The sequence below is a fragment of the Nicotiana tomentosiformis genome, chromosome 4, assembly GCF_000390325.3.
Source record: "Nicotiana tomentosiformis chromosome 4, ASM39032v3, whole genome shotgun sequence".
Classification (NCBI taxonomy): Eukaryota; Viridiplantae; Streptophyta; class Magnoliopsida; order Solanales; family Solanaceae; genus Nicotiana; species Nicotiana tomentosiformis.
The window spans coordinates 102383386-102455474 of NC_090815.1; the positions used below are offsets into that span (position 1 = coordinate 102383386).

The window sequence follows — 72089 nt, forward strand, 5'->3', positions numbered from 1 at the left end:
TTATTGTAGTGTAACTATTTATTTTATGTGTATAATAATAACTCGTATTTATTTCATAGGGGTTACTGGTCCGATATGAATTTTACTAGTTATGAACCAACCAACAATGAGAATCTACCTACTTTTGGAGGGATGGATCATGCTGGTCCATCCTCGAGTCATCAACAATTTGATAATGTACATCATGGGTTATCTACAAATTATGAATGATATGTTTAAGCATTAAAGTTAATATATTCTGTTGAGATGTACAAAATATTAATTATTCGATTGGTTGTACTGGGAAAATGAGCAACATTGCGGTCTGTCTTAATTCAGTTGGGCGATGACGATATTCTGATTCAGGATATGGAAGATGCACAGAGTGAGGAAGATGACAGTGACTATGACAACAACGCTGATGAGTCAGGTGATTAAGCACTCTTCTCATATGAGAGTGATAATGAGGAACTACCCTTCACAGATGAGAGTGACAATGAGCAACCAGATTTGATAAATGAGCATGATGCCAACACTCAGCATGCTCTATATATACAGACTCTACCTACCGTGAGACCAGCGGCGTACGAGCGGCGTGTGCCATTTCATTCAAGGGAGATTCCCTGCCTTGATCATTTGCCAGGTTTGCTGGTTGTGGATGCACTCACAAAGGATCTTGATGAAATTCGTATAGCAATATGGGATAAAAGTAGACCAACGGAGCTTTGCAAAAATAAGCTTTTTAATGACAAGGCTCACTTGAGTAGGGCGATGTGAATATTCAGCATAAAAAACTGACGTGAGATCGAGGTTGCGTAGTCATTTAAAAAACATTTAAAGTGGTTTTGTCGTAGATGGGACCAAGGTTATAAGTGGATGCTTCGTGAAAAAAAGTTAAAAATTAATATGTGAGTGGTGGAAAAATACATTGGAAAGCATACTTATAATATGGACACATTCAATGAGAATTCATTTTAACTTGAACGTTGATTTGATTTCCTTGTCTTGATTTCACACACTGAATTATCCATAAAGCACAAGGTGAAAGAGTGTATAATATCAGTTGTGCAGGTATATGGGTATACGATTACCAAAAGAAAAGCATTTCTCGGGCGTAAACGTGCGCTTGAGATTGTTTATGGCAACTGGATAAGTCATTTACGGCTCTACCAAGGTACATGGCCATTTTGCAACACTTTAATATAGGGACAGTTGTTGAATGGAAGCACGGCCGACTTCTTAACATTCCAGAAAATATATTCAGATATGTGTTCTGGATATTTAAAATATCCATTGATAATTTTGTTCATTGTCGGCTGGTCCATAGACGACACACATGTGTACAAGAAGTATGATATAAAGATGTTGATTGCCTTTGGGGTAGATGCTAATGGCCAAATATTTCTCATCGCCTTTGCTATTTGTGCTAATGAGAGTCAAGAGACTTGGATATGGTTTTTAAACCACTTGAAAGAGCACGTTGTGAGACAACGTTCAGCTATTTGTCTAATATCTAATCGGCACATCGGGATCTTAAATTCTATGCGTGCTTTGGATGAATAGAAGGAGCGTACGGTTACCACCGTTACTGTGTTAGGCACTTGAAGGCCAGCTTCCAGCGGGCTTATCCGAACAAGAGGTTGCACGATCTAATATGGATAGATGCAACAGATCATCAAGAGAGAAAATTCATGATGCGGATAAAATTGATTAGGCTGGAAAAGGAATGAGCTTATCGTTGGTTGATGGATCTTGAGGTTGAGAAATAGACTCTGCATAAGGATGTTAGCTAAAGATGGGTAATTTTAATTACAAATGTCTCAGAGTCTTTTAATGGGTTGTTGAAGTCAGCCCGTGGACTGCCAGTCACTGCCATGGTGCAGATGTCATTCAAGCAGTTGGCGAAGAGGTTCGTTGATAGATCCCGCAGTGCATCCTGCTTGGTTGAAAGGGGTGTTCAAATTATGCCAAAATTGATGCAACGGTTTGAGCATTATAGGAAGCGGTCACAGTGGCATACATATGTTCAATACTGCAGCGATCAAAATATTTTTGAAGTTCGAACCAATTTACATCAAGGCCGCGATAATAATGCTCACACCAACAATGAGAGCACACAGTTATGTTCCTGTTGTAATTGGACGATGTATCACATGCCATGCTCTTATGTTATGAAGTGCTTTGAGCATACTAGTTTGCGACAACGAGGTATATTGATCGAGAATATAGTGTGGTTACATACGCAAACACCTATAGTGGGTACTTTCAACTAGTGGGTTCTGAGTTTTATTGGCCGCAGGAACCATTTTCAAACACTACTAAAAATCTGCTAAAAATCGACCAACTATTTCCGACCAACGTTGGTCGGTCAAAAAAAACGACCAAAAACCGTCCAGGTTGGACGGAAACTGGGGAAAACAAATATTTACATTTTTTAAAAACTAAATACCGACCAACGTTGGTCGGTAAATTGGTCAACGAATTGACCAAGCTGGTCAGACAAGAAAATTTTGGATTACCGACCAATGTTGGTCGGTAATCTGGATCTAATTTTTTAAATTTTAATAATTATTTTATTATTTAAAATATTTTATAATATTTAAGAATTTATATTTAAAATTACCGACCAACGTTGGTCGGTTAATGTAGGGAAAGCATTTACCGACCAACTTTGGTCGGTAATTGTTATTTTCTGCAAAATAACCGACCAAAGTTGGTCGATTATTACGTCAACATTGATCAAACTTTCGAATTACTTTTATATTTACTATATAAATAATATAAATGTAATTCGTTAACACTTTTGTAATACAAATAATTAATACACTAACATATACTATATATAACATGCTATTTGTAAATTGATTCATCGACTTATAACTTACTTAGATGCATCGATGAATATTAAAAATAAAACGTTTGACCTATATCGACTAATAGTAAAAACAAAACGTCTCGACTTATATCGATTAATCTAGCTATGCCATGTATTATTAGTGATGAATGAATGAAAAATAAAAGAATTAATACTAAACATCTGTGACACACACACACACACACACACACACACACACACACACACACACACACACACACACACACACACACACACACACACACATATATATATATATATATATATATATATATATATATATATATATATGGGGATCACAAATTAAATAAACGAAAGAAGATATTAGTATTAAGTAAACGAGTTAAATTAATAGGTCAAACATGGTCAAACTTTAACAAGCTATATATATACATACTAACATATACTATAACAAGCTATATATATAGTTAAAGTATTACAATGAAGTGTTTTTGTATGTGTATGTGTATATATATATATATATATATATATATATATATATATAAAAGAATACGAAGTGCTAGGACCACAAGGTCGGGTTCTTTTAGGGATAGACTTGGGAAGATACTAATTAGTATATATACTTTATCATCAAATATATCTATTTGTAAATTGATTCATCGACTTATAACTTACTTAGATGTATTGATGAATATTAATCGATGATTCATCAAAACGTCTCGATCTATATATCGATTAATCTATGTCATGCATTATTAGTGATGAACGAATGAAAAAAGAAGTTATTAGCATCAATTACAATATAGTGTATGTGTGTGTGTGAGAAATTACTCACATACTTAATTATAACTTAGAAAATTTACTTAGATAGATGCTATTATAATTTATTAAAATTAAATAGTTAATATAATTATTTATAAAGATTATGCTTATAGTTTATAATTATTTATAATAATTGCATAGTTAAATAAAATAAATGCTTGTAGTTTATAATATTTTTTTATAGTTTATAATATTTTAAGGAAAAAAACACAAAAAAAAAAGAATTTAATTTTTTTAAAAAAAAAACCGACCAAAGTTGGTCGGTTTTTGGTCAAACGGTCAGCACTTAATGTACCGACCAAAATTACCGACCAACTTTGGTCGGTAATTCTAAAATCAGAGAAGTGAAAAACGGGGGAAACCCCCATTTCTCTGAAATTTTTCCCTCTTCACTCTAAACCTTCCCCTCTCTCCTTCTCCCAGCCCTCCCCCTCGCCGTCCAGCCCTCACCCTCGCCGTCGCCGCGTCATCGCCGTCACCGCTGCCACTGCCACTACCGCCCCTCTCCTTCTCCATCTCCTAAAAATTCTAGGTTTGAATTACAACCCATTTATTTATTATTTCTATGTTTTGTTAATTAGTTATGAATTAGTTTCAATTGATTAGTGTTTTAATTATTTGAACATTGCATTTTATTGAGGATTAGGGTTTAGGTCTTGTTTGAATTAGTTTTGTTAATTAGTTTTATTAACTAATTAGTTTTGTTAATTAGTCAATTAGTTATGAATTAGTTTAGTTTAGGGTATGGGTTAAATTTCTTTAGTTTAGTTAGTTTATGTTTAAACTCGTAGGATATGAATTGAAATTTTAGTTTTAAAGATTTGTTCTTGTGAATTGAACTTTTAGGATATGAATTGAACTTTTAAGATATGAATTGGACCTTTTGGATATGAATTGAACTTTTAGGATATAAATTGGTGTAATTAGGGAAAAATAATTATCTTGAATTAACTAAAAAAGATATAATTAATTTATAATTATAGAATAAATTAATTTATTATTGTGAATCGAACTTTTAGGGTATGGGTTGAATTTCTTTAGTTTAGTTAGTTTATGTTTAAACTCGTAGGATATGAATTGAAATTTTAGTTTTTAGGATTTGTTCTTATGAATTGAACTTTTAGGATATGAATTGAACTTTTAAGATATGAATTGGACCTTTTGGATATGAATTGAACTTTTAGGATATAAATTGATGTAATTAGGAAAAAATAATTATCTTGAATTAACTAAAAAAGATATAATTAATTTATAATTGTAGAATAAATTAATTTTTTATTGTGAATCGAACTTTTAGGGTATGGGTTGAATTTTTTTAGTTTAGTTAGTTTATGTTTAAACTCGTAGGATATGAATTGAAATTTTAGTTTTTTGGATTTGTTCTTGTGAATTGAAATTTTAGGATATGAATTGAACTTTTAAGATATGAATTGGACCTTTTGGATATGAATTGAACTTTTAGGATATAAATTGGTGTAATTAGGAAAAAATAATTATCTTGAATTAACTAAAAAAGATATAATTAATTTATAATTATAGAATAAATTAATTTGTTGTTGTTTTATTTGTATAGATGGAACATCGTACTTGGATGTACAATAGAAATTATCCTAATCGGCGGGGATTGCGGGAGGATTTTGTAGAAGGGGTTGATGACTTTATTAGACATGCAATGTCACTTCCACCATACCAAAGTGAAGGAGTAATTAGGTGCCCTTGTGTCAGGTGCGATTGTATGAAGTTTAAAAAATCGGAGGAAGTTAAGCTTCATCTTTATAGGAAGGGGTTTATAGAGAATTACTTTGTGTGGACTAATCATGGAGAGATCGATGGTAGCCGTGGGATATTTCATAACATGGTTGTTGGTGAAAGTAGTAGGTCGGTGGAAGATGGTTGCATGTTATATTATAAAGATGATACAACTTTAGATAGTTGTAAATTTTGCGAAAAGCCTCGTTTCAAGAGGCTTTCCAGCGAGAATATGGTCGCTGTCAAGGCAATGCATTATTTACCTCTTATACCTAGGTTAAAGAGGTTATATGCGTCGATGAGTTCTGCTCCTCATATGAGATGGCACTTTGAAAATAGAAGACCACCTGGTGTTATGTGTCATCCTTCAGATGGAGAAGCTTGGAAGCACTTTGATAGGACATATCCAGATTTTGCTAGTGAACCAAGGAACATTCGGTTAGGTCTGTGTGCCGATGGCTTCACGCCTTTTTCTATATCTGCGACACCATATTCATGTTGGCCTGTCTTTCTTACACCTTATAATCTACCACCTGAGTTGTGTATGACTAGTCCATATATATTCTTAAATTGTATTATCCCCGGTCCACGTAATCCGAAAAGTTTGATTGATGTATATTTGCAACCTTTGATTGATGAGCTAAAACAATTGTGGTATGATGGTGTTGAAACATATGACATATCAACCAAGCAGAATTTTAATATGCGTGCTAATTTAATGTGGACTATTAATGATTTTCCTGCGTATGGAATGTTGTCTGGGTGGATGAGTGCTGGGAAGCTAGCTTGTCCTTACTTCATGGAAAATAGTAAAGCGTTCACTTTGAAACATGGCCGAAAGCAATCATGGTTTGATTGTCACCGTCAATTCTTGCCTGATGATCATGAGTTTAGAAGGATGAAAAATGCATTCAAAAAGAATAAAGTGGAATATGATTCTTCACCTCCGATACTTTCAGGTGAGGAAATTTGGGAGAGGGTCCAGAACTTCAGTAAAGTTACTGAGGCTCCACCTTATAGATTCTCCGGATATGGTGTTAATCATAATTGGACGAAACAGAGTATATTTTGGGAGTTGCCTTATTGGAAGGATAATCTTCTCCGACACAACCTTGATGTCATGCATATTGAGAAGAATTATTTTGATAATTTGTTCAACACAGTGATGGATGTTAAAGGTAAGAAAAAAGATAACCCGAAGGCTAGAATGGACTTACAAGAATATTGCAGGCGGCCTGAATTATACTTGCAGACAGCAAACAATGGTAAGGTGTTCAAGCCCAAAGCAAGTTACACATTCACTTTGGAGGAAAGATGACAAATTTGTGATTGGGTTACGAAATTAAAGATGCCTGAGGGTTATGCGTCGAATCTTGGAAAAAAGTAGATATGGAGGTAGGGAAGTTGAGCCATTTGAAAAGTCATGACTGCCATGTTTTCATGGAGACCTTAGTGCCTATTGCATTTTGTGATTTACCTGAAAGAATCTAGAAACCCATCACAGAGATTAGTTTGTTTTTCAAAGACTTGTGTTCTACCACATTAAGGGAAGAAAACCTACTTCGGATAGACCAGAACATCCGTGTAATTTCTAGTAAGATGGAAAAAATATTTCCATGTGGTTTATTTAATGTGATGGAACACCTTTCAATACACCTTGTACACGAGGCACGACTTGGAGGGCCTGTTCAATGCAGATGGATGTATCCCTTTGAGAGGTAATATTATAAGTTTGATGTAATATTCTATTTTATTTGAATGTTCTTGGCTAACATGAGATTATGTAGGACAATTGGCAAATGCAAACAATTTGTTAAGCAGAGGAATAAGATTGAAGGATCTATATGCGAAGCCTATCTTGCAAAGGAAACTGCACATTTTTGTTCTTATTATTTTGAGAGTAACGTGCCATGTTCTAGGAATAGGCCCAATAGGCACACGGTCGAATGTGTGAATGATCCATTATATCCACCAATGTCCATATTCAATCAACCAGGCCGATGTTCTAAGGATGTTAGAAAGAGAAGTTTGAGTGATATGGAGTACAAGTCAGCTACAATTCATGTGTTGCTAAATTGTCCCGAAGTTGTACCCTTTCTCAAGTAAGTATTGATTTATTAGTTATCAAAATGTAAAATTTACTGTGACTACATATTGATGCAACTACTAAAAATATTTGATATGTCACAGTCACTTCGTGGGTCAATTTGGCTATGATGCTGTATATACTAGATTTGATACGTGGTTCAAACAGTTTGTAAGTGTATATATATATATACATATGTAGTGAATGTATAAAAATTGATTCATAAGTTGTGCTAACTTATGAATTTTTTTAACTCTATGTAGGTAAATAATCCAAATAATGGTGTAAATCAATTTTTGAAAGATATATCTTGGGGACCTGGGCTTCAGGTCACAACAATGTCTAAGTACGTAGTGAATGGTTATAAGTTTCATACAGAGGATTGCTCTAAAAATAAAAATAGCAACAACAGCGGGGTGTGGGTTCAAGGTGGTGATGGCAACCAAGTTGGAGATATTGATTATTATGGTGTGGTCAAAGAAATATTATAACTAGAATATACAGGTTGGCCATATAAGAAATTGATACTCTTTAGATGCAAGTGGTTTGACCCAAATCCAACAAGAGGTACAAGAGTACACAACCAATACAACATAATTGAGGTTAATCATACGAGGGAGTATGATCGCTATGATCCTTTCATAATTGCACATAATGTTAGGCAAGTGTATTATGCTCCTTATCCATTGCGGCGGAATAAGTCCGATTGGTGGGTTATAATAAAAACTAAGCCTGTAGGTAGGGTGAAAGTCGAGAATGTGTTAGATGTTTCATATCAAAACGATATCTCCAATGTTCACCAAATAGTTGACGATCAGTTAGAAAATGATTTGGAACATCCTGAACGCATATTGGAAGAAGTTGATATAAATAAAGTAACAATTATAGAAAATGAGGACGAAGAATCAACTGATGAAGCTCAAACAAGTGAGGACGAAGAATTCTCGGACGAGGAACAATACGTCGATGAGGATTAAAAAGTTGGGTTTTTAAAGCACTCTCATTTTATAGCTAGTTTCTTATATGTTTCAATCTAAATGTGTATTATATTATGCAGATGGCAGGCAAGGGTCAAGGTAACAATGACCCTACTAGTTCTTGGGGTCGAGAAAAGGGTAGGAAGGGAAAGAGGAGGGTAGAAAATAATACTCCCTCTTGTCTACCCTTTTCAGAGATGCCTATGTATTATCCTCCACCACACGGCTATACTGAGGTGCCACAGCATCACGAGTCGTACACCTTCATTCAGACACCCAGTCTTCCATCATAGGGCCACAGGACTATACGTCCGACATACAGTCCAGCTGCCTCACAACCATCTGCATCACATCCACATGGATCACATCCCTACATATCACAGCCACATGGATCGCATCCACCCATGTCACAACCACTCGGGTCACAGCCACTCGGGTCACAGCCACTCGGGTCACAACCATCGGTATCATATCCACTTGGGTCGCATCCAGCTATGTCGCAGTTATAGGGATCGCAACCATCTTCATCATCGACTCCATCTATTGCAGGCCTTCGCCTGCGAGGCATTAGCTCTGACCCGCCTACACCGTCTTCACATGCCTCTGATACACATGCTTCGGATGGTGATGACGAGATAGTGCATTATGATCGATATTGCAGGATCATCATAGTCCCTGAGGGTGATGGGTAAGTGTTATTCATTATTTTTGCGTCTATTGATTTGTAACATTTTTACTAAGATATTAATGTGTTTTTATTATTAAATTGCAGGTTCAGGCCGGGTAATAAGACAACGAGGATAATCACCAATGCCATCAGAAAGCTTTGTGATGGCCCTTATGCGACTTGGACTGATTGTCCATTCTCACTGAAGGAGCAAATTTTCAATCAATTTAAGGTATAAATGTTCTTTTAAAACGTTTAATAATTTATATTTATGATATTTTCATCTAATATTTAACTTTTGAAATACAGAGCAAGTGTGTATGGGAAGACCGTTATAGCGCGGAAGTGGCTATAAATTTTCATCATAAAGCTCGCAAGAGATTGGCGGATGCTTTCTCGGATGCTAGAAAGAAGAACAAGAGGCCTGGCTGGTTACTTGAGAATTTGTGGAATGATTTGCAAAGGCAATGGCTTACCGCAGAGTTCTTAGAGAGGAGCGAAAAAGGAAAGAAAGCTCGCGCATCCGAGAAGGGAGGCTCCTTGCACACTGAAGGTGCGATCAGCCTAGGGACAATAAAAAAAAGATTGGTACGTAATTGCTTAAATTATTTTACTTTTCTAAGTATATCTATTCTGTTTATTAACTAAATTAATTTATTTTCAGGAAAAGAAGTATGGGCGTCCAATGAGTCATGATGAGCTATTCAAGGAGACACATATTGTAAAGAAGAAGAAAGAGGGGGATCAAGATAGGTGGGTTGAGGACCGAGCCTCGACTGCATATGTAAGCTTTCAATTTTATTTAAGTATTATAATTTACTTTTATAAAAAACTTGAAATACTGATTTAATTTAAAATAATATAGGGTCGCTACCAAAGTAACGTGGAGGAATTCATCCGTAGTCATCCAGCTAGTGAATCGGGTGAGCCAACCCAACCTTCGGACGAGGATGCTGAAAGAATATGGTTGGAGTCTGTTGGCGGTCCAAAATGGGGGAAGGTATACGGGCTTCCTACTAAAAACTTCCATCGTTATAAGTGTGGAATGCGAGGAATAGAGACTTCCTCACAAGGCGAGCAACTTAATAGGGAGAGCCTCTCCGCTATGCGGGAGACAGTGACAAAGCTCACATCAGAGCTAGAAGCGGCCAAGGAAAGAGAAAGGCTTAGAGATGCTCAATTCCTTAGCATGCAAGCTCAGATCAGAACTCTCCTATCTAGTGGAGCTTTTCCGTTGCCCCGATCTCATGAGTCATCTCCAGAGGGTCGACCTCCACGTGATCGCTCCACCCGCCCTGCTCGTGATTGTTCCTCCCGTCTTCCCCGTGATCGTGCTTTCCGTCCTCCACAAGACCGTTCTCTATATCGTCTTGTAAATGAAAGTTCATCAGACGGTAATGATGATGTTATAGAAAATACCCCTTGACTTTTATATTCTTTGAACTAGACAAATAGAACCAGTTTTGAACTAGTTGTAATTAGTTTTAACTTGGTTTTGAATTTTTATATTCAATTGAACTTCAATTTGTTAGTTTTAAAATATTTATTGAATGTTTTGGTTGTGGTTGTTGTATTGTTGTGGTTGTTGTGTTGTTGTTGTTGTTGTTGTTGTTGTTGTTGTTGTTGTTGTGTTGTTGTTGTTGTTGTTGTTGTTGTTGTTGTTGTTGTTGTTGTTGTTGTTGTTGTTGTTGTTGTTGTTGTTATTATTGTGTTGTTGTTGTGTTATTGTTGTTGTTGTTGTGTTATTGTATTGGTATGCTGGCAGGTGGTGTAGCTGCCAAAACAGACATTTTATGCCAAAGTTAAACCCAGAAAAACCGATCAAAGTTGGTCGGTTTTTAATAAAAAAAATAAATTATTCCAAAATACCTACCAAAGTTGGTCGGTTAATGAACATTGAATTCCCAGAATTCAACACTACCGTCCAACTTTGGTCGGTATTTTGCTTGCATTGTTGAGATTACCGACCATAGTTGGTCGGTAAGGTTTAATTTTAATTATTTTTAAAAAATATATATTTTCAATTACCGACCAAAGTTGGTCGATTTTTTTTAATTTTAATAATTAATAAAAAAAATATAATTTAGTTAAACCGACCAACTTTGGCCGGTAAAATTAAATTAATAAAATATATTTCCGACCAAAGTTGGTCGGTAAGTAATTAAACTTGTCAGATGGTCGTTTTAATATACCGACCAAAGTTGGTCGGTAATTTCTGACCAACTTTGGTCGGTAAGCCATTCCGACCATCAAAACACCGCCCACACCGTAATGGTCGCGTTTTGGTCGGTAATTTGTCATAACCGACCAACGTTGGTCGATATTTTTGGTCGGTTTTTAGCGAATATCTAGTAGTGAAAGGTTTGTAACAAGGCATTTTTTCACCGCAGGGGTGCAAACGGAACCAAATTTACATTTAACTACGTGTATATTAACTAAGGCCCCGTTCGTAAATTGTAGTGCTATAATTCGAATTTTGATATCTTAATTAACAGGTTGTTTAACATGTGTAGGATTATTTCTTAACCATCAACTTGTTTTGAAATCTCCGTTCTCTTTTCAATTGACATTAATAAGTACCAAAATTACAGAGGTAAAATTAAAAACGATCCGAGCAAAGCCACAGTGGTCCATTGGGGTACTTGTGTTTTGGCTTTGTTATGCAACAACATTAGAAAACTTCGGAAAGTCAAGAACTTTATTACTATGTTAGAATAAGTCGTGTTCCCTTTAATACTAAGAAGATAATTAAACGAGGCTAATAGGATAGCGCGAAGCACAGAAAAATTTACTATTTTATAATGCATAGGAGATAGGCTACAAAATAAGTGCCATGATCATGTCCTGCCACGTCCGACGTTGTGTCATGGTCACGCCCTGCCATGTCCTGCCATGTGCCATGGTCGCGTCCGACCACGCCGTGCCTTGTCCTGTAGCGTCCGACGCCGTGCCATGGCCATGTCCGACCCTCAAGTGGCCGATTATCACAGCATAACACAACTTGCACCTTAAGTGCTCAAATATCACTAACATATTATAAATTGCACTTAAGCATGGCCAAGTTGTAAAATAACTACTAAAAGAAAAAGGAACAAATCAAACTTTTTTCTTCCTTTTCTTTTATGGATAGCAAAATGGAAATATAAATAAACAATATTTTCTGTTTTATTGATTTCTATAGTTGCTTTCTTTCGTCTACTTTATGCATGAAAAAGACAAAACTGGTTTCGTAAATGTCAGCCATGATAACATTAGAATCGTCGAAATAATTGCTTCGGACGCGCATTTACATAAGCAATATCATTCGTTTTTTTTCTTTTATAACATTTTTTCCCCCACTTATGAACACAAAACCTGTCTATCTGTATAGCACTAAACGAAGCAGCCTCAACCTAGCAATCAGAATCTTGGACCAACTTGTGATTTCTTGAAATATCTGATTTTTCTTATTACTTTTTCTTTTTGCTTTAAATAAATACCCCTCTTAATCTATATTGCTGAATTTATCAGCCATAATGATTTTCTGTTGGACCTAATTTGCAGGTTGAACTAATAATTCAGAAAGAGACCTTTGTTTTTTGTCGGTCTTCCTTTTTTAGGGTTCCCAAGTTCTATCAAATAGAATTGATTAGTTGTAATACACAATATTTTACGTTGGTTATGTCTTTTTCTTTTTCTTTAGTTTTGTCAAGTACCATAGTTTACACAACTTTCTCTCTTACACATTAATTATGAATCGCCAAACCACTATCTACCAGACAATCACATGTTTTTTGTTAATAACTGGCCCCAAATTTGACATATACTAACTAATATACTACGATGAGATCTACATTGAGATGTCAATTATATCATATTGTTAATTAATAACATGACTACTAAATTCAACATATATTTGTAATACTGTAATGTGATCTGCACCGAGACTTCAATCTCATAGGGTGTATTTGGTATGAAAGGAAAATATTTTTTGAAAATATTTTTCAATTTTCTCATATTTGGTTGGCTTAAATATTTTAGAAAATATTTTCCGATCTCATGAACTCATTTTCCTTCACATATTACTTTACTTTATTGCTCAACTCCAGAGTTCAGAAACTCTTTCTCCTTTACATCTTCTATGTCACCCCTACTTCGCCACCGCCACCCCGGCCCCTAGACCCCGATTGACCTACCACCTTCGCCCACCCTTACCATTTCATCTCCTATAGTGTTTGCCTAAGTTATATGTTTTTCAAAAAATATTTTCTGCATGTTATCTAACCAAACACAAAAAATAAGCAAGAAAATCACTTATTTTTCAAGAGCGAATTTTTTTTTCTTCGTGCCAAACACACTCATAGTGTTAATTAATGATGCAAATACCAAAATCAGGTTTGAACTGAGATGACCATCATCTTGTACCTGAATCTTAATTGCTAGTGAATAAGGATCGGAGTCATCGACTAATATATGTTAAGGATATTTGAGAACACGAAAAAGGAGTATAAGCCTAAGAAGATTTAAGTTCAGCTTCCAAATTCCAAGCAATGAATAAACTGTTGGCTTTCAACTGGTTCGGATATTTTTTCACTGATCAGTGGATCATAAAAGATTTTATTGGATACAAGCTCTAGCTAAATACAAGAAAAAAGAATATGGTACATAGGAAGTTGGTCTTTAAATAATAAATAAAAATGATAAAGGAAAAACAAGGTGGTTTTGGACCTTTAGTAAAGGGCAAGTGAATGATATGATTAGAAGGTTGAATCGACATCTCTTGTGTTTGCAATGTGACAATAACATTTAAGCATCACTAGAAGTACGATGGGGACTCATCAAGTGTTTTTGACTTATACAACACTGATTAAAACTCACTACTGATTTTTAAATGTCAGTTCACATCTGACTCTCTCAAATTTAATTTGGCCAATTCATTACAGACGTAGCTCTATATATGAACATGATGTTTCACATTGGCTACATTTTAAGCTTACAAAAATTTTAAACGTGGACAATTTTAATTTTACGAAACATTAAAAAAGGACATATTTCTATGCAATTTAATTTCATATTTAAAAGACAAATATTGACAATATTGATTTAGAACACGTCAAGAAGAACATATTTCCCGGAAATTTTGACAGCAAAAACAAACGTATCTGGCGTTACTACTTATTTCAATTGGCCAGCAAGTTGGCTAGCATTTTGATTTGTATTGGGCCGGTTAAATTTTGAGTTTTGTTGGAACCTAAATAGCCGTGCACCCGATCGATTGAACTAAAAATACGTAACGGATGTATAATATATGTACAAAATCGATGCAATAGCTTCGGTTAGAGCAAAGCCTAAAATGACAATAACCAAATAATTATTTTGCCAATGATGAATTTCGCGCCATGAAATAAAACGAGGACCTAAGGACGTTTTCAATATCGACAACAGCTCCCGCTAAAGCAATTGTAGTAGCTACTGCACCCATCGATTTTGCACCTTCTAATATCTCGAGTTTAGAATTCTCCTCACGCTTTTCCATTACGATTTTCTCTTCGAGAACACTCACCTCGTCGATTCTTCTCCTCATTCTTTTCTATCTTGTACATATGTAGGCTTGCATTCATGTATCATATGTGTACGATAATATTTAATCAGTGTATAATCTACGTATACTAATTAAAAAATATAAATAATAAATCCGACCGGCTAGTTGTACGAAGCTCCCAATTTTTGTTCCCTCACTCTTCAAGCAATTAGTTTTACATTACCTAGAGCAAAAGTATTTAGTCACACGATCATTGTATAAAAGTAACTTTTATTAACTGACAATGTAAAATAAAAGTATGACCAGTGCTTATCTGGAAAATAAAGCAAGTTTCCTGCGTTAATATTTTAAAATTTTGATAGTGCATAATTCTTTATACCGTTAGTGTAAAAAAGGGCAGTCCGGTGCATGCAACATCACGTATTTACACAGGGAAAGGTTGTACTCCAAAGAGTGTGATGTAGACAACCTACCCTGATGGAAGTATCAGTGATTGTTTCTACAGCTCGAACCCGTAACTTATAGGTCACACGGAAACAACTTTGCTGTGGCTTTTAAGGCTCTCTTTCTACTGTTAGCGTATGTAAGTTATATATGAGAAATATGTTAATATCTTATTGATGAATGAAACTTGGAAAGGGAAAAGAGAGGTCCATTGTCCACCCTAGCAGAGGCTCAAAGTCTCAAAGTTGCATGTGCAGTGTTTTATATAAGGGGGGCGAAAGGCAACTGTTTCCTTAGTGACTAAGAAGGGTTGTGTTTGTAGGGAGTGGGGGACACAGTGCCTAAGGGGTCTCTTCCATCTTTTTATAGTAATAGAAACAATAATGCAACCAAGTAGCATGTGGTCTCTCTCTTTGCATCATATCACTTGTGTTCAGTAGAGAATAAGACACGTGCAAATTAATTGTGTACATGAACCATATGGCATTAACTGATTTTCTGATGTGAACCATGCATTCCAACAGCAAAACTTGATCATAATTTCCTGAACAAAAATGGTAAGTTGTTATTGTTACTTTTGCTCTCTTCTCAAACAAGGAATACCGACATGAATTGATGAATCAATACATTTAACTCGTCCAGCAGAAAATCGAGTGGTTAAATAATCGACCCAACAGTTGTACGAATATAGCATTCCAGTTCATAGTGTTTCTACTTTACGTCGAAAATACTATACAAATAACAGTGATCTTTTTGCTCAAGATTGCAAGTAGTTTTTCTTGTCACTATATGTTTTACTGATCAATAGTCTATTACTTCCATCTGTAAGGTTTTGTAGGCAGGGGCGGAGCTACCGTATGAGTTACGGGTTTGTATAGGGTAAAATTGATTCATATTAAATATTCGTATAATAGAGCGACACGTGGAACCGAAGACAGATGGAAAGCGAGACAGGTGAAAATCAAGACCGGGAGCAACAGTTTCGGTTGGCACCGGGAAGCTCCCGAAGGGAATATTGCTAATAAAGACAAAAGAATGCATGCCACCTGATAGCATTTAATGAAGAATATTCTGCAGTATTAAATACATAGTCCGTTATAGAGAATATGACATTCATAGCCTGCCGTTACACATTCTTCAATGGCCCCCATAATTGTCATTTAAGAGGGGTTTGATCCTAGGACCTTGTTCCCTAGATGCAACTATAAATAGTGACTTCAACAGCCATTAGAAAGGGACGAATTTTCTAACAAACTTATGCTATATAGTATTCAAAAGCTCAATAACATTTCATTTCTGGTTTATTAAGATTCATATTGCTTCCTTCGGAAGCTCTGCTCCCGGAACTAGGCTATTCATTGTCATATCTCGATTCAACGCTAAGTCTTGCATTTTATTTAATTTATTTATCATCTTGGGATAAATCGATTCGCGTATCTATAAACCACGTTAGAAATTCAACTGTACCGTTTTACAGGTAAACAGTTTAGCGCCCACCGTAGGGCTTAGACAGTTGTATAATTGGGCTGATCCTTGTATCTATTACAAACCTGTTTAATTCTTTGTTTCTTAGCGAAAAATCATAAAAAATGGCAGATAACGATGTCAACATCACGCACAACGTTGAGGCCCAAGAAAATCAGCCACCACATGAGGATTCGATCAGCGATACCCGCAACGAGAGGGATGAGGCCATGCCGGTCCACGCCGGGCAATATCCACGACACGTTTGGGAGGCAACTCCTGATGATACTGAAGACGAGCACGTTGTGGAAACAGTGAGAATCCTGAGGGAAAAACAAAAGGCTATTATTGGTCATCTCTCGCGACAGGATCAGGTCATGACGAAGTTAAGGCAGGCGTTGTTGGGTGCTTCCAACAACGTGAATGGAAGAGGTTCAGTTCCTCCTAGTGCTCCCGCAAACCAAGCATCACAAAGGGTTGATAACAACACCCCGAGGGGTGAGGTCAGCTTCGACAGGGTCGGGGGGAACGACTACAGATCCGGTAACAATAACGAGAAGGATCCCTTTAAAGTCGAACTCATGTGGTTTATAAGGGAAATAAATGCCTGAATGGATCAAATCTCGGGTGCACCGCCAGTGTTGAAAGGACCGGACTCAAAGAAATACACCCAATTGCCATTTAAACCAAGCGCGACATCAGAGTTGATCCTGAAGCGGTTCAAAATGCCAGACGTGTCAAAATATGATGGGACTCCGAATCCTCAGGAGCACATAACCACCTATATAATGGCGGTGAAAGGAAACGACTTAGCTCTGCGTGAGATTGAGTCAGTCTTATTTAAGAAGTTCGGGGAGACCCTCACGAAGAGGGCCCTGACATGGTATTTACTTTTATCCGAGCACTCAATAGATTCCTTTGATATTCTCACGAATTCTTTTATCAAGGCCCATGTCGGGGCTAGGAAGGTACATGCCCGAAAGGCTGACATATTTAGAACTGCCCAAGGAGAGTCCGAGCTACTACGAGAGTTCGTGACCAGGTTTCAAAAAGAAAGAATGCTGCTGCCGACCGTGCCATACGAATGGGCAATTGAGGCATTTACTAAAAGGCTGAACCCAAGGAGCTCAGACACTTCCCGGTAACTGAAAGAAAGTCTTCTTAAGTTCCAGGAAACAACATGGGCGGATGTCCACAATCGCTATGAATCGAAGATAAGGATAGAGGATGACCGGCTCGATTTTCCTGCATCAACCAAGGGTCGAGACTGAGAGAAGAATAAGGACAAGGTGAAGGATGATTTTGACGCAGATCGACGGTCTTCTAGAGGTCAGTTTTTGCCCTATGAAAGGGACGAGGGACGCGACAGAGGTTTCCGATCGGCGGATAGGTTCCCTACTACTAGGAGAGTTGATCGTGGCCGGAATAATAGATCGTTGCAGGATAAAAAAGTATCGGGTTCTCGGGATCGGTGATAAGGAACATAGGAAGCACGATTTTCGAGGCCAATGAGATCCGACCCCAATCAAAGAGATCTTAATCTATGGTATGAGTACCATGGGACCAATAGCCATCGGACTGGGGATTGCAGACATCTGCGCAAGGAGGTAATGATATTGTTGAAATACAACCATCTTAGAGAATTCTTAAGCGACCGAGCTAGAATAACTACGGTCGCAACAGGGATAACGCAGAACCCTCAAAAGCAGGAAAAAATCCTCCTCGCCTAGCGATAACATGATTTTCAGGGAAAATGAGATTAATGGTGTAATCTTTTCGGCATCGAAAAAGACAAAGGTATCGGTGACCCATAGAAAGAGACTCTGGGAAGTCACCGAGGACGATATCACCTTCACGGAGGAGGACGCAGACGCACTCCTACTACTGCACAACGATGCCTTGATAATTTCTCTTAATATTTTAGATTTTAAAATTAAACGTGTTTTGGTGAACCTAGGGAGTTCAACTAATATTATCCAATGGAGAATGCTGGAACAAGCCAAGCTGACCAGAAGCATCATTCTGGTCACAAAGCTCCTCGTCGGGTTCAATTTAGCAAGCGTGAAAACCCCAGGGGAAATTCTACTGCCCACAAATGCCGAAGGGGTAATGAAGACGACCCTTTTTGAAGTAGTAGACGACGATGTAGTCTACAATATTATTCTTGGAAGACCATGGATTATGAGATGAAGGTTGTACTGTCAACATACCATCAACTTTTGAAATTCCCAATGCCGGAGGGAATTAAACAAATAAGAGGAGATCAACCAGTGGCAAAGTAGATGAACGCGATCTCAGTTTCCAGTAGCAAAGGAAAGGAGCATGCAACATAGCAATTACAGGAACCGACGCCTGCTCCCGAGCCAAACGAAGTCAACAAGGGGGAGGAGTCATCGGAATCCTATCATGTACCTAGATATTTCCAGGTACCAGAAGAAACAGACGCAACCAAATCCATAGCGGAAGAACTTATGCAAGTCGCATTATTTGAGAAATTGTTGGAGAGGAAGTTCCATTTAGGGAAAGGATTAAACCCCGAGCTCAGGTAAGGATTTATAGAATTTCTTAAATTTAACGTTGACTCTTTTGCGTGGTCGCATGAGGATATGATAGGTATTCCACCAGAGGTGATCGTGCACAAGTTAAGCCTGTATCCTAACATCCATTCGGTAAGGCAGAAGAAACGCCATATTGCCGAGGTTAGAAACAAATTTGTCAAAGAAGAGGTAACTCGATTGCTTGATATCGGTTCAATCCGGGAGGTAAAATATTCAGACTGGCTAGCTAATGTAGTAGTAGTTCCAAAAAAGAATAGTAAATTTCGCACGTGCATAGATTATAAGGATCTGAATAAGGCGTGCCCAAAAGACTCGTTCCCATTGCCAAACATTGATCAAATGATTGATACGACGTCCGGGCACGAGTTCATGAATTTCCTCGATGCCTATTCTGGGTACAACCAAATCAAAATAAACCTGGAGGATCAGGAAAAAACTTTTTTCATAACGAACTTCAACACATATTGCTATAATATGATGCCTTTCGGGCTTAAGAACGTCGGATCCACTTATCAGAGGCTTGTGAATAAAATGTTTGAAAAACAAATAGGGAAAACCATGGAAGTTTGATGATATGTTGGTTAAGTCTTTAAACGTAGGTGATCATATTAAGCACTTACAAGAAACCTTTGACATCCTAAGAAAGTACAACATGAAGCTTAACCCCAAAAAATATGCATTCGGAGTCAGCTCCGGTAACTTTTTAGGGTTCTCGGTATCACAAATGGGGATCGAAGTCAATCCCGATAAAAGTAAAGCCACCGAGGACATCCCCGACCAGCTATCAAACGTGAAAGATGTTCAAAGGTTAACAGGAACACAAGCCGCTTTAAGCAGATTCTTTTCCCGGTCTTCAAAAAAATGTCACCAGTTCTTCTCACTTTTAAAAAAGAAGAACAACTTCGAATGGACTCTGGAATGCCAGCATGCTCTGAAAGATTTGAAAAGGTATTTATCGAGCCCTCTATTACTATCGAAACCGGAGGAAGGCGAGCAGTTGCTGATTTACTTAGCGGTGTCGGAGTTAGCGGTAAGTGTCATTTTAGTCTGTGAAGACGAAGGTACACAATCTCCTATCTATTATGTCAGTAAAATTTTAACGGGAGCGAAAACTCGGTACCCACATCTCGAAAAGTTGGTCTTAGCTCTCGTAGTCGTCGCTCGAAAGCTTAGGCCTTATTTTCAATGTCACCCGATAGCTGTGGTGACAACCTTTCCCCTATGGAATATCCTTCACAAACTTAAACTATCAGGTCGACTGGCCAAATGGGCAGTCAAAATGAGTGAATTTGACATAGAGTATAAACCCTGGACTACGATCAAGTCACAAGTTTTGGCCGACTTTATGGCCGACTTCGGTCCTGGACTACCGCCTTTAGCCATCAAAGAAGCAGAGATGGTATTGGAATCGACATCAGGAGTCTGGACCTTATTCACAGACGGAGCTTCCAACGTGAAAGGGTCCGGGCTCGGGGTAGTACTGATCACGCCCTTGGGAGAAACCCCGAGGTAGGGAATAAGAACTATTCCCTTGACTAATAATGAAGCCGAGTATGAGGCTTTAATTGCAAGACTCGAGCTGGCTCGGGGACTAGACTCCGAGGTCATAGAAATCAAATGTGATTCCCTACTGGTAGTGAATCAGGTCTATGGGATCTCGACACCAAAGAGGAACGCTTGCAATAATATGTAGTGAAAGTCCAGACTCTACTTGCACGGTTCAGGGAATGGTCAATCACCCATATCCCGAGGGAAGAAAACGCAAAAGTAGACGCACTAGAAAATCTGGGCTCGTCCACGAAAATGAAGGGATCAGACTCCGGTACTGTCGTACATCTTATGTATTCGATATTGGATGTGGACGGTTATTATGAAGTAAATGCAATCAATTTGGTCTGGGACTGAAGAAATGAGATCATTGACTATCTCGAGCACGAAAAACTACCCGAAGATCCCAAGACATCCTGGGTACTTTGCACTAAAGCAGCCCGTTATTGCTTCAGGGGAGGCCAATTGTATAGAAAGTCTTTCCAAGTCCCGCTGGCCCGATGTTTAGGAGCCTCCGAGGCTAATTACGTCATGAGAGAAGTTCACGAAGGAATCTGTGGAAATCACTCAAGTGCAGATTCCTTGGTATTAAAGCTAATTAAGGCAGCATACTACTAGCCCCGGATGGAACAAGATGCTAAGACATGTTCAAAAATGCGATAAGTGTCAACGCCATGCGCCATTGGTGCATCAACCAGCAGAACTATTGCACTCGATTTTGTCGCCTTGGCCATTCATGAAATGGGGGGACATAGTTGGTCCGCTACCGCCGGCTCCTGGCAAGATAAGCTTTCTTTTGATTTTGACTACTTTTCTAAGTGGGTTGAAGAGGTCCTTACCAGAAAATTGGTGAGCGTGAAGTGGTTGACTTCCTGTTGGAGAATATAATTTACAGGTTCGAGATACCAAAAGAGATATCATGCGACAACGGGCCATAATTTATAGGCGCACAAGTCACAAAATTCCTTGAAGATTTGAAAATCAAAAGAATCACATCGTTGCCATACCACCCGAGTGCAAACAGTCAAGCGGAATCAACAAACAAAGTGATTATTCAAAATCTCAAAAAGAGATTGGAAGCAGCCAAAGGCAAATGACCCTAAGAGTTACCGGGAGTGCTATGTGCATACCGAACGACGGCGAAGTCAAGCACGTGAGAGACAAAATTCTCTCTCATGTACGAAGTAGAAGTCCTGATCCCGGTGGAAGTGGGAGAGCCTATCATGAGATACTTCCGGGCGGATGAAGAAGCAAACAACGAAGCATTGTTGGTCAGACTGGACCTGCTCGATGAATATAGGGACTTGGCACATATAAGGATGGTGGCCCAGAAATAAATATTGGAAAGATACTACAATCGAATGGACAATTTCCATTATTTCAAAGTAGGAGACTTGGTTTTAAGGAAAGTAACTCAAAACACCCGGGAGCTCAATGCAGGAAAGCTGGGTCCAACGTGGGAAGGCCCTTACCAGGTTTCAGCTGTCAGCAGAAAAAGATCATACGAATTGGAAAATTAAGACGGAGTAAAATTGCCGAGCAGCTGGAATGTGTTACACCTCAAAAGGTACTATTCCTGATGGGGACCGCTTATACTGAAAGTATGTGCTGTACTCTTTTTTCCTTCGTTCAGTGTTTGTCCCAATTGGGGTTTTCTAGCAAGATTTTTAATGAGGCAGCAACGGAAAGCGTATTACGAAGGAAATGCTTTCAGAATAAATAAGACCTTTAAACGACAAGGCATGGAAGCAATGAACCACTACAGGACGGTTAGATAATTTTTTGCTCAGTAGTAAAGTTCCTAACGGGAAATAAAGTTTGCTACCAGACCAAAGGTTAGCCGACCGTTCACGAGTACAAGTCATTAGGGGTGGTTAGATAATCTTTGGTTCTATAGCAAAGTTCCTAATGGGAAATAAAGCTTGCTATCAGACCAAAGATTATCCAACCATTAACTAGTGAGACCTTTAAAGAAGCAAGACTTCCAGTGTTCAAATTCGCATTCTTCGGATTGAACAAAGAGGGGGGGGGGGATGATATGAGAATATGGCCACATGACTGCTGTTACACCATATGCGTCCCAAGGTGACATAATGAATATAAGACTTGTTAATAATTATTTAAATAATTTTAAAGTTATAATATGGCTATATATGATGTTTGGATAGAAATATGAAGTTTGGAAAAAATCGGATTAAAGTTGCGAAAAAAACGACTAAGAATTTGCCTTGTAACAAAACTTTTTGAGAAATAAATTTCGTGTACTATATGGGGTCTTTTTGGGACATATTATATATATAAAATTGAAGGTCTTGGAATGTAGTTTCCAACGCTCTTAACCGTTCATTCACACGACACCCGAATAAAAAGTTATAAGCGTTGGAAGAAGGACGAATGCTAGGGTGCCAAGTAGCATCTTTTGACTTTTCAAATAAAATGGATATTTATATCCTTATCTCGTTTATTTCTTCAATTTTCCAGAACAGACAACCAAATAATACCCCTAACTTTACTCTTAAGCTCTCTGCAAGAGCTTTAAACAAGATTATCATCCCGGACACGGAATCAAGAAACGATAATATTAAAATGATCCCTACGACGTAAGTATCACTATATCGTCTCTATTTTTCTTTGTAGTTTGAGTTTTGGAAGGTACTTCATAGTTAAGAAAACATGTAATTTCTGTATTTAAATATCAAGGAAGGTTGATAAATTCGTTTCCTAATAGTTAGAACTCACGGGACGGTGATCGGAAGCCGTGAGTTCGAGTTATTCACTTGTTAAGGCTATCCATTCTTTCCTTTTTGGAATGATCCATATAATGCAAGAAATGAGCAAGTACGCAACTTTCACAAATAATTCTATTCCTAGAAGTACTAGGGTTGCCTATGTTCTTGATTCCCCATATGTCCTACTATCATATCGTCTATTCATGGGTCTTATGATATTCCGAGAGATCTTATAGATTTACTTCCTTATGCATTGCATTCATTTATACATGTACATTGACCCATGAGCAGATAGCGTTATATGCGCGTAAATTATATGTATATGGGATATGGAAAAGGTTATGGCGTTATATACGCACCACCACCTAATCAGCTGGTATACATTGATGATTTCGCCCACAGTGGATGGGATGCCCCCAGAGGCTTGATGATATTATGTACGCATATACTTATGCATGGTATGGCATTTATACGCACATGCATGGTATTATAAATATTTTCATGATTCACAGAGCTATTCAGACTTACAGGTTGAGTTCCTTACTCCATGTTTCTTTCATGCCTTACATACTCGGTACTTTATTTGTACTGACGTCCCTTTTGCATGGGGACGCTATATTTCATGCCCGCAGGTCCCGATAGACAGGTTGAGAGTTCTCCTAGTAGGCTATCAACTCAACAGAAGGTGTTTGTGCACTCCACTTGCTCCGGAGTTGCCTATTTGGTCAGTATAATTTGAATATGTATTGATTGGTATGGCGGGGCCCTGTCCCGACCTTTATGACATTTATGTACTCTTAGAGGCTTATAGACAGATGACATGTATATGGATACTTGTATGGCCTTATCGGCCTATGTCATGAGTATACAAATGATCATGTCGGCCTTATAGGTCCGTATGTCACACGTATAAGTTTCTATATCATGTTGGGTCGTCCTATGTCTAGTATTCCCTTATGTTTTATTCTCGTTATCTCATGACGACCCTTCTGGACCACTTACCTATGACAATATGATAAGAAAGATATGTTACATTGGTACTCAATTGTGTAAGGCACCGGGTGCCCATAACGGCCTTGCGGTTTGGGTCGTGACAACTGCCACATAAACTAGGACTACAAAATTCGGGAACAAACATGTATCATCAGGACCGAGGACTGCACGACCAGCCCCTTAGAAAGAAGTTGTACAAATTGGCCACAAGTAATGGTAATTTCTTTTCAGCACAACGAATGCTTATGTACAAAAAAATGGAAGGAATAAAGTAAAGTCTTTTTATTTTTATCTTGTTTCTTGTCCAAACGATGAATCTATTTTATCATTTGAAAGTTAATCAAGTACTTCAAATGCTAGTACTAGAATGAATAGGAGACGTCCTCTTCAAGAGCACCGTAAATATAAGAGGGCCCTCTCTTATGAAACCCTCACAGTAAAGGGTTGGTTCTGGAAGAATTTGTGCCCGGAATCTGAATGCCAACGGGGAAAAATGCACCCGAAGCCTTGCATAACTCGACGCAAAAAAGTAAAATTTGTGCAATTCTTAAACGAAAAAGCACTTTTATATAACAAACGTGCCAAACAGCACAAGTACAAAAGTATAAAAAAAACAAAGGGAAAAGAAATCAAAAAACTAAACTACTATGTCCCCAAAACTCGGGGGAAGAGAAGTGTCTGCGCCCCTAGGGGAAGTAGGTAGATCTGTCGTCGGCTCGGGATCTTGGCCTTCATCATCCTCACCTTAAAGTTCTTCTTCAGTTCCCGAGAATTGGGAATCGGAACTCGAAGAGTCAGTCGCATTAGGCTGATCCGGGAGGCCCCTTCGGTTAGTTGACTCCAGCTCACTGGCCTTGGCGATCTCGGCATCAAAATCAATGACGCTCACTTTGGCCTCTTCCAAGGTTTTTATCCTCATACTATATATCAAATATGTTTTTTCTACAATGAGGGAAGCCGTTCGGCGTTGAAGCTCTTCCTTAAGCTGATCAACCTCAGTCGAAAGATTATTCCTCTCGGATCTTGCGGCCTGAAGGCTGACGTCAAGGTCACAGATAGTGGAGTTATAAACTTTATTATGCTCCATGACCCTCTTATACTTCTCTTCCATCCGGACATGCTTCTCCTCGGCAGCAGTAGCCTCTTTAGCTTTGGAGTTCAAGGCTGCCTCCAAATTATTTAGTCTTTCAGTAGAGGCAGCCTCGCGCTCAGCAGCAACAAGAACAACATTTTGGACCTCAGACCACTTTGCCTTGGCCTGTTAAAATTGTACTCTTAACAGGGCAGCCTCTTGGCTAAAGGTCATCACCTCTTGCTCACTCTGCTGCAACCGAGTCTCCAACTTAACGGCTTCAGCGACTTGTGCTTCTAGTACCGGGAGGCGAGCAATAATTTGCTCCCGCTCGGCCAACAGCTGATACCACTCAGATGTGAGTTTTCTTTATCAAGGATCAACTACTGAAGGCCCACGAAAGCAAGCAAGTTAGCCTGTAAAGCAAAAATTCAAATAAAAAATCCTGTCATAGCGAAACTACAAGAAACAGTAAAATGAGCAAATATCGTACTGCTGCCGCGTTGTGCACGACGTTGTTTATCATACACTCTCTTGAGAGAGATTGTATTTTATTCTTATCTTTCTCTAAACTCAGAGTCTTCAGGTAACTGGCAAGTTCCACCGGCTGTGACAGAAGATGGAACCCGGTAGAGATGGAGAGGGAGAAACTCCTCCTCTTTTGAAGATCTGTGGAGGGGAACGAATAGTTATACCCCAAATCCCCATGGCTTGGGGACTGGAGAGGAGGGACCTCCTCATCTCGGGTGTCCACAGACGGTGGGGATGATGTAGCAGTTGCTGGTGGTGAAGGCATGGCTAGCGAAGAAGAAGATGAAGCTGATGATGTTGTGGGTTGAGAAGCAGCTATTGCAAAAGCAATACCCGGAGGCCGGTGGGGATGATGTAGTTATTGGTTGCTCATCAACCGAAGACGGAAAAGGCCCGGTACCCAACCTCACAGTACCCGGAGCAACGACGGGGGTTCGAAAGCGAGAGTTGGCATCTTCCACTATATCACACTCTCACCAGAGCGCCTGGACGTCGTCCTTGTTTGGTGTTACTAGCTCAACAGATTAAGCATTTTGTTGAGCTGATGAAGTTCGTCGTCTCCTCTGTAGGGAAGCCCATTCATCACTAGCTCCCCCATCATCATCGATCACCACAGTGGTTGCGGCTGTCTCGGGCGCGGTATTATTTACCCTTTCATTTTTACCCTCGGCCGTAGAGGAACGTCACCTTTTTTGTTGCTTGTTCTCTGGTCGGGGACTCCGAGAGGAAGCACCTGCACCGAAAGCAGGTCTCATGGCACTTGTTCGGGTGAAAGCCTATTGCAACATCTATAGGATCATCCAAAACGTCCTCCTCGGGGACGGTAATAGAACCCTGTGGAAGACCTGAATTCAATGGAAAGAGATTTCAGCCAATTTTCTTATACGTAAGGTAAAAACAAGATTAGTTTGAGAATCAACCTACCATAATTTTTGGCCTTCTACCCGTATTTGAGGCATAATACTTTTCACCAGTGGGTCTCGGGTGTGGTAATATCTAGGATCTTCTGGACCCACTGGTCCAAGCCTTCAACCATTGGAGGTGTCCATCAAGTTGCTGAAATAGTGAAAAGAAAAAGATTAGTAACAGCATGGAACAACTTTTGATCGAGGAAAAGACAGACATTGAACTTATGTGTACGAGTCCATGACTCGGGGAAAGCTGGAGTTGTGGCCGGGATGATGTCCTTAGTGTAAACTACAACAAACCGCTCCATCCATCCGCTGTCATTGTCATCATCCATGCTGGTAAGCAAAGTGTGGTGACCATGTTTGCTGATGTTTATCATTCCCCACAAAAGATTTTGGGGGAGTAAAGATTCATCATGCGGGCCAAGGAGGTGTCTTCCCCCGTCTCCTGGCATAGCCTCCATAGACAGGCTACTGTCCGCCACACAGAAGAGCTTACCTGTGCAAAACAGACTTGATACCACTAGCAAGGCTCCAAAATTACGGGGTCAAGTCCCCCGCTCAATGAAAATGGACCCAAAGTGAAGGGATACGTGTAAACGTATGTAAAACACTTCTTAGGGAAGGTTGCTTGCTCAGCCAGATCGGGAGCGATGATGTTCAACTCATGGCAACCACAATCTTCCTTCACAACAGGAATGCTAGAAGGACGTATGGAAGAAGGGTACACACCAACAATCCATGTGCGGCAGAAGGAAACTTCTCCTCAAAATCCTTGGCTGTACTAAGCCTTCTGGGGATAATGGTGCTCACCGTAGGAGGACCAACATCATCAGTGTTTTCCTTGTTCTTTGAAGATATGGAGTTTTTGGAAGTGGAGGTCATGGTCAACAGAAGAAAGTAAGAATTTCTCTGAAGAAGAAGGTTAAAGAAAGATGAAATCAAGAGAGTTGAGTAAGAAAAGTTGAGAGAGTTCGAAAAATTATGAAGTGTAAAAGAAGAAGTATGAGGCATATAAGTAAAGGAATATACGGCTAAAATCGTGGCCATGATTACCTCGAGAACCGACGAAAATATTGCTGAATCGTAGAGTGACGCGTGTTCGGGGCATTAAATGTGGAGAGACGTGCGTCTAATCAAGCGTCAAAAATATTTCAGAGGGGTTCAGAAAATTTTCTGCCAAGAAAGGTATCTCCACCAACTTTCCGATGACGCAAAGATGTGCCACCGGAAAGCAGGGAGACTATATGTATAAGGTAAAATATTAAATACTCGTATAATAGAGCGGCACGTGGAATCGGAGATAGATGAAAAGCGAGACATGTGAAAATCAAGACTGGGGGCAGCAGTTTCGGTTGGCACCGGGAAGCCCCCGAAGGGAATATTGCTAATAAAGACAAATGAATGCCTGTCACCTGAAAGCATTCAATGAAAAATATTCTACAGTATTAAATACACAGTCCGTTATAGAGAATATGACATTCATAGCCCGTCGTTACACATTCTTTAATGGCTCCCATAATTGTCATTTAAGAGGGATTTGGTCCTAGGACCTTGTTCCCTAGGTGCAACTATAAATAGTGACTTCAACAACCATTAGATGGGGACGAATTTTCTGACAAATTTATGTTATATACTATTCAAAAGCTCAATAACATTTCATTTATGGCTTATTAAGATTCATATTACTGCCTTCGGAAGCTCTGCTCCCAGAACCAGGCTATTCACTGTCTTATCTCGATTTCAACGCTAACTCTTGCATTTTATTTAATTAATTTATTATTTTTAGAATCAAATCGATTCGCTTGTCTATAAACCACGTTACAAATTCAACTGTACCGTTTTACGAGTAAACAAGGTTCGAATGAACCCAATAACTTTTATTTAGACCATGTATTTGTATTAAAAATCTATAAAATATGTAGAACTATTTAATCGTGAAGGAGCTATGAGTTCGATGGATAATTCAGAACCCATAAACATTACGTCCTTGCTCCGTCACTGTTTGTAAGTGTTAGAAAAGATGTATTTCTATTGCTTAAAGGAATTGACAAGCTCTTAATTAACCATATGGTCCAAATATGAACGTGTTTGTGAACTAAACATATTTTACTTTAAAACTGACATGTGACAGTTTTAATTTTATCAATATGCACACATACTGGAAAATGCAACTTGTGAAATATTTTGGATAAAACGGGTGACAAGGTCATAATGAAAGACATGTCAAAGGTTCCAAAGAACTAGGGAACTACAATTGGACATCTCTTGTGATCAGAATCCTAACTTCGTCTCTCGAAATTGATGACTACATACAGATATGGGAAGCAATACCCAGAATCATGGGAGTTGAAAAAGAAGAGACAAAGCATTTAAAAAATGCAGTGAATGCACCAACCAAAATTGACGTCTATCAAAGGGGAAAATGAAGATTTCTCTAGTATATATTTACATATAATACAAATATTTCGTTCTAGAAACATACAAACTAATTGCTTTGGTAACAAATTTTTTTTTAATTCTTTTATACAAAGGCCCTGACTCCTGAGTTTGAGATCCTCTTGAATCATGGTTGCCAAAAGATCCTTTGGTCTTAGTGTTCTTGGGCCTGGGTCTGGAAATTCTATACTATCAAGAAGCCTTCGGCCCATAAGTAAATAACCACTAAAAACAATTGGTCTGGGGTGAGAGAGGCTCGAACTCTCGACCTCAGGATAACTCAGAAGCTATGAGACCTACGCGCTAGCCAACTGCGCCACCACCCCAAGATGGTAACTGCGTTTAATTAGTTATATATATACTTTCAAATAAACATGTGCTAATATGCCTTACTAATGTACTCTGTTTGCCGACCCTCCTTTCAGCATTTATTTATTTGGTTAACTCTATTAGCTTTAACTGATGCTTTATATGCATTATTGGGATGAGTAAGCACTCTAGATTAAAATCACTGATATGCATATCCTCCATCTAGAATGACTTGTTCAGTCAAAATAGTTGATTTGATCGATACAGTCGTTTTGCTAGAAATAACGCTAATTATTAAAAGTGAACTATGCAGGTCCAACTAATCGAAACTCATTATCTAACATTATCTACAGTAGCAAAATTGGCACACACCTAAAGTCAGGAGAAAGTTCAAGAGATGTGACTTGATGCCCCAATATTGGCTATAATTCTAGACAAGAAGACTCGTCACTTCTTCCAAATGGTTTCAAGAAGTTTGCTATGGCTCAATGAAAGTGAGCTTGAGCTAATGTTGCAACAAGAGGTAATGCAATAATCACATTCCTTCCATATTCTGTGTGCTATATATCCTTTAGTTACTGGTTTTTGGCCTTGGTAATCAACTGGTCTCTTTCTTTGCAGGATTACTGCCCAGAGATTACACATAACATATCTACGTTAAAAGAGGATGATATATAAAGCAAGCAGTTTTGATATTCTAGCTAGTAACCAAACAAGCTTGCTAGTTGCGTAGTGAAAGATGAACGAGCATTTTAGCTCTTCTGGTGGAGGATCTTGCTCTAGTTGGTGTCAAACAGAGATATTCATTGTGCAATGATATGATCATTATGTCATGTAAGTTGTAACTAGGATATAAGCAATAGTGTTGAGGTTCAATCAACTGTTTTCTATACCGTCTAGCTCTTTTCACCAAGACTACAAGAGCAAATTTAAGGCCAAAATGATCGCTCTTAACTGTGGAGTCCATCCCCATAAATGATAGAAAGAAAAAGAAGGAAAAAGGTCATCCCCAAAAATGAAAGAAGAAAATAAAGGAGAAAATGTCAAATTCATTAATTCACTTTATTTTCAAATCTAATTGTCAAAAATAGTAGGCACTTAATACTATACAAGGAGAGCTTCGACTCTCATTTCTACACACCAACAACGAGAGAAAGAAAGAGTGAGGCATCACAGACAGGGTATAAGAAAATAGTTTGTGAGAAAAATAGAGAATGAGCGATATTGTAGTGAGGTGGGAATATCAAAAGAGAGTTATTTCTTTTGAGTGTTGTAGTGGTCTTTGGAGTATTTTATTCGGACCTACAAAGAGTAAAATTCCTTGCTATAGTGATATCAGTTGCTCTTCTCGGGGCCGTGATTTTTCCCTTATTCAAAAGGATTTTTCACGTAAAAATCTTTGTATCGTTGTCACTCTTTTATTCTTGTTATTTACCGTATCTCGGTGCTACGTTATTATTCCGCTTTTATTAACGTGAATATTATTTCTGTAGGGAGTTTATTCCCAACAACTAGTATCAGAGCACATGTTCTGCTCGTTCACATAAATACTATTCATTGATGGTAGTACTATACTCGATGAAAAATAAAAATATTCGGAGTAAAATACGAGGTAGCAAAATTTAACGGAGATAGAGGTTTCTCAACATGGTAAAGAAGGATGAAAGATCTGCTCATCCAACAAGGATTACACAAGGTACTAGATGCTGATGCCAAAAAGCCTGATACCATGAAATGTGAGTATTGGGCTGATTTGGATGAAAGGACTGCTAGTGCAATTAGGTTGCACTTATAGAATGATGTGGTAACTAACATCATTGATGAAGACACCGCATGTGAAATTTGGACAAGGTTGGAAAGCCTATGCATGTCCAAAACGCTGACAAATAAATTATACCTGAAGAAGCAGCTATACGCCCTGCACATGCGTGAAAGTAAGATAAAGCCATCTTGCTATTAAACTCATTCCCATCTTCGTACGATAATTTCGCAACAACCATCATGTACGGTAAGACTAGCATTGAGTTGAAAGATGTCACATAAGCTCTTCTGCTCAATGAGAAGATGAGAAAGAAGCCTGAAAATCAAGGACATGCTCTCATCACAGAAGGTAGAGGCAGGAGTTATCAAAGGAGTTCGAGCAACTATGATAGATCCGAAGCTCATGGGAAGTCTAAGAACCGATCCAAATCAAGAGCCAGAAATTGCTACAATTGTGATCAACCAAGTCACTTCAAAAGAGATTGCCCAATTCCAAGGAAGGGCAAAGGTGAAAGTAGTGGCCAGAAGAATGACGACAACACAACTGCCATGGTGCAAAACAATAATAATGTTGTCCTCTTTATAAATGAGAAAGAGGAATGCATGCACTTGTCAGGTCCAGAGTCAGAATGGGTGGTTGAGACAACAGCATCTTACCATGCCAAACAGGTAAGAGATCTTTTTTGCAGATATGTAGCAGGTGATTTCGGCACTGTGAGAATGGGTAACACAAGTTACTCAAAGATTGCAGGGATTTGTGACATTTGTATCAAGATAAATGTCAGATGCACATTGGTTCTAAAGGACGTGCGACACGTACCTTATTTGCGAATGAACTTGATCTCGGAAATTGCTTTAGACCGAGATGGATACGAGAACTATTTTGTAAATTAAAAGTGGAGACTCACCAAAGGATCATTGGTGATTGCAAAGGGAGTTTCTCGTGGCACATTGTACACGACAAATGCAGAAATATGCCAAGGTGAATTAAACGCGACACAAGATGATATTTCTGTAGATTTGTGGCACAAAAGAATGAGTCATATGAGCGAGAAGGGATTGCAGATTCTTTCTAGGAAATCACTCATTTCTTATGCCAAAGGTACAATGGTAAAACCTTGTGACTACTATTTATTTGGTAAGCAACATAGAGACTCATTTCAGACATTGTCTGAAAGAAAATTAAATATACTTGATTTGGTATATTCTGATATTTGTGGTCCCATGAAAATTGAATCGATGGGCGGTAACAAATATTTTGTTACTTTTATTGATGATGCTTCACGAAATTATGGGTTTATATTTTGAAAATCAAAGATCAGGTATTTTAAGTTTTCTAGAAATTTCATGCTCTGGTAGAAAGGGAGACACGCCAAAAGATAAAGCGTCTCCGAAGTGACAATGGAGGTGAGTAAACTTCAAGGGAATTTGAAGAGTACTGATCGAGCCATGGGATCAGACATGAAAAGACAGTTCCTGAAACCCCACAACACAATGGCGTAGCCAAAAGGATGAACTGCACCATTGTGGAGAAAGTGAAAAGCATGCTCATAATGGCTAAACTGCCTAAGTCATTCTGGGGTGAAGCAGTTCAGACAGCCTGTTACCTAATCAATAGGAGTACATAAGTTCCATTGGAGTTTGACATCCCAGAGAGAGTTTGGACCAACAAGGAAGTGCCCTACTCACATCTAAAGGTGTTTTGTTGCAGAGCTTTTGCACATTTACCAAAGGAGCATAGAACAAAGTTGGATGATAAATTTGTCCCCTACATATTCATTGGATATGGAGATGAAGAGTTCAGGTACAGATTGTGGGATCGTGTAAAGAAGAAGGTCATTAGAAGCAGAGATGTAATCTTCTGAGAAAGTAAAGTTGGAGCTATAAATGATCAGTCAGAGAAGACAAAGAATGGTATAATCCCTAACCTTGTTACCATTCCTTCTTCTTCTAACTATCCCAAAAGTGCAGAAAGTACGACCGACGAGGTTGCCGAGAAGGGGGAGAAACCTGATGAGGTTATTGAGCATGGGGATCAACTTGATGATGATGTCGACCAAGTGGAGTACCCCACTCAAGAAGAAGAAGAACCTTAACCTCTGAGGAGATCAAAAAGGCCAAGGGTAGAGTCATGCAGGTACCCTTCCACAGAGTATGTCCTCATCAGTGATAAGGGGAGCCAGAAAATCTTAAATAGGTGTTGTCCCATCCAGAAAAGAACCAGTGGATGAAAGCCATGCAAGAAGAGATGAAATCTATGCAGAAAAATGGCACGTACAAGCTGGTTGAACTTCCAAACGGTAAAAGACTACTAAAATGTAAGTGGGTCTTTAAACTCAAGAAAGATGAAAATGGCAAGCTGGTCAGATACAAAGCTCGATTGGTGGTTAAAGGCTTCAAACGGAGGAAAGACCTATTCTGATCCACGTGTATACTTCAAAAGATTTTCTGACAACAATTTTATTATTTTGTTGTTGTATGTGGATGACATGTTAATTGTAGGAAAAGACATGGAGTTGATAGCAAAGTTGAAGAGAGATTTGTCCAAGTTATTTGATATGAAGGACTTGTCCCCAACATAACAAATTCTGGGTATGAAGATAGTTCGAGAGCAAACAAGCAGAAAGTTATGACTGTCTCAGGAGAAGTACATTGAACGTGTACTGGAATGCTTCAACATGAAGAATGCTAAGTCAGTCAGCACACCTCTTGCTAGTCATCTGAAGTTAAGCAAGAAGATGTGTCCTACAACAATGGAGGAAAAGGACAGCATGACCAAAGTTCCTTATTCCTCTGTCGTCAGATGTTTGATGTATATGCACTAGACCTGATATTGCTCACGCATTTGGTGTTGTCAGCAAGTTTCTTGAAAATCCTGGAAGAGAACATTGGGAAGTAGTCAAGTGGATACTCAGGTACCTGAGAGGTACCACGGGAGATTATTTATGCTTTGGAGAATCTGATCCAATCTTGAAGGGCTATACAGATGTTGATATGGCATGTGACATTGATAATAGAAAATCCACTACTCGATATTTGTTTACATTTTCAGGGGGAGCTATATCATGGCAGTCAAGGTTGCAAAAGTGTGTCGCACTCTCTACAACTAAAGCGGAGTGTATTGCAGCTGCTAAAGCTGGCAAGGGGATGATATGGTTGAAACGGTTCCTTCAAGAGTTTGGATTGCATCAGAAGGAGTATGTTGTCTATTGTGACAGTCAAAATGCAATAGACCTTAGCAAAAACTCCATTTACCATGCAAGGACCAAACACATCGACGTGAGATATCACTGGATTCGAGAAATGGTAGAGAATGAGTCTCTAAAAGTCTTGAAGATTTCTACAAGTAAGAATCCCGTAGATATGCTGACCAAGGTGGTACCAAGAGACAAGTTCGAATTGTGCAAAGAACTTGTCGGCATGCACTCAAGATAGAAGTCTGGTGTTACCTCCTTCAGGTGAATGGGTATGGAGGGGGAGATTTGTAGGGTCCATCCCCATAAATGAAAGAAAGAAAAATTGGGAAAGAGGTCTATCCCAATAAATGAAAGAAGAAAATGTGAGATTCATTAGGATTCACTTGATTTGCAAATCTGCAAATTATCAAAAATAGTAGGTACTCAATACTATTAAAGGAGAGTTTCGGCTCTCATTTCTACACATCAACAATGAGAGAAAGAAAGAGTGAGGCATTACAGACAGAGTATAAGAAAATAGTCTGTGAGAAAAATAGAGAGTGAGCGATATTGTAGTGGGTGGGAATATCAAAAGAGAGTTATTTATTTTGAGTGTTGTGATATACGTGGCTACTTTTGACCATAGACTATAAGCCTTGTTGGCTTCTCTATGGTCTTTCATTGGTCACTTGTTGGACATTTTATGTCCATTCATTAAAGGCCTTGCTGGCCAATCATATTCCATACAATGACCATCTATTTTCTTATAAATAGGCTAGCAAATGTCCATATCAAATACACCTAAGTTTGAGACAAACGTCTCTTGCCTTTCCTTTCTTTCATTATAGAGGTTTTATAAGAGAGTTGAGTGTTGGAAAATACTTGTGTGAACTTTTTCTTTGGAGTGATCTTGTGAGGTTATTCTCTTGGGGTATTTGGGATTAATTAGAGTATTTACTCTAATTTTATACTCTCTTTTGTACTCTTGTTTCTATAGTGAAATTGTTCCTCTCCGTTTGTGGACGTAGGTCACCTTGACCGAACCACGTTAAATTTGTGTCTTCTTTACCTTCTTTAATTGCTGTTATTATCAACTTGCATTATCTTTGTTATTGTCATTATACCATTATTTGGCTAAATTCCACACTACCCGGGTTCCCGATCCTAACAAATTCGTATCAGAGCCAAATCTAACCGGGTTAGTTTAAATAGCCAAAATGACTCTAACAAAGTCTTATGTTGAGAAATTTGACCGAAGTGCAAACTTTGAAATGTGGCAATTAAAGATGGAAGCTATCTTAATTCAGGATGGCTTATATTTGGCACTGCAAGGAAAGGGAAAGATGACGGATAAAACGGACGAGGAGTTTGCCGTCATAGACAAAAAGGCAAAATTAGGTATTATTTTAAATCTTTCAAATAAGGTTTTGCATGAAGTTGCAGCAGAAAGCTCAGCCAAAGGCATATGGGAAAAGCTTAAAACCATATATATGAAAAGAACAGTAGAAAATAGGTTTTACCTAAAGCAAAAACTCTACACTTTTCGTATGGCTGAAGGTACCTCTATACTTACACATCTTGATAATTTTGATTCTCTTCTTATGGATTTAAGTAACATAGATGCTGAAATCAAAGATGAGGATCAAGCTGTGTTATTGCTTGTTTCCTTTCCCCAGTCGTTTAAACATATAAGAGATACTATGTTTTATCGAAATGATAATATCTCTTATAAAGATATCAAATCTATTTTGAAATCAAAAGAACAAATAGATAGAGATATTACTGGGGAAACTAGTAGGAACCAAGGGGAAGGCTTATTCATAAGAGGTAGATCCAATAAGAAAGATTCAAGTAATGAGAAACCTAAATCAAGGTAAAAATCCAGATACAAAAATGTCATGTGCAAATATTGTCATAAGAAAGGTCACATTATTTCTGAATGCTTTAAATTGAAAAACAAAGAAGAGGATACAGAAAAGAAAAATGAGCACAAAAATACTGACACTGCCGAAGCAAGTGTAGCTACTGATGAGACTGAGGGAACTATTTTTTAACAACTAATAATAGTTTCAAATCTAACAATGAGTGGATTTTATATTCAGGTTGTTCTTATCATATGTGTCCCAATCGGGATTTATTTACCACCTATGAATCTATTGGAGGTGGAGTTGTCTTGATAGGCAATAATGCTGCCTGCAAAGTTATTGGAAAATGTACAGTCTGAATCAAAATGCATGATGGTGTGGTGATAACTCTCACCGATGTTAGACATGTTCCTGACTTGAAGAAAAATCTCATCTCTTTAGGCACTCTAGAATCTCTTGGGTGCAAGTACATAGGTGAAGGTGGAGTTCTGAAAGTTTCTCATGGTGCTCTTGTGATCATGAAAGCATATAGATCTGGTACGTTGTATACTCTTTTGGGATCTACTGTTACAGGTGCTACTGCAGTTTCAATATCAGATAAATCAGATTCTGACATCACCAAATTGTAGCATATGAGTAAAAAAGGTCTTTCCATCCTCAGCAAAAGAGGTCTTTTATGTAGCCAAAGTACTGAAAATATGGAGTTCTGTGAACATTGTGTGTTCAGGAAGTAGAAAAAAATCAGCTTCAAATCTCCAGCGATTCATAGAACAAAAGGTACTTTGGATTACATTCATTCAGATCTTTGGGGTCCTACACGTATCCCATCAAAAGGTGGTTCCAGGTATATGTTAACTTTCATTGATGATTATTCAAGGAAAGTTTGGGTTTATTTCCTGAAAAATAAAAATGATGTTTTCTTAAATTTCAAACAGTGAAAAGTTTTGATTGAGAAGCAAACAGGAAAACAGGTTAAGCGGCTTAGAACAAATAATGGCTTGGAATTTTATAATGATGAATTCAATGAATTTTGCAAGAATGAAGGAATTGCTCGACATCGTACTGTGAGAATGACACCTCAGCATAATGGTGTGGCAGAAAGGATGAATAGAACTCTTTTGGAAAGGGCTAGTTGCATGATTTCAAATGCTGGGTTGACAAATGCCTTTTGGGTAGAAGCTATCTCTACAGCTTGTTATATTGTCAATCGAGCTCCTTCTGCACCTTTGAACTTTAAGACTCCAGAGGAAATATGGTCAGGTACTCCTGCTAATTATTCCGATTTAAAGATATTTGGTTACCCTGCATACATGCATGTAAATGAAGGAAAATTAGAGCCAAAGGGCTAAAAAGTGCATTTTCCTTGGGTATGCATCTGGGGTGAAAGGATACCGATTATGGTATCCTGATCCCACGACACCAAAATTTATAATTAGCATAGATGTAACCTTTGATGAATCCTCTATGTTACATTCTAGAAAAGAGTCTTCTAGTTCTTGTAATACAGACAAAGGAAAGAGTATACAGAAGCAGGTGAAGGTTGAGATTGGCATTCTTTCTGAGCCAAGCTCATCAACTTTGGAGCAAAATACTGTTGAAACTCCTGAAGTTGAGCCAGAAGCTAAAATTCCTGAAGTTGAGACTCTTGAAGTGGAACCAGAAGAAGAGGAGTATTCTATAGCCAAACATAGACTAAGAAGAGAAGGTAAATAACCATTAAGTTTTGGAGATTATGTTGCATTTGCTTTTTCAGTTGCACAGGAAACTAAAGAAATTGGAGAACCATCAAAATATTCAGAAGCAGTTTCTGGTGCTGACTCAGCCAAATGGCTGATTGCAATGAATGAAGAAATTGAGTCTCTCCACAAGAATGGTACTTGGTCTCTTGTGAAGCCGCCATCAGGAAAAAGAATTCTTGGTTGCAAATGGGTCTTCACGAAAAAGGATGGCATTTCAGGGGTTGAAGATGCGAGGTATAAGGCACAATTAGTTTCAAAGGGCTATAGTCAGGTACAAAGAGTTGATTTTAATGATATTTTCTCACATGTTGTTAAACATAACTCTATTCATGTCTTGCTTGCCATCGTTGCCATGTATGATTTGGAATTAGAACAACTTGATGTTAAAACAACTTTCTTACATGGAGAACTTGAGGAACAAACATACATGAATCAACCCGAAGGATTTGAAATTGAAGGAAAATAAGATCATGTTTGCTTGTTGAAGAAATCCTTGTACGGATTAAAGCAGTCTCCAAGACAATGGTATAAAAGGTTTGATTCCTTTATGTTGGGTCATGGTTATTCGAGGAGCATGTATGATAGTTGTGTTTACTTTCAGAAGTTAAATGATGGTTCATTTGTGTACTTATTATTATATGTTGATGACATGTTCATTGCTACTAAGGATTTAACAGAAATTCACAATTTGAAAAGTCAGTTGAAAAGTGAATTTGAGATGAAAGATTTGGGAGCACCTAAGAAAATCCTTGGCATGGAGATCAAAAGAGATCGAGGAGCCAACAGGCTATTCCTGACCCAGAATAAGTACTCGGAGAAAGTCTTGGAGAGGTTTGGCATGAAAGATGCTAAACCAGTGAGTACCCCTCTTGCTGCTCATTTTAAGTTATCAACTGATCAGTCCCGCAGTCAGAGGAAGAAGAGAGGTATATGGCACATGTACCTTATTTCCAGTGCAGTCAGCAGTATTATGTATGCAATGGTTTGTACACGTCCAAACATTTCACAAGCAGTGAGCGTGGTAAGCTGATATATGGCTTGCCCTGGTAAAGCACATTAGCAGGTTGTGAAATGGATTCTCAGATACTTGCAAGGTACTTCAAACACATGTTTGGAGTTTGGAAGAAATACTAAAACTTTGGTTGGTTTTGTAGACTCAGATTATGCAGGTGATCTTGACAAAACAAGGTTACTGACTTGCTATGTATTTTGTATTGGTGGTTGCGCTATAAGTTGGAAAGCTACATTACAACATGTAGTAGCTTTATCTACTACCGAAGCAGAATATATGGCAATGACCGAGGCGATCAAAGAAGTCTTATGGTTGAAGGGTCTATTTGCTGAACTCAGTTCACACCAATGTGGTATTACCATTTTCTGTGATAGTCAAAGTGCCATTCACTTGACTAAATATCAGATGTATCATGAGAGGACGAAGTATATTGATATCAAATATCACTTCATCCGAGAAACCATTACTAAAGGAAAAGTCTCTATTCAGAAGATCAACACTAGAGACAATTGGTGACATGCTTACGAAGCCTCTTCCAGTTGTCAAGTTCAAGCTTTGCGTGAACTTGATTGGCATTTATGAAGAATGATTTCGCCCACTGGGGATTTTGCGGAGAAGGAAGAGCAATTTTATTATATCAGCCAAAACTAGTCCAAGGTGGAGATTTGTGATATACGTGGCCTACTTTTGGCCATAGACTATAAGCCTTGTTGGCTTCTCTATAGTCTTTCATTGGTCACTTGTTGGACATTTTATGTCCATTCATTAAAGGCCTTGCTTGCCAATCATATTCCATAAAATGACCATCTATTTTCTTATAAATAGGCTAGCAAATGTCCATATCAAATACACCTAAGTTTGAGACAAACGTCTCTTGCCTTTCCTTTATTTCACTATAGAGGATTTATAAGAGAGTTGAGTGTTGGAAAACACTTGTGTGAACCTTTTCTTTGGAGTGATCTTGTTAGGTTATTCTCTTGGGGTATTTGGGATTAATTAGAGTATTTAATCTAATTTTGTACTCTCTTTTGTACTCTTGTTGCTATAGTGAAATTGTTTCTCTCTGGTTGTGGACGTAGGTCACCTTGACCAAACCACGTTAAATTTGTGTCTTCTGTATCTTCTTTAATTGCCGTTATTATCAACTTGCATTGTCTTTGTTATTGTCATTATACCGTTGTTTGGCTAAATTCTGCACTACCCGGGTTCCCGATCCTAACAAGTGTTGTAGTGGTCTTTGGAGTATTTTACTCGGACCTACAAAGTGTAAAATTCCTTGCTATAGTAATATCAGTTGCTCGTCTCGGGGCCGTGGTTTTTCCCTTATTCAAAATGGTTTTCCACCAGAGGCGTCGTGATGACACTTAGTCTCTAAGACTAGGTAAGCCGATTACAATTACATTTCGAGCCAATTTTTTGAAACATATAATTTAATACAAGTGTCAAAATCAAAAGCGGAAACAATTATAACAACCTTCCAAGACTGGTAATACTGAGTTACGAACTCTAACTGAATACATGTAATGATATCAAGGATCGAATATACAATTACTGTTCGAATAAGAGTTGACAGTACAATAAAATTGAAAGACTCCAAGGGACTGCGACGACCAAGCAGCTCCACTTTGAATACTTGCGATCAACACACTAACTCTGTCCGAGTCCGATATCTCAAATACCTGTCTCTGCACAAAAATATGCAGAAGTGTAGTATGAGTACACCACAGTCAGTACCCAGTAAGTATCAAGACTAACCTCGGTAGAGTAGTGACGAGGTATAATCAAGACACTCACTAGTCAAATAACATGTGCAATATAGCATACAAAAATAATAAAAAAACAAATAGCAGTGATGGAAACAATAATCAACTTGTGACATAAATATCAAGGCAACAAGAACATCATAAATATTGCTCAAATGAATAATAAACACAAGTATAGCCAATTAATCAAGTCCTTCAAAATATACATCTTTTATCTATAAGTTTTTCAAATAAAAATCTTTAGAATGTAATCCATACAATTAAATATATCCCGAATATACTTCCTTCAAATAAATATCTTACGAATATAATTCTTTCAAGTAAATATCTTTCGAATATAATTCTTTCAAGTAAAAGTCACCATCTGACACCTCATTTAACTTTCCTGGTGTGAGGAATATATTCAAGATATGACATCAAATGGAACGGTAACACCTTTGTCCATTTATCTCATTAAATTCATAACTTTTCTGGTGTGAGGAATATATTCAACATATCACATCGAATGGCACGGTGATACCTTCGTGCACTTGTCTTATTCTGACCAATATATATATGTAGATCAAATCAATTGGCACAGCAACACCTTTCGTGCATTTATCTCTTTCTAACCGAGCATACAAATAACAGTACCAACTAGGTGGGAGAAATGACAATAATAGTAAAATAATAAAGTGGGAGGCACACAGGAAGCAACAACGACTACAAGTCACAAAGAAAACATATGTGCACAATAACAGCTAAAGATAAAGGCATGAATGTCTACATAATGAAAAGATATCACAATATAATGTATGTCTCTTGTCCTCGCCTGCACGAAAACACCCTTCGTGCCATGAACATATGATAATATAAAAATAATGGCACGACATCACCTTTCGTGCTTTTACTCTCATCCTCACATGATAATGTATATGAATGTCACGACCCAAAATTTCCCACCGACGGGATCGTGATGGCGCCTAACATTTCACTTGCTAGGCAAGCCAACGTTAGAGAATCATTAAACCGATTCCTTATTTTCATTCAGTAATTAACAATAATTAACTAAGATGAAATATAATAAGTGCGGAATATCATAAAAACTGTATTAATTACTACCACCCGGATCTGGAGTCAGAATTCACGAGCATTCTAGAATTTGATACAAGTAGTAGTCTGAAAGAAATACAACTGACTGAATGAAAGAAACAGTAGAACATAAAAGATAGATGGGGACTTCAAGGTCTGTGAACGCCGACAGATCTACCTTGAGTCTCCGTACAATGGACCAATAGCAAAATTTCGATCAACCCGAGCCGGTATCAAAATCTGCACAGAAAGTGCAGAGTGCAGTATAAGTACAACCGACCCCATGTACTGGTAAGTGTCGAGCCTAACCTCGACGAAGTAGTGACGAGGCTAAGGCAAGGCACCTACAAATCAACCTATACAATTTAACAATGTATATACAAATAACATAAATGAAGAAATAAACAGGAAATGTCAGGAGGGGAACATACTGAGGGGAATACAAGATAAAGAACTACAATAGAATGATCACCGGAGCAGTCAATATACCATGAATCAACAGGAATAGTGAATACAGTAAGGAAAAATGCACAACATCACCCTTCGTGCTTTACTCTCAATCTCACCATAAAATTAATAGAAACGGCACGGCATCACCCTTCGTACATTAACTCTCATATTATGGCACGGCATCACCCTTCGTGCATTAACACTCACAATATGGCACGACATCACCCTTCGTGCATTAACACTCACAATATGGCACGACATCACCCTTCGTGCATTAACAGTCACAATATGGCACGGCATCACCCTTCGTGCATTAACACTCTCCCTTACCATAATGCAATGCATAAATAACAACAGGGAGATAGAATAACAAGTACATACCTTACTTCAACATTTGGTTCCATAATATCAATCTCAACTTTGAAATAAAAACTCAATTATCACCAGAAAATCCGTAAACATGATAAGAACGATAAATTGAACAACACTAGTGTAACACATAGCAATTAGGCATATGAATGAGACAATATAAGAAAATATTAGAGAAACATGGAAAATAGGTAAATTGGCGGCGCATAAGTACTCGTCACCTCACATATACGCCGCTCACATGAATTTCATTTAGCAAGTAATGTAAGGTTCCTAATTCCCTCAAGTCAAGGTTAGACACAACACTTACCTCGCTCCGAAGGCCACTTAATTCTCAATCACAGCTTTTCCTTTGGAATTCACCTCCAAACCACTCGTATCTATTCAAAAATGAGTCAATAATATCAAATATTGCTAAAGGAATCAATTATATTGCATAAATTAAATTTCTCAAATTTTCCTCCAAAAAGTCAAAAAACGACCCCGGGCCCGCTTGGTCAAAACCTGAGGTTCTGACCAAAATTCATTTACCCATTCATCCCCGAGCCCGAATATATAATTGGTTTTGGAATCTGACCTCAAATTGAGGTCTAAATCCCCAAATTTCCGAAATTCCTAGTTTCTACCCTAACCCCTAATTCTACCATGAAGACTCTAGATTTTAGGTTGAAAATTCAAGAAATGTAATGGGTAATTGAAAGAAAATGGTTTAGAATCACTTACCAACACATTGGAGAAGAAATGACTCTTTAAAAATTGCCTCACACCGTTTGGTTTTTGAGAAAAATGAATTTTTGGCTAAATCCCATGTTTGGATTCTGTTAAGTGCTGGGCGATAGTGTTCATCGCGTTTGCGAGAGCACTGTCGTGTTCGTGAAGAGTATAGGCTGCCAAGCTTTCGCGTTCGCGAGACAATGCTCATGATCGTATAGGCTACCCTTCCCTGGTCTTCGCGTTCGCGAGACAGTGTTCGCGTTTGCGATGAAGAAAAGGCTGACTCCCCCTCCCTAGTGCCTAACACTACGCGTTCGTGATGGGCTTGTCGCGTTTGCGAAGGGTAACACCCCCATCGCTTCGCGTTCGCGACCAAGCGTTCACGTTTGCGAAGAAGAAATCCCTGCCTCATCAGTTTACTCTTCACGTTCGCGAGAGGACGTTCGCGAACGCGAAAAAGGACATGGCAGAACCCAGACTCTGCAGAAAAAACCAGATTTTTCCAAAGTCCAAAACATCCCGTGGCCTATCCGAAACTCACCCGAGCCCTCGGGGCTCCAAACCAAACATGCACACAAGTCTAAAAATATCATACGGACCTGCTAGCGTGATCAAATCGCCAAAATAACACCTAGAACTCTAAATGTAGCACCAAATCAAATGAAATTCTCAAGAACACTTTAAAGTTACTATTTTCTCAACCGAAGGTCCGAACACGTCAAATCAACTCCGTTTCTCACTAAATTTCACAGACAAGTCTTAAATATCACAATGAACCTGTACCGGGCTCCAGAACTAAAATATGAATCCGGTACTAACAATGCCAAACATCAATCAATTCTTAAAAACAAATAATTTTCAGACTTTTAATTTTCATCAAAAATTCATAACTTGAGCTAGGGACCTCCGAATTCGATTCCGGGCATACGCCCAGATCCCATAATTCGATACGGACCCACCGGGATCGTCAAAACACGGATCCGGACCCGTTTACCAAAAATGTTGACCAAAGTCAACTAAAATCAACTTTTAAGGCATAAATTCTTATTTTCATCAATTTTCAACATAAAAGCTTTCCGGAAACCTGCCCGGACTGCGCATGCAAATCGAGGAGGGTAAAAATGAGATTTTTAAGGCTTAAGAGCGCATATTCAATTCTAAAACATAAGATGACCCTTTTTTGGGTCATCTTTCTCCACCTCTAAAATAACCGTTCGTCCTCGAACGGACATAGAAAAGTACCTGGGCTGGTGAAAAGGTGGGGATATCTACTCCGCATATCGGACTCGGACTCCCAAGTAGCTGCCTCAATAGGCTGACCTCCCCACTGCACTCGAACTGAAGGGTAACTCTTTGATCTCAATTGGCGAACTTGCCAGGCTAGAATTGCCACCGGCTCCTCCTCGTAAGGCAAATCCTTGTCCAATTGGACAGAGCTGAAATCTAACACATGGGACGGATCGCCGAGATACTTTCGAAGCATGGACACAATGAATACCGGATGAATAGCTGCTAAACTAGGTGGCAACGCAAGCCTGTAAGCTACCTTCCAGAATCTCAAAAGGTCCGATATACCTAGGGCTCAACTTGCCCTTCTTTACGAACCTCATTACACCCTTCATGGGTGATACCCGAAGTAACACTCTCTCTCCGACCATGAATGCAACATCACGAACTCTACGGTCGGCATAACTCTTCTGCCTAGACAGAGCTGTGCGAAGTCGATCCTGAATAATCTTGACCTTATCCAAGGCATCCTGTACTAAGTCTATGCCTAACAACCGAGCCTCTCCCGGCTCGAACCACCCAACTGGTGACCAACACCGCCTATCATATAATGTCTCATACGGAGCCATCTGAATGCTCGACTGGTAATTGTTGTTGTAGGCGAACTCTGTAAGGGGCAAGGACTGATCCTAAGAACCTCCAAAGTCTATGACACAAGTGCGGAACATATCCTCCAAGATCTGAATTGTGCTCTCGGACTGCCCGTCCGTCTGAGGATGGAATATTGTGCTCAACTCAACCCGCATACCCAACTCACGCTGTACTGCCCTCTAGAAGTGCTAGGTAAACTGTGTACCTCGATCAGATATAATAGACACTGGCATGCCATAAAGACGGATGATCTCCTGGATGTAAATCTCTGCCAACCGCTCCGAGGAATAGGTAACTGCCACAGGAATGAAGTGCGCTGACTTGGTCAGCCTGTCCATAATGACCCAAACTGCATCGAACTTCCTCTGAGTCCGTGGGAGTCCAATAACAAAATCCATAGTGATACGCTCCCACTTCCACTCAGGAATTTCTAACCTCTGAAGTAAACCACCAGGTCTCTGATGCTCACACTTTACCTGCTGGAAATTTAGGCACCGAGCTATATATGCAACTATGTCTTTCTTCATCCTCCTTCACCAATAATGCTGCCTCAAGTCCTGATACATCTTGGCGGCGCCTGGATGAATAGAATATCGGGAACTGTGGGACTCCTCAAGGATTAACTCACGAAGTCTATCCACATTAGGCACACAAATACGACCCTGCATCCTCAAAACTCCGTCATCTCCAACAGTAACCTGCTTGGCACCACCGTGCCGCACTGTGTCTCTAAGGACAAGTAAATGAGGATCATCATCCTACCGATCTCTGATGTGCTCAAATAAAAAAGACAGTAACTGTACAAGCTAGAACACGGCTGGGCTCAGAAATATCTAACCTCACGAACTGGTTGGCCAGGGCCCAAACCTCCAATGCTAGTGGTCTCTCACCAACTAGAATATAAGCAAGGCTGCCCATACTCACTGCTTTTCTACTCAATGCATCGGCCACCACATTGGCCTTTCCCGGATGGTACAATATAGTGATATCATAATATTTCAATAGCTCCAGCCACCTCCTCTGCCTCAAATTTAGTTCCTTTTGCTTGAACACATACTGCAAGCTCCGATGATCAGTGAATACCTCACATGGCACGCCGTAAAGATAGTGCCTCCAAATCTTCAGCGCATGAACAATGGCTGCCAGCTCTAGATCATGAACAGGGTGATTCCTCTCGTGGACCTTCAGCTTCCGTGAAGCATATGCAATAACCTTGCCACCCTGCATCAACACATCACCCAGACCAATAGGAGATGCATCACAATATACTATATAAGATCTTGAATCTGTGGGTAACACCAATACTGGTACCGTAGTCAAAGCTGTCTTGAGCTTCTGAAAGCTTGCTTCACACTCGTCTGACCACCTGAACGGGGCACCTTTCTGGGTTAATCTGGTCAATGGGGATGCTATGGATGAAAACCCCTCCACAAATCGACGGTAATAGCCCGCCAAACCCAGGAAACTGCGGATCTCTGTAGCTGATGTGGGTCTAGGCCAGTTCTAAACTACCTCAATCTTCTTAGGATCCACCTGAATACCCTCTGCTGATACAACGTGACCCAAGAAAGCAACTGACCTCAACCAAAACTCGCATTTTGAGAACTTAGCATATAACTGGCTGTCTTTCAGAGTCTGAAGAACGATTTGAAGGTGCTGCTCATGATCCTCTCGATTGTAGGAGTATATCAAGATATCATCAATAAACACAACCACAAGGGAATCCAAGTAGGGTTTGAACACCCAGTTTATCAAATCCATGAATGCTGCTAGGGCATTTGTCAGCCCAGATGACATCATTAAAAACTCATAATGCCCATACCGAGTCCAAAAACCTGTCTTAGGAACATCGGATGCTCTAATCCTCAACTGATGGTAGCCAGATCTCAAATCAATCCTTGAAAACAACTTGGCACCCTGAAGCTGATCAAATAAATCATCAATCCTCGGCAATGTATGCTTGTTCTTGATGGTGACTTTTTTCAACTGCCGATAATCTATACACATCCTCATCGATCCATCTTTATTCTTCACAAACAACACAGGTGCACCCCAGGGCGAGACACTAGGTCTAATGAAGCCCTTATCAAGCAAATCTTGCAACTGCTCCTTCAATTCTTTCAACTCTGGCGGGGCCATGCGGTATGGCGGAATGGATATAGGCTGAGTGCCCGGAGCCAAATCAATGCAGAAATAAATATCCCTGTCAGGCGGCATCCCCGACAGGTCTGCAGGAAACACCTCTGGAAACTCACGAATAACCAGCACTGAATCCATGGAAGGAACCTCTGCACTAGAATCGCGGACATAAGCCAAATAAGCTAGACATCCCTTCTCGACCATATGCCAAGCTTTCACATAAGAGATAACCCTGTTGGCAGAATGGCCAAGATTCCCTCTCTACTTTAATCGAGGAAACCCCTGCAAGGCTAAGGTCACCGTCTTGGTGTGACAATCTAATATAGCATGATAAGGTGATAGCCAATCCATACCCAGTATGACATCAAAATCACCCATGTCGAGAAGTAGAAGATCTACACGAGTCTCAAGACTCCAAATGGTGACCATACACGAACGATAAACATGATCTACAACAATAGCATCTCCCACTGGTGTGGACATATACACAGGAGCACTCAAAGAATCACGGGGCACAACTAAATAGGAAGAAAAATAGGATGACAGATAGGAGTAAGTTGATCCCGGATCAAATAGAACTGAAGCATCTGTACTGTAAACTGAAACAGTACCTGTGATAACAATGTCAGATGACTCAGCCTCAGGCCGGGCTGGGAAAGCATAACATCGGGGCTGGGCCCCACCACCCTGAACTACGTCCATGGGACGATCTCTAACTGGCTGGTCTCCACCTCTAACGACCTGACCTCCACCTCTAACAGTCTGGCCCCTACCTCTGACTGCCTGACTCCTGCATCTGGCTGGCTGAGCAGGTGGTGCGACAACTGGTGCCGGAACCATGGCACGAGAACTCTGATGCTGTGAGCTGCCCGTTGCTCGAGGGCAAAATCTAGCAATGTGCCTAGGATCACCACAAGTATAATATAACCTTGGCTGCTATGACTGCTGACCCTGAAACTGACCCTGTCGACCTGAATAACCACCCTGATAACTCTGGAGTGGAGGTGCACTAATAGGAGCTGGTGGTGCATTGTAGGCTAGCTGGTCGGAATAATGCATCTGAGGGCCACGACCACTTGAGGCACTGTGGTATGCCTGGAGCGCTGAATGAAACGGCCTAGGAGGATGGCCTCTACCAAAAGTACTCCTGCATCTAGATGAGGCACCGCTGAACTCACCGGAATGACGAGGTCTCTTGTCAGACCCCTGACCTCCCTGAGTAAGAACCATTTCGACTTGTCTGGCAACATTAGCAGCCGCCTGAAAAGAAATCTCACTCCTAGTCTCCTTAGCCATCTGCAATCTGATAGGCTGAGAAAGTCCATTAATAAACCTCCTCACACTCTCTTTCTCGGTGGGAAGCAGAAGAATAGCATGACGAGCCAAATCCACAAAACGGGTCTCATACTGAGTAAAACTCATACTGCCCTACTGGAGACGCTCAAACTGACGGCGACGCTCCTCTCTCAATGTGATAGGCAGAAACTTCTTTATGAAGAGCTAAGAGAACTGGTCCCAAGTAACAGCAGGCGACCCAGCTGGTCTGGTCAACAAGTAATCTCTCCACCACTTCTTGGCGAACCAGTCATATGAAATGCAGCAAAATTGACCCCATTGGTCTATTGTATACCCATGTTTCGTAGAACCTCGTGACAACTGTCAATATATTCCTGGGGGTCCTCTGAAGGAGCACCACTGAAGTGAATAGGAAAGATCTTGGTAAACCTGTCCAATCTCCATAAAGCCTCAGAAGACATAGCTGGCCCATCTCCGACCTATGCCGCAATAACTGGCTGAACTAATCCGACTGGCTGAGCTGCTAGAGCCTGATACTGGGGAGTTATCTGCTCCATAGTGGGAGTGATGGGAGTCTGGGCTCCTCCTCCAGCCTGAGAGACTGCTAGTGCCATGGGAAATGCGCCAGTCTGGGACACACTCTCCATAAGGCCCACCAAACGAACCAAAGCGTCCTGAAGTACTGGGGTGGCAATGAACCCCTCCGGAATCTGAGTTGGTCTGGTAGGAACAGTCTGGGCTGGAACCTCCTCATCAATATCTATCTGAGGCTCCACTGCTGGGGCTGCTGCTCGGGCTCTAGGCTGAGCCCTACCCCTGCCTCGGCCTCTGGCACGGCCTCAGCCTCGACCTCTGCCCCGCGTAGGAGCTGCCACTAGAGGCTCTGGCTGATGCTCAACTGAGGAAGTTTTACGTGTTCTCGCCATCTGCGAGAGAATAAGAGTAGAAGAGTTCAATCAGTATTGAGAAAGCAAAATCGCACGGCAGAGAAGAATAGAAGTGAAACTTGTTCCTAAACTTCATAGCCTCTGGAAGATAAGCACAGACGTCTCCGTACCGATCCTCCAGACTCTACTAATCTTGCTCGTGAATCGTGAGACCTAGGCAACCTAGTGCTCTGATACCAACTGTCACGACCCGAAATTTCCCACCGACGGGACCGTGATGACGCCTAACATTTTACTTGCTAGGCAAGCCAACGTTAGAGAATCATTAAACCAATTCCTTATTTCCATTCAGTAATTAACAATAATTAACTAAGATGAAATATAATAAGTGTGGAATATCATAAAAACTGTATTAATTACTACCACCCGGATTTGGAGTCACAATTCACGAGCATTCTAGAATTTGCTACAAGTAATAGTCTGAAAGAAATACAACTGTCTGAATGAAAGAAACAGTAGAACAAAAAAGATGGACTTCAAGGTCTGTGAACGCCGACATATCTACCTTGATTCTCCGGACAGCGGACCAATAGCAAAATCTCGATCATCCCGAGTCGGTATCAATATCTGCACAGAAAGTACAGAGTGCAGTATCAGTACAACCGACCCCATGTACTAGTAAGTGTCGAGCCTAACCTCGACGAAGTAGTGACGAGGATTAGGCAAGGCACCTACAAATCAACCTGTACAATTTAACAGTGTATATACAAATAACAGAAATGAAGAACTAAATAGGAAATTTGGGAGGGGAACATACTGAGGGGAATACAAGATAAAGAACTACAACAAAATGATCATCGGAGCAGTCAATATACCATGAATCAACAAAAATAGTGAATACAGTAAGGAAAAATGCACGGCATCACCCTTCGTGCATTAATACTCACAATATGGTACGGTATCACCCTTCGTGCATTAACAGTCACAATATGGCACGGCATCACCCTTCGTGCATTAACAGTCACAATATGGCACGGCATCACCCTTCGTGCATTAACCCTCTCCCTTACCATAATGCAATGCATAAATAACAACAGGGAGATAGAATAACAAGTACAAACCTTACTTCAACATTTGGTTCCATAATATCAATCTCAACTTTGAAATAAAAACTCAATTATCACCAGAAAATCCGTAAACATGATAAGAACAATAAATTGAACAACACTAGTGTAACACGTAGCAATTAGGCATAGGAATGAGACAATATAAGAAAATATTAGAGAAACATGGAAAACAGGTAAATTGGCGGCGCATAAGTACTCGTCACCTCACATATACGCCGCTCACATGAATTTCATTTAGCAAGTAATGTAAGGTTCCTAATTCCCTTAAGTCAGGGTTAGACACAACACTTACCTCGCTCCGAAAGCCACTTAATTCATAATCACAACTTTTCCTTTGGAATTCACCTCCAAACCACTCGTATCTATTCAAAAATGAGTTAATAATATCAAATATTTCTAAAGGAATCAATTATATTGCATAAATTAAATTTCCCACATTTTCCTCCAAAAAGTCAAAAAATCGACCCCGGGCCCGCTTGGTCAAAACCCGAGGTTCGGACCAAAATCTATTTACCCATTCACCCCCGAGCCCGAATATATAATTAGTTTAGGAATCTGACCTCAAATTGAGGTGTAAATCCCTAAATTTCCGAAATTTCTAGTTTCTACCCTAACCCCTAATTCTACCATGAAAACTCTAGATTTTAGGTTGAAAATTCAAGAAATGTAATGGGTAATTGAAAGAAAATGGTTTAGAATCACTTACCAACACTTTGGAGAAGAAATGACTCTTGAAAAATTGTCTCACACCGTTTGATTTTTGAGAAAAATGAATTTTTGGCTAAATCCCGTGTTTGGATTCTGTTAAGTGCTGGGCAACAGTGTTCATCGCGTTCACGAGAGCACTGTCGCATTCGCGAAGAGTATAGGCTGCCAAACCTTCGCGTTCGCGAGACAGTGCTCGCATTCGCATAGGTTACCCTTCCCTGGTCATCGCGTTTGCGAGACAGTGTTCGCATTCGCGATGAAGAAAAGGCTAACTCCCCATCCCCAGTACCTAACACTATGCGTTCGCGAAGGGTAACGCCCCCATCGCTTCGCGTTAGCGACTAAGCCTTCGCGTTCGCGAAGAAGAAATCCGTGCCTCATTAGTTTACTCTTCGCGTTCGCGAGAGGACCTTCATGAACGTGAAAAAGGACATGCCAGAACCCAGACTCTACAGAAAAAACTAGATTTTTCCAAAGTCCAAAATATCCCGTGGCCTATCCGAAACTCACCCGAGCCCTCGGGGCTCCAAACCAAATATGCACACAAGTCTAAAAATATCATACGGACCTGCCCGCGCGATCAAATCGCCAAAATAGCACCTAGAACTCTAAATTTAGCACCAAATCAAATGAAATTCTTAAGAACACTTTAAAGTTACTATTTTCTCAACCGAAGGTCCGAATCACGACAAATCAACTCCGTTTCTCACCAAATTTTACAGACAAGTCTTAAATATCACAATGAACCTGTACCGGGCTCCGGAACCAAAATACGGACCTGATACTCACAATGCCAAACATCAATCAATTCTTAAAAATAAATAATTTTCAGACTTTTAATTTTCATCAAAAATTCATAACTTGAGCTAGGGACCTCCGAATTCGATTGCGGGCATACGCCCAGATCCCATAATTCGATACGGACCTACCGGGATCGTCAAAACACGGATCTGGACCCGTTTACCAAATATGTTGACCGAAGTCAACTAAAATTAATTTTTAAGGCATAAATTCTTATTTTCATCAATTTTCAACATAAAAGCTTTCCAAAAACCTGCCGGACTGTGCACGCAGATCGAGAAGGGTAAAAATGAGATTTTAAAGGCTTAAGAGCGCAGATTCGAGTTTTAAAACATAAGATGACCCTTTTGGGTCATTATAATGAAATGGCACGGCATTATCCTTCGTGCATATTAATGCATATGAATGGAACGACATCACCCTTCGTGCTTTATACCTTTTCTCACATGATAATATATATGAAATGGCACGACATCACCCTTCATGCTTTACACTCTCCCTCACATGATAATGTATATGAAATGGCCCGGCATTATCCTTCGTGCTTATTAATGTATATGAATGGCACAACATCACCCTTCGTGCTTTACACTCTCCCTTACATGATAATGTATATAAAATGGCACGGCATCACCCTTCGTGATTTAAACTCTTCCTTACCAAGCACATGTATATCATTAACAAGCAAGGTAGGAAGCATAAATAACATCAAGGAGAGTGTTTAAATGACAACATAATACAAAAATTCATATCACAATTTGTCCACATGCCACAACCAAACCCAAAGATACAACAAAATCAATTAATTTCATAGCAAATAGCCCAAGACTCCACACAACGTATATAAAACCTCAGAAACAACAACAGAGTTGAAAAAGTAACTCATCATAGGACAACGCCTTCTTTAATCAAAATTTTTGATAAATATATATTAATGCTTCATTTTAAACTTATTTAATAATTATTTACAGATATTGAATCTATAATGAAATTATTTCCAAGAAAGGTCAACCCAACTAACCACAACATTTCACATAAAAATAAAAGTGGCAATCACATCAAATTATCATATAAAAATAACCTCGGCAAACAAGGAATTAGGGATGACAAATAAAGGATTTAATAAGTGCCAACAATTTCTAATTTAATACATAAGGGCGTCTACGAATTTTAACCGATATAATTTGCACATATAAACCAAGTACGTACTCGTCACCTCGCGTACATGGTTTTCAATTACACAATTTCACAAATGGCACATACGACTCAATGCTTAAGGGGTAATTCCCTCACTCAAGGTTAGGCAAGATACTTTCCTTTTTGAAGTTATGCCGATATTTTAAAATAGCCTTTTTTCTTTAATTGACCTCCGGACAGCTCAAATCCATCCAAATTGATTGTATAACTTCGTTAAAATTCATCAAAAATAATTCCGTATAATAAAACATCAACTTAAAATTTTGCATTAAAAAGTCAACCAAAAGTCAACACGGGGCCCGCCTCTCGGAACCCGACAGAATTTTTACAAAATCCGAACACCCATTCCGATACGAGTTCAACCATACCAAATTTACCAAATTCCGATAACGAATCGACCTCCAAATCTTAAATTTTCGTTTTTGAAAGATTTTGCAAAAATACCATTTTCTTCCAATTGATTCACTAATAAAAGATGAAAATAATCATGGAATCATGAAGTATAATAAAAACTGAGTAGGAAACACTTACCCCAATCCATTTGGTAAAAATTCTCTAAAAAATCGCCCAAATCCAAGTTCCATAGCTCCAAAAATGTTGAAATGAGCTAAAAAAAAATAAAACTGCTCAATAACAACCCATTTCCCGTCACTAAAAGTCCATTTTCCGTCACTAAAGGTTCGTACCAGAACCTGCTTGCACCAGCAATTTAATATTTCACTAAAAAGTCTCTAACTCCATCATACGAACGAATTCGACGATTCTTGTTCGTACGAGTCACAAATAATAATACGAACCTAGTCGTTCAATCGAAACTCAATTCGAAGCTCATTTGCTCAATGCAATACCAATTTCGCTCGCTAAATAATTAACTCATGTTTCACGCTAAAAACTCAATCGCGACTTGATGAAATTAGACCAAACATTCCAGATCATTCCTATAATTCATTATCAAACTCCTGGAAGTCTCGAAATCGAATTTCGATCTCTAGAACTAAAAATGGACCTTTGGGTCATTACATGCCTTAAATTACATTAAACAACAGTAAAACACGAATCGCACCCCAATTCAAGCTTAATGAAAACTAACAAATTCCAAATTTTACATTCGATGCCTAAACCTATCAAATCAATCCGGAATGACCCCAAATTTTGCACACGAGTCCTAAATGACATAATGGAGCTGTTCCAATTTTCGGAATTAAATTTTGACCCCGATATCAATAAAGTCAACTCCCGGTCAAACTTTCTAAAAATCTTCTATTTTCCAACTTTCGCCAAAATGCGTCAAATTGTCCTACAGACTTCCAAACCCAAATCCGGACATACGCCTAAGTTCGAAATCACCATATGAAGCTATTGACATCATCAAAATTCCATTCCGGAGTCGTTTACTTAAAAGTCAAACTCCGGTCAACTCTTTTCATATAAGCTTCAAAAATAAGAATTATTCTTTCAATTTAGTTCCGAATCTTCTGGAAATCAAACTCGATTACACATGCAAGTCATAATACACATTACAAAGGTTCTTGGGACCTTGAGTTACTGAATGAGACGTAAATTCTTAAAACGACAAGTCGGGTCATTACATAGAGGCCGAGGAAGGGTACATGCCACAGCTAAAGCATCTGTCAGAGCAGTAGTTGAGGAGCCGCCAGTAACTCCGGTTGGGGGACAAGTACCAGAATCATCTATTGTTGCTCCCGGACTTCAGGAGACCTAAGCATAGTTCCTAAACATGTTTGGTACATTAACTCAGGCATGATTGATCTCCGTTTTACTAAATATTTCACAGATTGGGGGAGGAGTTCAAACTCCTACCGCTCATACTCCAGAGAAGCGGGTTCACATTGGTTATTTTTCGGGTGTGGTACCGCTATAACCCATTATCCCGGTTCAGCCTGAGGTCAGGTCAAAGGTGTCAGAAGAAGAACAAAAGAGACTTGAGAGATTTAAGAGGTATAGTCCACCTACCTTCAGTGGCACAACTACCGAAGATGCCCCGGGATTTCTAGAAAAATGTCATTCTCTGCACCATTGGCATAGTGGAAATGAGCGGAGTTTCATTTACTACATTTTAGCTGTCAGGAGAAACGTATCAATGGTGACAAGTTTATGAAGATGGCAGACCAGCCGATACAACACCACCAACTTGGGCTTAATTTTTAGAGATGTTTTTGAAAGAGTTTGTCCCCAGACTCTCCGGGATGCGTGGCAAACAGAGTTTGAACGGTTGCGTCAGGGCACCATGACGGTGTCAGAATATGCCATGAGGTTCAGTGAGTTTGCCCATCATGCTCCTGTTTTGGTTCCTACAGTCAGAGACCGAGTCTGCAGATTCATTGAAGGGCTCGATTATGATCATAAAATATGCATGGCTCAAATATTACAGTCTGATACTCCATTTCAACAAGTAGTAGAGATTGCCAGAATATTTGAACGTGTTAGGAATGAGGACATGGAGTCTAAGGAGGCCAAAAGGTCTCAAAATTATGGAGGATTCAGTGTATTCTACTCAACATCTAGCACTCATCATGGCAGAGGCTAGGGAAGTCGATCATCCCAGTCTGCAATTCAGAGTACTCGTAGTGCTCTAATTAGTACTTTTAGTGCACTACCGACATGGGGTTCTTACAGTAGTTATTCTAGTTATTCGGCACAGACTCAGTATGAGCAGTCGCGCCCGTAGAGAGGTTGTTATTAGTATGGTGATACTAGGAACATCATGAGAGATTTTCCCAGACTTGGGAGAGGTGGATTTCATCAGAACACTTAAGCTACATGCTCTATTCTAGTTACTACCCCACATGTACAACTAGTTAGGGGTGGAGAACAAGCGGGTAGAGGCGCCCTCGAGGGGGAGGCCCAGCCTGTTGATATAATTGCTATGGTATGGCTGAGTCCGCTATACCAGATGGTGTCATTACTGGTATCATTTAATCATAATAGAGGAGCACTATTCTTATTTTGATTCCATCCCGTTTATCGAGGTGAGATCTCCTTTCATGCTCCTTATACGGTGAGTTTGTGAATTTGTACTCCACTCACGTGTTTATCCCTGTTGGGAGATTTGATGGTTTTAACCCGTGTCTATCATTTTTGTTTTGTATACTATTGAGGGCTATGAGGCTAAAAGTGACTTTCTGTTACTCACTACAGTGGGTTTTGATGTAATTTTGAGATAGTTTGGTTATAATTTTTGAATTCAATGCCCTACCAGTATGGGGGTTCATTATGTGTTGTGAATTTGTTTAAATGAACCTATTAAAAGAAAGAAAAGAAATTGAAGGTTTCGGCTGTCACGATGTGCATAATATTTTTGATTCAGATCTGAGGATGGGATCCTCGCGTTTTAATGAGATTTGATATGTTGAAATCGGGGCTATGTGCTGCGGTGGAAGTTATATCAGGATGAGATCCTTGTGGTTAAATTCATGTGTTTTAATTCTCCCTTGCGGAATTGATTTGTATTATAGTAAAGATATGGAGGTATGCCTACTGGGCTTGTTTGATAATTCATTTGTGTGTTTATCTGCGCATGTTAGTCATAATTGTGTAGTGCTTATTGTGTTTTAGCCTACGAGGTGTGTGCCCATGTGGAGTTAAATGTGACTCGTTAATTCGGGTGAATAATTACGAGGTTTTCATGTTCCTCAAATCATTCTCAGTAGTGTGAAGGTTTGAAACTAGGCTTGAACTAAAATGAAATTTAATTGTCGGTGCTGAAATTGATTATGGGCAGCCATTGTGGCAAGAGTTATTATTATGGGCCTATGTATGATGTGTCACGCTATGTGAATGTCACGCCCCAAAATCCATTAAAGGTCGCGATGACGCCTAACACCACTGTCAGGCAAGCCAACAATAATTGATTAACTTAATTACTCATTTTAGTATTTTTGAAAGCATAATTTCCTTCAATTAAATAATAAGAGATAAAATTTACAGAGTATATGGAAATGTTTTCACAACTACAATACTGAACAACCCATAAGTACCCCCAAAACCCGGTGTCACAAGTGCATGAGCATCAACGAGGAAGTAAAATAAAATACAGCATCTGTCCGGAATATAAATCTGACAGAAAAAATATAAACAACTCTGAAGGAGACTCTGCTGGCTGTGGATCGTAACAAGGGATACAGCTCACCGAAGTCCCTGCAATAACCGCGCCTCTGCGCTCACAAAGTCACTAGACATATATGTACATGAACAAAAATGTGCAGTAAGTGTAGTATGAGTACGTAAATCAACGCGTACCCAGTAAGTATCCAGTCTAACCTCGAAGAAGTAGTGACGAGAGGTCGACTCCAACACTTACTATGGGCTAACAATAAAATACCGATGTTATAGTTAAGCATGAATTTTTTCACAATATAGCTAAAAAATCAAATAACCGAAAATAATAAACAATCCTCTTACTAATAGAAATTACCGAACTTTAATTTCATCATTTAACAATTTATATCTCAAGCCAATGAAACAATGTCAAGTATTTTTAATTCCAAGGAGTTATCATGCGCAAGTCATGCCGAGGTCGTACGGCCCGATCCAACATAAATATTTAAACTGTACACTGCCGAGGGTCGAACGACGCGAACCATAGATGCATTTATCTGCTATTAAGGCGTTCGGCCCGCTCCATAAAAGAGAAAACATATTTAAAACAACCAATTCAAGATTTATTAAGAGGCAATTAATCAAGGAAATACCAATTCTCATTAACGGTCAAGAAAATGAAGTTTAACCTTTTACAATTTCTTTACCAAGTTTCAATATGATTTAAGCAATTAAATTAACAAGTAGGTTGCAAATATCGCAAGTATAACATGATTTGGGTCCTAGACTACCCGAACATAAGCATAATAATAGCTACACACGGACTCTCGTCACCTCGTGCGTACGTAGACCCTCCTCCCCCCCCCCCCCCAAAAAAAATAGAAGCACATGTTAAATCGATTCACCTATGGGGTTAATTCCCTCTTACAAGGTTAGAAAGGAGACTTACCTCGCTCCGAAGTTCCATAACCGGCTCCAAAGCCTTTCCAACAACTCAAACCGATGCCCATCGCTCTAAAACAAGTCAATAAATGTGCAAATCCATAAATATGTACTCTAATACTCATTATAATTCAATTTACAACAATTTCCAACTCCGCTCAAAAGGTCGATAAAAATACCCTCGGGCCCACGTGCCCGGATTCCAAAATTTTTGGAGATAATCATTACCCATAACACTACGAACTCAAATATACGATTTAATCCCAATTCCATGCCCAAATTCGCGGTCAAAATCCAAAAATATAAATTTCTAGGTGTCTTCCTAAATTTCCACTAGTTTCCATGCTAAAATCTATATATAATCCAAGTATTTAACTCAAAATGAGAAGAAGTCACTTACCCCATAATAGAGGATGAAGATGGCACTCCAAACCTGCTCCAAAATCGGCTCCCATGGATAGAAAATGGGGTGAAATTGAGCCAAAATTCCGATTTAAAGACCACACTGCCCAGCCACGACTTCCGCTTCTGCGGTGAGAAGGTCGCTTCTGTGGCTCCAAGTCTCGCACCTGCGAGACACCACGCCAAGGTCGTTGGTCGCTTCTACGGCGAGATGACAACATCTACGGTCTCAGCTCTGCCCAATGAAAAATCCGCCTCTGCGCCCCCTCTTGGACGCTTCTGCGGCTCCGCACTTGTGGCCAAAACCTCACAGATGCGGTTACACTAGAAGACAGATGCTTCAGCTTTCCTTCCAAGTCCAAACTTGATCTGTTAACCATCCGGAATCCACACGAGGCCCTCGGAACCTCAACCAAACATACCAACACATCCCAAAACACATTAAGAACTTAGTCGATGCCTCAAATCACGCCAAACAACATCGAAACTACGAATCACCCTCCAATTCAAACTTAATGAACTTTGAAACTTCAAAGTTCTACAATCGATGCCGAAACCTATCAAATCACGCCCGATTGACCTAAGATTTTGCACATAAGTCATAATTGACATTACGGACCTACTCTAACTTCCAGAATCAGAATCTGACCCCGATATCAAAAAGTCCACTCCCGGTTAAACTTTTCCAAAAACCTTCAAATTCCCAGCTTTCGCCAAATGACCCCAAAATGACCTACAGACCTCCAAATCCACTTCCGGACGTGCTCCTAAGGCCAGAGTCATCATACAGAGCTATTCCCAGACTTGAAGTCCCAAACAGACATCGATAACATTGAAATGCACTTCAACCCAAATTTATGAAATTCTTCCAAATGCCAACTTTCCACAATAGGCGCTGAAATGCTCCCGGGTCATCCAGAACCTGATTCGGACATACGCCCAAGTCCAAAATCATCATACGAACCTGTTATAACCTTCAAATCCCGATTCCTAGGTCGTTTACTCAAAAATCAACCCTTAGCCAACTCCTCCAATATAAAGCTTTTGAAATTAGAATTTTTCTCTCCAAATCAACTCCGAACTTCTCGAATTTCAATTCCAACCACACGTACAAGTCATAATACCCAAAGTGAAGCTACTCATAGCCTCAAATTGCCGAATGACGCACTAGAGATCAAAACAACTGGTCGGGTCATTACAGTGAATATGCCGAACGAGTGTAGGCACGAGTTGCTACAGCCGGTTGAGTCTAATACCGTATGTCGATGTGAAAAATCATGTCTTTTTGAAAATGATTGAAGTGTAAGAAATTTGGTTTTAAGGCTTATAAGTGTAAACATGAGAAATAATCTCAACTGAGATGGTGTGTCGGACTTATGACGATTACGGTGACGTAGGATTTACCCGCGAATATATGTATAACAAATGCACTCAGTAAATTAAAGTCCTCAGAATAATTCTTGGCACGTTGAGGACGAACATATGTTTAAGAGGGGGAGAATGTAATGATCTGACTTGTCGTTCCGAGAATTTACGTCATGTTTAATGACTTAAGGTCTCGAGCAACTTCGTAATATGTGCTATGACTTGCGTACAAGGTCGAGTTTGGTTTTTGCAAGGTTCGGAATTAAATTGAAAGAACAATTCTTACTTTTGAAGCTTAAATGAAAAGAGTTGACCGAAGTTTGACTTTTGAGCAAATGACTCCGGGATGAAATTTTGGTTCCGAAAATTGGAATAGGTTCGTGGTGTCATTTATGACTTATGTGCAAAATTTGAAGTCAATCGGAATTGGTTTGGTATGAATCGGCATTAGTTTTGGAATTTAGAAGTTCATAAGTTTCTTAGGCTTGAATCGATGCGCAATTTGTGATTCTAGTATTGTTGGAGGATGTGAGGCCCCTCGAATTTCCTATTAGTCCGAGGCCATAAGCACGCTCACAAGTCGCTTAAGTGTCGTCTTGCCTTTCCACGAGAGGTTAAGGACTGGAACAACTTAGATGATCATGATAATAAGTGTAAGAGGTATATTAGATGTTGTTAGGGTCTAAGTAGATCCCTAGAACTAAGCCAAGCTGAGAGTTATCCAATGGGCTAAAGTTTTAAATAAATTCACACAAGATACAACTTCAAATGCATGCAACTACCAAACTATAAAGCCTTAGGCAGTGATATACTTACCAAATTAAATCTCTCCGAGTCTAGTTTTTAACGCATCAAACTTTTTGTTATTTGGATATGTATACAGAAAGTTATGGTCATTTTACCGAACCTATGCCATATGCGCGCCCAGATGCGCGGCCACGCACAGAAGATAGGTTTTAGCCTTGTGTGTTCGTCAGATGCACGGCTGCACACATAGGAGCCCTATAAATATCCCTAAGGCCGGGGGAGAGAAAGGTGCTAAGTCATTTCTTCAAGATTAGGGCTTTCTCTCCATCACCCATCCGGCCAAGGCTTCCAATACACACCTAAGGTGAGTTTTTAAGTATGTTTTTATGATGATTTCACTTCTCAATCATTAGTTACAATAAGGTTTTGATTGGATTCCATATGATTTCCTCAAAATTTCAAGAACACACCAAAAGTTATCTTTCAAGATTGTAGAGGTATGTATACCATCTCTAACTAATTCATGGTGATTATTTATGTACAAAAGATGTGTTAGGACTTATGGTCCTAACACATGGTATATATGGTTGAGGTCCCGAGGGACTCAGGTGAGTTTCGGGGTGGTTTTGGACCATTTCTAGGCCATTTTTAATTGTTAGTTTTTGTCTACAGAGGTGTGCATCGCGATCGCGAACATTTGGTCGCGTTCGCGAAGAGCAACCAACAGTTTGGGGCCTTGTGAATCGCGATCGCAGAAGCTCTTTTGCGATCGCATAGAACAAAATCTCTGCTGCACTAACCCAATTTTGGAAGCTTATATCTCGCAATCTATAAGAAAATTGGAGATGATCCAAAAATGAAAGTTGTATACCTTGATGTCTAGTTTTCAGAAAGTCAAACCATTTTTTATTTGGAGTTTTGTACAAAACGTTATGACCATTACACTAGAGGCTGTCTGGAAGAGTTGGGGAGTTTGTTCTTCGCGATCGCAAAGGGCAATTTTGAGGCTGGAAAATTTTGTGCTTCGCGATTGTGAAGCAGTTTCCATGATCGCGAAGAGTAAATGCATGGTAAAAGCTATATTTTGAGGTTTCGGCCATTTTAACACATTTGGAGCTATGGAGCTCGGATTGAAGCGATGTTTGAGGCAATTTTCACCACATGGATTGAGGTAAGTGATTCTAACTCGGTTTTGGTTAAATTACATGAATATATTGTTGTTTCCATCATTAAATTAGTGTTTTGGGTTGAAAATAGTACAAAATTTCATAGACTTTAATTGAGGCTTTGAAGGACGAGTTGTGGTCGAATTTGAGTAATTTTGGTATGGTTGGACTCGCGGTTGAATGGGTTGTCAGATTTTGTGAGTTTTGTCGGATTCCGAGACGTGGTCCCCACTGGCAATTTTTGAGTGTAATTTTGGATTTTGTGGGAAAATTAGTATTGCCATATGGAATTAATTACTATAATTTGTGTTGACTGAATCGAATTAATTATGACTAGATTCGAGTCGTTCGAAGTTGATACGCGCAGAATGGAATTTCTGGAGCATTGTTTAGCTTGCTCGATATTGGACTCGGCTTGTTCGAGGTAAGTAATACTTCTAAACTTCGAGCTGAGGGTATGAACCCTGATTATACGCGTTATGTGTTTGGTGTCGAGGTGACGCACATGCTAAGGTGACAGGCGTGTGGGCGTGCACTCGGTTATTTCTGTGGTACTGTGTAGTTACCTAATCTTATTTGTATCTATGAAATATCTACGTGCTAGAGTAATTGAGTTATGATTTATGTTAGAAACCATGTCTAGACTACATGCTTATTCTGTTGGGACCCACTGAGGTCATTAGTGCTGTTGAGTTATTTTCTTACATTGCAATTTGATACTCAGTCATGTTCATTCATTTCATATCATATCTCAGTCTCTGTTGCTATATATTGATACATTATATCATCATTGTTGGGCTAGTTTCATGGCATTTTGGGCCCGAGAGACTGGAGAGATTGATGACTAAGTGAGGCCGAGGGCCTGATTGTGAAGTTATTGATACTATGGCACGTGAGTTGTCTGTGCAGATCCAGATATTTATACTATGGCACGTGAGTTGTTCGTGCAGCATGTGAGTTGTCCGTGCAGCACGTGAGTTGTCCGTGCAGCACGTGAGTTATCCGTGCAGCACGTGAGTTGTCCGTGTGGATCCAGATATTTATACTATGGCACGTGAGTTGTCCCTGCAACACGTGAGTTATTCGTGCAGATCCAGATATTTATACTATAACACGTGAATTGTCCGTGCAGTTTATAGCGCTTGGGCTGAAGGAGCCCCTCCGGAGTCTGCACCCCCCCAGTGAGCGCAAGTACCTATTGAGTGCAAGTGTGAGTATCGAGCGCGAGTGCTGAGTGATTGGGAGGATTGAGTGGATTGATACTCTGAAAGTATGCATATGGTTTCATCTCTGAGATACATTGCATTTGACATGCACACTTGACATATAGGTATAGAGATGCATTTTTCCTCATGCTGTATGATATTGTGTCATTCATGATTTCACATGCATAGTGACATGTAGGCATAGAGATGTACTTTCCTCATGCTATCTAAAAAACTGAAACATCTTAAGTATTGTTGAAAGGTTTTGGGAAAAGTCACAATTTTACAAACCTACTCATATTTTGGTGATTTTGGCAAAGGATTTAAGTTTTAATGTATACTTGAAAAGAAGCATTTATTTTTCGGAATTTTATACGAGCTGAGCATTTATTCATTGAGTTATCTCTTGCACAATCTTTATTATATTGTTATGAACTGTTGTTGGTTATTGGAGTTGGACTCTGATCCTTGTCCCAGCTTGTCACTACTTTCAACCTAAGGTTAGGTTTGTTACTTATTGAGTACATGGGGTCGGTTGTACTCATACTACACTTCTGCACCTTGCGTGCAGATGCTGGATGCTGATGTTACTGTGATCGACTGGAGCTGGATTTGAAGACGTACCTGTGTTCCGGTTGTAGCTGCCTCTTGTTCAAAGTAGCCTTAGATTTATAAAAAAAATCTGTTTATATACATTTCAGACAGATGATGTATTTATTTCATACCGGGTTTGTAAATTCTAATTTTAGAAGTTCATGATTTGTACTACCAATCCTTGAGGAGTGTATTAAAGTCAGTTAAATATTAATTAAATCGGATTATTGTTATTTGGCTTACCTAGCGGGTGAGGTTAGGTGCCATCACCGCTAGTTGGATTTTGGATCGTGACATTCTCCTCCACCAATAATGTTGCTGCAAATCTTGCTATATTTTGGCAGCACCTGGATGAATAGAATACTGGGAACTGTGGACCTCCTCAACAATTAACTCATGAACCCCATCCATATTATGCACACAAATATGACCCTGCATCCGTAAAACTCCATCATCTCCCACAACAACCTGCTTGGCACCACTGTGCCGCACCGTGTCCTTAAGGACAAGCAAATGAGGATCGTCATACTGTCTCTCTGTGATATGTTCATACAAGGAAGACCGAGCAACTGTGCAAGCTAGAATCCGACTAGACTCCAAAACATCTAACCTCACAAACTGATTGGCCAAAGTCTGAACATCTGCAGCTAACGGTCTCTCACCAACCAGAATATACGCAAGGCTGCCCATACTCACAGTTTTTCTACTCAAAGCATCGGCCACCACATTGGCCTTTCCTGGATGATACAAAATGGTGATATCATAGTCTTTTAACAACTCCAACCACCTTCTCTGCCTCAAATTGAGATCTTTTTGTTTGAACAGATACTGTAGACTACGATGATCAGTGAATACCTCACACGAGACACCGTAAAGGTAATGTCTCCAAATCTTCAGCGCATGAACAATGGCTGCCAATTCTACGGCATGAACAAGGAAATTTTTCTCATGAACTTTCAACTGCCGTGACACATATGCAATCACTCTTCCATTTTGCATTAATACTGCACCAAGCCCAATGCGAGGTGCATCACAATACACCGTATAAGAACCTGAACCTGTGGGTAATACCAACACTGGTCCCGTAGTCAAAGCAGTCGTAAGCTTGTGAAAGCTTAACTCACACTCGTCTGACCATCTGAATGGGGCACCCTTCTGGGTCAATTTGGTCAGTGGGGATGCTATGGATGAAAACCCCTTCACAAACCGGCGATAATAACCTGCCAAACCCAGTTAACTCCGGATCTCTGAAGCTGATGTAGGTCTAGGCCAATTCTGAACTACCTCAATCTTTTTAGGATCCACTTTTATGTCTTCTGCCGATACAACATGCCCTAAAAGGCAACTGAGTCTAACCAAAATTCACATTTCGAAAATTTGGCACAATCCGAAGACGCTGCTCATGCTCCTCTCGACTGCTAGAGTAAATCAAAATATCATCAATGAATACCACCACAAACGAATCCAAATAGGGCTTGAATACCCGGTTCATCAAATCCATAAATGTTGTTGGGGCATTTGTCAGCCCAAATGACATCACTAGGAAGTCGTAATGCCCATACCGAGTCTGAAAAGCTGTCTTAGGGACATCAGATGCCCTAATCTTCAACTGATGGTAACCAGACCTCAAGTCAATCTTTGAAAACACCTCGGCACCTTGAAGCTGATCGAATAAGTTATCAATTCTTGGCAACGGATACTTGTTCTTGATAGTAGCCTTATTCAACTGCCAATAATCTATACACATCTGCATTGGACCATCCTTCTTCTTTACAAATAACACTAGTGCACCCCAGTGCGAGATGCTAGGTGTAATGAACCCTTCTCAAGTAAGTCTTGTAACTGCTTCTTCAATTCTTTTAGCTCCGGCGGGGCCATATGGTATGGTGGAATAGAAATGGGATGGGTGCCTGGAGCCAAATAAATATAGAAGTCAATATCTCTGTCAGGTGGCATCCCCAACAAATCTGCAGGAAATACATCTGGAAACTCACAGACAACTGGGACTGAATCCATGGAGGTAACATCCTCACTAGGATCGCGAATATGAGCCAAATAAGCTAGACAACCCTTCTCGACCATATGCCGGGCCTTCATATAAGAGATAACCCTGCTGGTAGAATGGCCAGGAATCCCTTTCCATTCTAATTGAGGTATTCCCGGTCTGGCTAAGGTCACCGTTTTGGCGTGACAATCTAATATATCATGATAAGGTGACAACCAATCCATTCCCAATATAGCATCAAAATCTACCATATCAAGAACTAGGAGATCCACGTTGGTTTCAAGACTCCCAATAGTAACCACACAGGAGTGATAAACATGATATACCATAGCAGAATCTCCCACCGGTGTGGACACATATACAGAAGCACTTAGAGAATCACGAGGCACAACCAAATATGAAGCAAAGTAGGAGAACACATAGGAATAAGTAGATCCTGGATCAAATAGAACTGAAGCATCTCTATGGCAAACTGGAAAAATACATGTGATCAAGGCATCAGATGACTCGGCCTCAGGCCTAGCTGGGAAAGCATAAATTCGGGCTTGTGCCCCACCGCTCTGAACCACGCCCCTGGGACGACGTCTAACTGGCTGGCATCCACCTCGAATGGCCTAGCCTCCACCTCTAGTTGTCTGACCCTTGCCCCTAGCTGGCTAGGCGGGTGGCGGAGTAACTGGTGCCGGTATGATGACACGAGAATCCTGCTGAGATCTGTTGCTCGACAACCTGGGGCAATATTTCCTGATGTGACCAATGTTCCCACACTCCTAACACCCATCCTACTGTTGTGGCTGTTAAAGCTGAAGCTGACCCGAACATGCCGGATAACCGTTGTAGTGACTCTGGAGCGGTAGTGCACTGATAGGAGCTGCATGTGCACTAATATTGGCTACCCAGAGTAAGGCATAATAGGACTGTGACTCCACGAAGCATCGTGAGATGCCTGAAGTGCTGAATAAAATAGTCTAGGAGGATGGCCCCTACTATAAGTACCCATGCCTCCAGATGAGACGCCTCTGAAATTACCTGAATAATGGGGCCTCTTATGTGACACTGGCCGTCTCTCCTGAGCACGAACTAACTCGATCCGCCTTGCAATATTCACAACTGCCTGGAAGGAAATATCACTCCCTGTCTCCTTGGCCATCTGAAGCCTAATAGTATAAGTGAGTCCATCAATGAATCTCCTTACTCTCTCCTTTTCAGTAGGAAGCAAGACGATGGCATGACGTGCTAAGTCCACAAATCGGGTCTCATACTGGGTAACAATCATACTACTCTGCTGGAGATGCTCAAACTGCCTGCGGTATTCCTCTCTCAGTGTAATAGGAATAAATTTCTCCAGAAATAGCTATGAGAACTGTTCCCAGGTAAGAGGAGGTGAATTCCCTAGTCTAGCAGGTACATAATCTCTCCACCACCTCTTGGCGGAACCACTCATCCGAAACACAACAAAATTGACCCCGTTACTTTTAACTATTCCCATGTTTCGCAGCACCTTATAGTAGCGGTCAAGATAATCATGTGGGTGCTCAGTAGGTGTACCACTGAAGTGAACTGGAAAGAGCTTAGTAAACTTTTCCAATCTCAATAAGGCCTTAGAAGACATGGCGGGCCAATCACCGGCCTGTGCCGTAACAACTGGCTGAACTGCCCCATTTGGCGGGACTGCTGGAACCTGATACTGGGGAGCCATCTTCTCTGGAGCGGGAGTATTGGGAGTTTGTGCTCCTCCTCCAGCCCGTGAGACGGCTGGTGCCACTAGAAATGTACCATTCTGGGCTACACCCTCCATTAGGCTCACCAAACGAACTAGAGCGTCCTGAAGTACAAGAGTAGCTATGAATACTTCCGGGACCTGAACTGGTCCAACAAGTACAGTCTGAGCTGGAACCTCCGCTCCTAAATCCACCTGAGGTTCTACAACATGTGTTGTTGCCCGAGCTCTAGACTGAACTCTACCTCAGCCTGTGGCATGACCTCGGCCTCGGCCTCTACCCCTGGTCATAGTTGCCACCGGGGGATCTGGCCCTTGTCTGTCGGTAGATGTATTACGCATTCTCGCCATCTGCGAGAGAATAAGAATAGAATGGTTCAATCATCGATGATAGAATAAAATCGCATGACAAAATAAGAAAGAAGTGATATTGTTCCTAAACTTCATTGCCTCTGAGAGATAAGTACATACGTCTCCGTACTGATCCTTCATACTCTACTAAGCTTGCTCGTGACTTGTGAGACCTAAGTAACCTAGTGCTCTGATACCAACTTGTCACGACCCGAAATTCCCACTTTCGGGACCATGATGGCGCCTAACATTTCACTTGCTAGATAAGCCAATGTTAGAATAATTTTAATCATTTTTAACAATTCATCTTAAATAAATAGTAAAGAAACCAACAATCGGAATAATATCTAAATTAAAATGAACAAACCAAAATAATAACGATGTCTAAATACCATCCCAAAATTGGAGTCACAAGTACACGAGTTTCTAGAATAATACAAATAAGGGTCTGAATAAAAAAAAAGTTGTCTGAAAGAAAGCACACAACCAAGATAAAATACAAGGGGACTTCAGAGCTGCGAACGCCGTGCAACTATACCTTAAGTCTCCTCTGATAGATGAATCCTAGCAAATCTACAGTACGCCGCTGGGACCAACTCCGGTATCTGTAGAAGAAGTGTAGAGTATAGTATAAGTACAACCGACCCCATGTACTCCGTAAGTGCCGAACCTAATCTCGATTAAATAGTGACGAGGCAAAGGCAAGTCGCTTACATTAACTTGTATGTAATAATAATGATAATAACAGGAATAGAGATAAGACAAGTAAATCGTATCAATAATTGAAGTCAATTCAGCAGTCACAATCCTTCAATTAATTTCCGTTGCAGCGTGCAACCCTCTCCAACAATATAAACTTATAATAAAATCCGCTGCGGCGTGCAACCCGATCCAACAATATAATCTTTCAATTAAATCCTTTTGCGGCGTGCAACCCGCTCAACAATATAAACTTTCAATTAAATCCTGTTGTGGCGTGCAACCCGCTCCAACAATATAAACTTTCAATTAAATTCCGTTACGGCGTGCAACCCGCTCCAACAATACAAACTTAAAATAAATCCGTTGCGGCGTGCAACCCGATCCAACAATATAATTTAACAACACTTAAATGTAAAACTACTCCAATAAATACCATATTTAATAAGAAATTATTAGATAACAAAGCATAAAATAATTATGATTTATTTTAGGAAACAAGTAATGACAAGTAGCAATTAATTGTGAAAATTAGGGAGAGAATAGGCGATTTAATATTTAATATGCTAAATGTCAAATAGCAATTAAGACACATAAGTCAAATAAGCATGTAGCAATTATAGCATAAATTTCAGACATAATATTGGACAAGGAATATAGGAGAAATAATTATTATAATAATTAATTCATGATTTAAAATAATTTATGATTTTCAGATAAATATGCAAACAATCAATTTGACGACGTATAGGCACTCGTCATCTCGCATATACATTGTTACACATGAAATGCACGTAGCAAATAATTCAAGGGTTATATTCCCTTAAGTCAAGGTTAACCACGACACTTACCTTGATTTGCAATTTTAATTGATCACTCGACCACAGCTTTTCCTTTCGAATTATTCTCCAAACCAATCAAACCTAACAAATTATTTACCAACAATTCAATTTGAGATTTAGAAATTATTCACAATTCAAAAGAGACTTAATTTAAGTCATTTTCGAAAAAGTCAATGTGGGATCCACTTTTCAGAATTCGATGAAAAATTATGAAATCCGGACACCCGTTCCGATACGAGTTCAACCATACTAAAATTATCGAATTCTGACATCGGATTGTCTTTCAAATCCAAAATTTTTGTTTTTTGGAAAGTTTTACAAAAACTCCAATTTCTTCCATCTAAATCCGAAATAAATGATGAATATAAACCTGGATTTATGAAATATAATCACTTTCGGATATAGAACACTTACCCAAGTCGAAGTCGTGAAAAACCCCTTTGGAATCGCACAAATCCGAAACTCAAAACTCAAAAATGAGCAAAAATGGCTAACACCCAATTTTTATGTATTCTGTCCAGCATTTTCGCATCTGCGAACAAGTTTCCGCATCTATGGACTCACATTTGTGAGACAAGGCTCGCATTTGCGGAACAGGTCAGCCAAGCAGAGGGCCACATCTGCGGACCTTCACGTCGCAGAAGCGACTGCGCAAATGCACGAAGGGAACCGTAGAAGGGTGAAAGATCACATCTGTGATCATGGCACAGCAGAAGCGGGCATCACACATGCGTCCCTTTTGTGAAGCTTCTCCCCTTGCCTCAAAGTCACATAAGCGACACTGTCTCCGCAGAAGCGATCTCACACCTACGGCCAAAATTGCGCAAGTGCGACATACCAGAACCAGACCTATGTTCTTGAACAAAAATGGTCTGAAATTCGTCCGAAAACTCACCCGAGCCCCTCGGGACCTTGTCCGAATATTCCAACAAGTCCTGTAATATGATATGGACTTACTCGGGGTCTCAAATCATGTCAATTAACATCGAAATTATAATTCACACCTTGATTCAGACCTATGAGCTGATGAAATTTTCACTTTACAAAACCCGTGCCGAAATGTATTAAATAAATCCGAAATGATTTCAAATTTGGCGCACAAGTCATAAATGACATAACGGAGCTATTCCAACTCTCGAAATCTCAATCTGAGTTCAATATCGATAAAGTCAAATTCACGGTCAAACTTGAGAATCTTTAAGCTTTCAAACTTCTAATTTTCAATAAATGGCGATAACTCGAGCTAGGGATCTCCAAATTAAATTTCGTGCATACGCCCAAGTCCCAAGTTACGATTCAGACCTACTAGAACTGTCAGAATACTGATCCGAGTCCGTTTGCTCCAAATGTTGACCGAAGTCAACTTAAGTTAGTTTTAAAGCACAATTCACATTTTTATCAATTTTTCACATAAAGGCTTCCCGAAGAATTATACGAACTGCGCACGTAAGTCGAAAAAAGATGAATGGTGCTATTTGAGGTTTTAGAAAACATAAGTGAATATTAAATTTAAAGATGACCTATCGGGTCATCACAAAACTCTACCTTGAATCCTTGCGATCAACACACTAACTCTGCCCGAATATGATATCTCCAATACTTGGCTCTGCACAAAAATGTGGAAAAGTGTAGTATGCGTAAACCACAGTCGGTACCCAGTATGTATCAAGACTAACCTCGGTGGAGTAGTGATGAGGTACAATCAAGAAACTCACTAGTCAAATAACCTGTGCAACATAGCATACAAAAATAATAGAAAACAAATAACAATGATAACAATAATAACCAACTAATGATATAAACAAGAGGCAGCAAGAACACCATAAATATTGCTCACACGAATAATAAAGACAAGGGATCCTGGAGAGGACTTTAATTTACCGGTGCATATTCTGACACCGTCATGGTGCCCTGACGCAACTGTTCAAATTCTGTACGCCACACATCCTGTAGAGTCTGGGAACAAACTCTTTCAAAAGGATTTCTGAAACCTGAGCCCAAGTTGGTGGTGTTGCATCGGTTGGTCTAACCTCTTCATAAACTTGCCACCATTGATACGTTGCTCCTGACAGCTGAAATGTAGTAAAGGCAACTCCGCCCACAATACCCATGATACGGAGAATACAGTGATATTTTTCTAGAAATCTATGGGCATCCTCGGTTGCTGTGCCACTGAAGGTAGGTGGACTATACCTCTTAAATCTCTCAAGTCTCTTTTGTTCTTGTTCTGATGCCTCTGGTCTGACCTTAGGATTAACCGAATTAATAGGCTATACCGGTACTACACACATAACCTAACCAACGTGAATCTGCTGCTATGGAGTACGGGCGGTAGGACTCTGGACTCCTCCCCCAATCTGTGAAATATTTGGTGAAACGGAGATCAATCCCTCATGAGTCAATGTAC

General features: G+C 39.6%; 3 protein-coding genes and 1 non-coding gene across 4 annotated transcripts; 1 reads left to right on the plus strand and 3 right to left on the minus strand.

Annotated features, from left to right (window-relative positions):
- The first annotated feature begins 18282 nt into the window (after positions 1–18282).
- On the plus strand, positions 18283–18735 carry LOC138910257 (uncharacterized). The gene has a single exon (XM_070201485.1). It carries the CDS (start codon positions 18283–18285, stop codon positions 18733–18735), a length of 453 nt encoding a protein of 150 aa, XP_070057586.1.
- Positions 18736–25118: 6383 nt separating this feature from the next.
- On the minus strand, positions 25119–26241 carry LOC138910258 (uncharacterized). The gene is made up of 3 exons (XM_070201486.1): positions 25939–26241; positions 25683–25787; positions 25119–25631 (listed from the first exon to the last, which is right to left on the minus strand). The coding sequence occupies exons 1-3, from the start codon at positions 26239–26241 to the stop codon at positions 25119–25121; spliced, it is 921 nt and encodes a 306-aa protein (XP_070057587.1).
- Positions 26242–29564: 3323 nt separating this feature from the next.
- On the minus strand, positions 29565–29649 carry TRNAM-CAU (transfer RNA methionine (anticodon CAU)). Its single transcript is given in 2 exon segments — positions 29565–29600; positions 29612–29649. It is a non-coding gene; the product is annotated as a tRNA-Met (tRNA).
- A 16934-nt stretch (positions 29650–46583) lies between these two features.
- On the minus strand, positions 46584–48409 carry LOC138910259 (uncharacterized). The gene is made up of 2 exons (XM_070201487.1): positions 47923–48409; positions 46584–46651 (listed from the first exon to the last, which is right to left on the minus strand). Exons 1-2 carry the CDS (start codon positions 48407–48409, stop codon positions 46584–46586), a joined length of 555 nt encoding a protein of 184 aa, XP_070057588.1.
- Between the last annotated feature and the right edge of the window lie 23680 nt (positions 48410–72089).

Coding starts and splice junctions, on each gene's coding strand:
- LOC138910257 (XM_070201485.1), top strand. CDS start 18,283: ATGATTTTCAGGGAAAATGAGATTAATGGTGTAATCTTTTCGGCATCG.
- LOC138910259 (XM_070201487.1), bottom strand. CDS start 48,409: ATGGTTCCGGCACCAGTTGTCGCACCACCTGCTCAGCCAGCCAGATGC. Junction 46,652..47,922: donor TGATTTTGATGTCATACTGG/GTATGGATTGGC, acceptor GTGTTGATGCAG/GGTGGCAAGGTTATTGCATA.
- LOC138910258 (XM_070201486.1), bottom strand. CDS start 26,241: ATGCCTTCACCACCAGCAACTGCTACATCATCCCCACCGTCTGTGGAC. Junction 25,788..25,938: donor TCGTGCACAACGCGGCAGCA/GTACGATATTTG, acceptor GAGTGGTATCAG/CTGTTGGCCGAGCGGGAGCA. Junction 25,632..25,682: donor TGCAGCAGAGTGAGCAAGAG/GTGATGACCTTT, acceptor CAATTTTAACAG/GCCAAGGCAAAGTGGTCTGA.